We start from the raw sequence: 70,853 nt of genomic DNA, 5'->3' as shown, positions 1-70,853 counted from the left end.
CGCGCCGCCGACTCAAGCCTCTCCTCCAACCAAGATCGCTGCGGTTGACCAAGAAATCAACTCCGCCGCCGATTCGTGGTCATCGGAGGCTCGAAGCCGCCAGTTTGTTGACCTCCACTTCACCGGAACTTCGCCGGACCGTCGCGCCATTGACGGTACGTGCACCGGACTTGTAGAAGAAGAAGTAGCCGTAGTATAGAATTTCCGGTTACTCAAATTAGTTCGCATGGGTGCAGCCGGAAGCATGCCTCATGGTTCTCCTCACTGCACTGGTAGTTCTCCGAGTAACCCGGAACCCGATCGCCGTGGAACCAATTTGCCCGGATCCCATTGCGTTCCTACCACCATATGTTTCCGACATCCGGCTAGCTCAACCGTTTTCCGCATCTTCCAGGCACCACTCCAGGCCGGATCCCTTCCCTCAAAGAACTCCAAGAAGAACTTGAAGGTCAAGCAAGGATGGCAACCAAGGTGCAGGAGGCGGAAAACAAGAGGGCTTCAAAAGCTCGGATCCGCGAAGGAGAACGGGGTCAATGGTGGCCCTGTGAAACCACTGATGTGGAGCTCAGAGAGCTTCAAAACGAGGCCATGATCTCCGCCTACTGGAGCTTTATTCGTGACACCGACGTCCCCAAGCCCGGAGCCGACGAAGTGGTCATGACCAAGGCTTGGGTGGAGCGCGGATTGTCGCTCCCCTGCTCAAAGTTTTTCCTCTCCGTCCTCAGCACATATGGGCTCCAGCCGCACAACATCTGCCCAAACTCATACCTCCTCCTCTCCAACTTCGTCACACTCCAGTTTCCCCTACCGTCCGGATATCAAGTTGTGGCAGTTCTTCTTCCGAGTGAAGAAAGAAACTAAGGAAAAAGTAATGGTGAACTGTGGGAGCATGACGTTCATGCTCCGACCTGGACGCATGTATCCACCTCACGACTCGCACGAATCCGTCCCGTGCATCGGAACGCCGGATGGTTCTATGAAAAGAACATCTCAGTTCCGAACGTCCACGACGGCCTGCCCAAGTTCGTCAACGAACCTCCGGAGGAACTTGCGAGCTGGAGCTTCGTTCCCTCGCTCGCCCAAACTCCGATCCTGGAGAAGGCAGCGCGGAGAATATCTTGGCTAGTCCATGATGGGCTAACCGGAGCTCAGCTTACACTTAGCTGGTTCACCCGGCGGATCCAGCCTCTGCGGCATAACGCGCGATTGATTTGCGCATACACCGGGGCGGACGACCTGCTCCGGGCTACCCGCCACGACCTTCCGGCTGACTCTCCGAAAAGGAGAATCAAGACGCTCGTGAAGATAGGCCGGGGCCAGCCGGTCCCGGAATTGATCAAGGACATCTACACCAACGACCAATGTCCTCCGGTAAACTCGATTCCCTTTGTTACTCCAATCTTCACAAGTTTTCAGATATTGATCTTATGCTTATATGCTTATTTGCTTATTTCCTCCAGCTCGATACTCTGGCGGAGGAAAACTTTCGCACCATTCTTCGTGTTCCTGTCAGCGACGATGGGGCGGAGGAGGATCCGGACGACGAAGAAGAGGAAGAGGAACAGGCACCCCGCAAGGCAGCCCCTCGACCTTCGAAGCGTCCCCGCGCCAAAGCTTCCGGTTCAGGAACCGGAGCCAGCGGCGAGGCCTCCGCCAAGAAGCCAAAGACTATGAAGCCCCCTCCGCTAAACTCGAAGAGAGCGGAGCAAGCACGCTTGAAAATGCTGGCAACAGCTGGCAAACGCTCGCGCCCCATCATCCCCGGAGCCCCGTAAGTTTCCGAATATGGTACATCTCTACTTGGATAAAATTGTTTATGACATGAACCTCTTCGCTTGCATGTAGGAATCCAAGCACCGCCGCCACCAAGACCACCAACCAAGAGCCCATCACCAAGTATATGAAGAAGTCTCCGGCTGTAGGTCCACCCACTCCAGCTCCGCCAAGCACATCTCATACTGCTCCCCAAGCATCCCCTCCCCAAGCTGATCGTTCTCCCCCTCCTGCCACCAATACTGCACCGGAAATTGTTCCGATCAGCAGCGAAAAGGTGGGCGGAGAAGATCCTCAAGAAAAAGGACCTGCTCAAGATGAAACAGGAGCACAAGGCCAAGGAGAAACTGAGGTTACTTCTTCCGAAAGAACCGGAGCTGGCACTGGCGACGTTGTCGTATTTCCGAAGAACTTTGGAGATCCGACCGACCTCACCTCCACCCCCAAGGCATACGCAACTAAGTTTTTCAATAAACTTACTGAGGCGGAGAAATGGGATCTTGAACAAGACTTGCTCAACGCCATGTTGGACAATGCCTGGGGGAAATATGACGTCGCCACGGCGGAAATTCAGGACTTCAAGAAGAACGTCGGCCATTTCCTCGACAAACTTGTCTGCAAGCAAAAGGTACTCCCCAGTAGCCCCCAAGCATGTAAGCGGAAACGGAAATGTACGTTAGCGCTTAAATGCTTAGACGAATATCACTTCTGGAAAGAGTTTAAGTCGATGCAGTAGCCCCCAAGCATTATGGCGGAAAAGTTCCGGCAATAATGCTTTAAAGGAATCCACTGAAGCAGGTGGAATTCTTATTCCGGCTCTGTCTAACTTTACAGGAACAGCAGGCGCTACATTATGAGCTGCACAAAAACATTGCCCTTCAGCGCCGCGTTACCTTGAGTCAAGCGGAAAATATCCGGACTGCGAAAGATGCGAATGCGGATCCGGCCAAACAATCGGCGGAAGCCCAAGGTTGGTTTCCGCCCGTGCTTATCACTAAATTCGTATTGCGATTTTAACTTGTGTTATTATAGGTGCATCCTCGTCCCTTGCTACAGCCTCTTCGGAGCTTGAGAACCTGCGCTCCTCGTACCAAGCATTGGAGACGAAGCTAAAGGAGGCGGAACTGAAAAGGGAGCAGGTCGAGAAACAGCTGGCCGAGAAAAATTCCGAGCACGCCAGGGAAAAGGGCCAATTTGTATTGAAGAGAAATGCTGACAGCGAGACCATCAAGAGGCAGCAAAAAGAACTCACTGGGCTTCAAAAATATATGGAAACCGCGGAACATCATTGGGACGTGCTCAGTGAGAACGTTTTGGGTACGAAGACCTTTTCTCCGACCTTTCTCGTGTGCTCAAACTGTTAACTTATATCCGATTATCTCGTGCAGAACCTCTAGGGTATCCGGAAAAGCGTCGGAGTTTGTTCCCCCGGGACGATCTCCTTCAACTTGCTGGCGATGATTGCAAAGACCTCATTTCCGCCTCCCGGAAGATATGCTACAACTTGTCCATCAAAAGGAGTCGTACTTGCAAAGTGCGCAAGCTTATACAAAAGATGGATGTTCTTCCGGAGCTGGTGACGGATCTTCAAGCATCATCAGCCCGAGGCGCAGCTGCGATGGCCTTGACCATGTGCTTGGCGCATAACCCGGAGCTTGACCTTGACCAGGTGACCGCCGGAGTTCCTTCGGACGCGGATGTCAATGCGCTCTTAGATGCAGTAAACGGCTACGACACCCGCATCGCGCGCAGGATCCGGCATGACGAATTCTACGACAAGTTCGTGCTTCCCGCGGACGAACCCTTGGAAGCAGAACTTCAAGAGAAGCGTGACGCGGAAGCACGTCCCGCGGAATCCGGCTCCCGGCTTACTCTGGACCAGCTCCAAGGATGCTCCCCAAGAGGAACCCAAGGACGGCGCTGCGTCTTCGTCGGAAGAAACCGACGAGGATGTGTCGTCTCCGGCAAAGGCTGCCGAGGAAAAAGACCCAAAGGGCAAAGCTTCTCCTGCTAAGGGAGAGTGAAAACTTTATTCCTGCGGAAAAAACAATGCATTATTTTGGCCCCAGCGAGGGTTTGTAATAAGACTTTTAGATTCTTAAGTAGCTAGGGATGAAACAACTATGCATGGGCGGAAACAACTTATCCTGCTATCCCTTAATATTATTCTGCATGTTTCGTTTTACGTTGGAAAGCAAGTGCTGATGTCGTTGTTTTCCGGCTTGCTCGCTTGACCTTTCGCGAGCCGGAAGACCTTAGCCGGAAACGCTCGCCAGCGACGAAACCCAATGGTAATCCGTCAATAACCGCGGAAACAAGCCCCCAAGCATAGGTGCCGGAAATCGCTACTAGGAATCCACGAGTTCGCAACGGATAACAATTTAATCGTAAAACTTAAGCTTACGTCCTAAGGGACGATTTTGGAAAATCACAACTTTTATACACGCCTAGGCGGAAATATCCAGCTCTGCGGTTTTAGTCGGAAAACATACACGATCTAAAAATGAACAAGTAAAGGAGGTAAATGACTCATAGAGTGAACCAAAAACTTTATTTCATTGATCATGTATAATATTGTTACAAGGTATGTAATTCTATGCTAAGTGTGGAAAGGACGTAGCTGTGCAATGTTCCAAGGGCGATCTGTCTCGTCGTAGATATCATCCAGATCCTTACGCTTGCGTTTCCGGCGCCAATTAGCAGGTCTGTCCCTCAGCTCTCGGAAATCAACAAGGTAATACGATCCGTTGTGAAGCACTTTGCTAACGACGAAGGCGGAGGCGGAGGACCAGGTCTTTCACCTGGCGAAGGCGGAGGACCAGGTCTCCGGCCATGAACGAGCGATTCCGGACTCGACGACTGTGATAACGTCGGAGCTTCTGTTGGTAGATGGCGGAGCGCTGGTCAGCTAAATTCCGAGCTTCTTCGATCGGGTCCACGGATAGGCTGTCCGGCCTCGTCGACTGTTTCTTCATTATAGGCGGAAACTCGCGGCGAATCGTGGATGATGTCGGAGGGAATCACGGCTTCGGATCCGTATACCGGGAAGAATGGGGTAAACCACGTTGACCTGTTAGGGGTAGTTCGCAAACTCCACAAGACAAGCATCCAACTCGTCGGCCCAAGCTCCACTGCTCGTCGCAGCGGTTCCTCGAGGCGTGGCTTGATTCCCGATAATATTAGACCGTTTGCCCTTTCAACTTGACCATTGGACTGTGGGTGAGCCACGGATGCGAGGTCCAATCGAATCCCCATTGTCTCACAATAATCCTTCAATTCTCCCCGAGCGAAGTTTGTGCCATTATCTGTGATTATGCTGTGTGGGATGCCGAATCTCATCACGAGGCTGCAGACGAATTTTAGTGCCGTAGCACCGTCGGCTTTTCTCACTGGCTTTGCCTCGATCCACTTGCTGAATTTGTCAACATCGACCAATAGGTATTCTAAACCGCCAGGAGATGATCTTTTTAACTTACAAACCATATCGATCCCCCAGACCGCAAATGGCCAGGTGATAGGTATGGTCTTCAGCTCTTGGGCTGGAGCGTTTGGTTGAGTAGCGTTGTATCGACAACCTCGGCAGGTCTTGACTATCTTGTCGGCATCTTCTTTAGTCGTGAGCCAGTAAAAGCCTAGCCGAAAAGCTTTTGCAACGAGTGACCTGGGAGCGGCATGGTGCCCGCAATCCCCTGCGTGGATCTCTCTGAGGATTTCAATGCCATCTTGATTAGAGACGCATTTGAGAAACACCCCTGTTGCGCTTCGTTTGTAGAGCTGTCCATCAACAATTGTGTAGGATCTTGCTCGTCTGATGCGGCGCGCGAGGACCTCATCCTCCCGGCAACTTCGATCGATGAGGTAGTCCGGAGAAAGGTCGTGTCCAAGCTGGAATGGTAGCCAACACCTCTTTGGCCGGAGACACCGCCACCTCGCGGATTTTCCGGGTTAGCGCCCTTCACCGAGGGTATCCGGAGATGCTCCGAGAAAATTCCGAGGCGGAATTGGCTTCTCGCCGGATCCGAGCTTGGATAGCATATCTGCCATTTGTATTGTCGTCTCTCGGACATACTTGACTTCGTATCCTAGAAAGCACTTGGCGATCTCGTCAACTTCGTCTCCGTAAGCCGCCATGACGGAATTTACGGCGTTCGAGTTCCGGCTACTTGCTTCGTGCCACCGAGTCGGAATCTCCGCAACGGATGATGTGCTTGATCCCTATTTCCTTAGCGATGCGCGGTCCGTGCGATAGAGCCTCGTACTACGCCATGTTGTTTGTAGCTTCAAAGTGGATCGCGAACGTACTTGCGGTTCTTCTCCGGTAGGGGACTTCGGGGTGACTCCGGCTCCACGAGCCTTGATGCTGCTTGGATCCATCGAAGTGCATAACCCATGTCTACGGTTCCGGCTCTAGATTAGCATCCGGAGCTTCTGTCCAATCGCAACGAAATCCGCCTAGACTTGTGATTTAACCGCGATCCTGGCTTTGTAGGCGATATCGAAGGCGGATAATTCAATGCCCCATTTTGTCGTGCGTCTGTTGCGTCGGCGTTGTTGAGAATCGTTGACGGCGGAGCTTTGCTCACGGCTGATTCATCGGATGTTCTTGGAAGTAATGTCTCGGCTTCCTGTTGCCTAGGAATACTCCGTAGGCAAGCTTTTGAAAGTGAGGGTAGCGCTCGTTTGGATTCGTAAGGACCTCGGCTGATATAGTAAACTGGCCTTTGGACTCCATATTCGTGACCTTCTTCCTGTCGTTCCACCACGATGACGAGGCTGATGACCTCGTTGGTGGCTGCCGGGTAAAGGAGCATAGGCTCGACTCTCTCGGAGCTGCTAAGATAGGTGGGGAGGTAAGTATCTCCTTCAACCCTTGTAGTGCTGCATCCATCTGCCTCGTCCCAGGACAAACTTGTCTCGTTTTCTTCAATAGCTTGTACGAGGAAGTGCCTTCTCGCCAAGACGGCTAACAAACCTGCTGATTGCTGCGACACAACCAGGTGAGCCGTTGCACACTTTGAGACAAGTTGGCCTTTTTATGCACAAAATTGCCTTGATTTTTTCCGGGTTTACTTCAATGCCTCGTTAGAGACAATGAAGCCAAGGAGTTTTCCGTGCTGGTACGCCAAAGACGCACTTCGGCGGATTCAACATCATCTTGTACCGAGCGAGAGATTCTCAAAGGTTTACGTGAGGTCGCCGATCAAGTCGGATCCTTTCCGAGTCATGACCGCGATGTCGTCGACGTAGGCGTGTACGTTCCGGCCAATCCGGTCCTTCAAGCACCGCTCGCATCGTACGTTGGTAGGTGGCACCTGCGTTTTCAAGCCAAAGGGCATAGTAACATAGCGAGTAAGTGCCAAACGGGGTGATGAATGAGGTCACCTTTTGGTCGGACTCCTTCATCCGGATCCGATGATACCGGAATACGCATCAAGAAAACACGAAGCTCCGCCTCTGCTAGTCGAATCAATGACTTGGTCAATGCGCGGCAGGGGAAACGGATCTTTCGGGCAATGTTTGTTCAAGCCGGAGTAATCGGTGCACATTCTTAGTATTTCGGTGTTCTTTTTGGGTACAAGGACGGGATTTGCGACCCAATCAGTATGGATTACTTCTATTACAAAACCTGCCTCTAGTAACTTTGCTAATTCCATTCCTATGGCGCGGCGCTTCTTATCTCCAAAGCGTCGCATAGCTTGCTTCACCGGTTTAGCCCCCGGATTTATGTTGAGGTAGTGCTCGGCGAGTTCCCTTGGTACTCCGGACATGTCAGAAGGTTGCCATGCGAAGATATCCATGTTAGCGCGGAGGAACTCGACGAGCGCGTCTTCCTATTTGGGGTCCATGTTGGCTCCGATCGAGACCTGCTTGGAATCGTCGCCTTCCTTGAAGTTGACTTTCTTGGTCTCTATCGCGGCCACGAAGGAATTTTTGTGTTCGGAGATCTGCTTCTTGGTGGTCGCATTTCGGTCGGATCCACCGCGGCTCAGTAGCCTTTCGGCTCTTCTCCGGATATGACGGACTCGCGAAGGCGGCTTCGCCCAACTCGCACTCGTGAGCCTTTTTGTAGTCTACGGTTATGGTGATCATACCATTAGGACCCGGAATCTTGAGCTTGTTGTAGATGTAGCACGCTCTTGCATGGAACTTGTGGTAGGTTGGCCTGCCGAAGATAACATGGTAGGAGCTCTTGAAGGGCACAACTTCAAACGTGATCTTTTCTTCGCGGAAATTGTGAACATCGCCGAAAGCCACGGGAAGTGTGATGCTGCCGAGGGAATTCGCCTTCTTACCGGAACCACGCCGTGAAACTCGGTGTTGCTCTGTGTTTGAGCTGTTCCTTGGTGAGGTTCATCCGCTCCGAGTCTCCCGGTACATGATGTTCAAGGCGGCTCCGCCATCCATGAGGCACTTGGAGAAGTCATACCCGTCTATGCGGGGACTTACAACCAAGGCGTAGTATTCTTTTGGCACAATGGCGGGATGATCCTCCCTGTCAAATGTGCACGGAACTTCCGACCACCGACATACTGCGGCACGAGCCGGAGCCGTGGCGTTCGGGATCCGGGTAGCTGATTTTGTAGCGCGGACTGTTGGGGTTCCGAGGAAGGTGTGGTAAGCCCCCACGCTCTTTTTCTCGAAGGGGTTGGATTTACTCGCGGATCCGGCTTTGGGATCCGGCGAGTTATCATCCTCGTCCATCGCCTTGGAACTGTCCTCCTCCTTGTCCTTGTTCTTGCCCTTGCCTCCTTTGCCGCGTGGGCGGTGCTTCCGAGCTCGCTTGTATCCTGCTTCCGGGTCGTTCTTTAGGTCGTTGACCCACTTGCAGTTGCGATTGGTGTGAGTGGACTTCCCTGTAGCCGGATCCAAGTGGGCCAGACAGGGCATGTCTCTATACTCCTCGTAGGTTTGCGGAGCGCGGGATCCGCCAGCTGTGACTTCAGTGCCATGCTGTTGACCCCTGCCGGCTCCGCCTCCACGGCCGCGTCCTCTTCCGCCTCCTGAACCTCCGCGTTGGAACGCCATGGCGACCATGTCGGATCCGCCACTCTTCTGGTCATCAGGGTTTTTGCGTTTATGGCCGCTGTTGTTGCCGTTATCACGGTTCTTCTTTTGTTGGTGCAAGGGGATTGCTGTAGCTGCTATATCACCGCCTGCGTCGTCATCGGCGGCAGTGTGGTCACTGGCAATGGAGATCATCTCATCCAAAGTCAGTTTATTGGCGTTGGCCAAACAAGTGAGCTTATGCCTCAGCAATCCTCCTCTCGCACGGTCCACCAATGAAGGCGTACATGGCGGTGGTGTGGTCGACGTTTTCGCACTCGTTCCTGCATGCCAACCATCGTGTGAGGAAGTTTCTTGAGGATTCTCCCTTCTTCCGGATACAAGCTTGTAGGTCGCTTGCCGTGGCGGGTCTTTTGTAGGTGCCCCTGAAGTGTTTCTCGAAAGCGGTCTTCGGGTCGAACCAGACAAAAGATGGATTTTTCTCGAGGTCACCGAGCCGGATCCGGGCTGGACCTACAAGGTACAAGCTGGAGCATGCGGCGAGCGATATTAGGGGTTCCTCCGGCAAAGGTTCTTGCATTATAGTAATCCTCGATCCAGGTATCCGGCCTTTCGGTGCCATCATAATGCTTCAAGTTTCCGGGTAGCTTGAGGGAGCTCCTTGGCTTTGGTTCCTCTCGAATCATCCTGCCAAAGCACTTCGGTCCGATGTAGTCGGTTCTGTATTCGTTGAGGCGTTCCCGCGCGTCGCGCGAGCCGTGACGGGGGGACTTTGAGCGAGAGCGAGATCTCCGGCCACCGCCTCCGCCTCCACCTCCTCCGCCACCGCTAGGTGGTGGTGAGGGAGACCTGCGAGGGGGCCGATCCGACCTCTTGCTTCCGCCTTCAGATTGTCCCCGGCCCTCCCGGTGCTGGTCCGGCTCACGTGGCTGCCTTCGCCGTGACGCCGGCTGCCCCTGGTCGTTCCGGCTCCGGCGGGGCTCCGGGTCGCGCTCCTCATTCCGGCTCCTCCTAGGCTCGGGCTCACGATCGTTGTTCCGATTCCGGCGAGGTTCGGCGTGCGCTCCTCGCTCCTGTTTCTTGAGGGCAGCACGTTGTCGCGGATAACAATTCCACCATGCCCACGAGGCCTGGTGTTTCCGGCTGGACTACGACGGCGAGGGGACGCGGGTAACCATTAGGCGGAGGAGAGGCGTTGCGGTACTTGTCTCGTCCAGAGTACATTGCATCCTTTCCCTTTCTCGGATCTGACGGTGGCGTCTTTGATGGCACGGGGATCAGATTTGGGTGTTCCCTGGCTTTCCTTCTACGTTCCGAGGATCCGGTTCGCGATTCGTCATCACGATGGCGATTGTCGCGGGCGTCCTTCTGCGCAGTGGAGACGCAATGCTCCGGGTTAGATTCCAACTTGCGCGAAGTGTCTGCCTTGCTCTGTTGTTTAACCGCTGAAGCGACGAGCGTGCGTAAATAGTTGATGTCAATCTCCTCGTCACTTTTCTTCAGGATCTCTGCAGCTTTCGTCATATTGTCCTTTGGGGTTGCGAACGGCTGCTGCTCCGTTGGAGTTGCGAAGGTGATCCTGCGGGGAGCTATCAACTCACGCCGGACCTTTTCGACCTCCTGGTGAGCTTCAACGATCTTGTCTTCCCAATGCTTTCGGAGTTCCTTGACTTTTGCCAGTCCTTCGTCCACCTCCTGCTCACGCTGGATGAAGTCTTCCACAAAAACTGCGGCATGCTTCCTTTCCTCCAGCATGGCGGCTGCGGTGTCCTTAAACTTCTTGGTCGTGGCCGGGAGCTCCACTCTCTTGGCTTCTAAAGCTTCTACGTCTTCGGGAGTGATGGGTTTGTTAAGAATTTCCGAGCGATAAACCGCATCCATGCTCGCTTGTGCGACCATCTCTTCGAGCGACGAGGAGGCTTTCCGAGGAAGAATCCCTACGGGGCCGCTCCCGCGACATCGGAGATCCGTGGTGGGATGGCTGGGGGTCGGATTGGGTGCCTGCCTCTTCTGATCCGTTTTCTCCCAACGCCGCTACAGTTGCAAGTACCTGTTTTGGCTGGGCGGAATCGACTTCAGGCTGTTCACCGTATGCATATTCCTTCACCTTGCGATCGAACTCTTCAGTGTCCATGGATTGGGTGTCTCCGGAAATTGGGCTTAGATTTCCCAAAATCGACTCTTCAACCGGATCTCCGCTTTCTCCGACAACCTCTTGCTGATCCAGAGCAGCGTTGTTTTTCGGGACCTCGACCTGCTCGGGACCAGCTCCGGCTTCTTGAGGGGCGGTTCCGGCGGTATGGGCCAAAAAGTGTACGAAGTGACACCTTTGCTTTTCTAACACCTGGGAGACCCAGGCGGATCTGCATTGGTCTTCCACCGTTATTTCCTGCTCAGGGGCGGATTGGGTGGGTTTTGATTTTTTCAGATCTAAGGCGGAATCTTCGCTAGGAAGTTCCTGCGTCTCGGATCGGATCTTCGCGACTCGCGTCCTGCTCGGCGGCGGTCGCGTCGGCGCTACTTACCGGTGGGTTTCCGTCGGAATCGACGGTTTCCCCGATGAAGATGTGTATGCCGCCAACCGGGACGATGGAGAGCTTGACGGGGTCGGTTTTAGCCGGAATCCAACACTCATCCGGAGGGACGATCGGCAGATTTCCGGCGTAAAGGACACGCCCCACGGCGATGGTGTCGTCGTAGCTTCCCATGGCGGAACCCTCCCGGCTCCGGCCTCCGACGCCGCAGCCCCACGGTGGGCGCCAACCGTCGTTGCCTGATCGACGGTACCTCGGAGGAGGGATCCTCACGAGGGGAGAAGTAGTAGGGGCCATAGGGCGGAGTGCACACGGGACGGTGGTACGCGAGTTACCCAGCTTCGGAACACCCGCACGATGACAGGGCCTACCGCCGCTTGTCCGGAATTATCCGGGCGCTTTCGCGTTGTTACAATGAGTTGAGGTTGTGCCTCTAGGGCTCCCGAGATCCGGCTTATAAAGGCGCACGGATCTAGGGTTTACATGGAGAGTCCTAGCCGGAATACAAGTTGCCTAACTACGGTACAATGTCTTGCCGTGTACGTCAAGGATCCGCCTTCCTCCAAGTACGTACTGGATCCGGATACTTCATGGGCCGTCACGGATCCGGCCTCCTTCGTAGGTCGATAGAGATCCGGCTTCCTGTTCCTGGGCTGGACTTCATCCTTCAGGATCTACAGCAACTGGGCCGCCCGATGGGCCACACGCCTCACCACCATCTATGGGCCACCCGGGCTTGCCGGATCTAGGCCATGCCGTTGATATACCCATAAAGTATACCCACAACAAGTTGCGTGTCTAATGTTATACATAGAAAAACTACACATTTTAGCCAAACACAAATACAACTCAGTCCGCTGGTATCACACTAAACTGTGGCCAAGAGTAAATTGAGGTCACAGCGGGTGTAAACAGCACCACATGTAGGGCCCGTACACCTTTTTAGCATGAACTTCTCTTTGGCTATCTTGAATTCAACATCTGTCACCTATACAAAAGAAACACTAAGGAAATCAAAGAGCCACGAGGACTGATTTTGATAGCAAAATCTACCAAAAAAAAAACAAGTGCACGAGAGCAGGTTTGTAACACCTGACTTATGAACCTAACATAAACAACACAAGTAGGTATCAATAATTTACCACAAAGGCATGGACTAAGATTGCTTTTGGAAATTCTGCAACTTGCCGTCATATTTACAGGCACCTATCACCTATGCAAACATACGAAGTTACTAACTGAAGAAACTGATATAAATAAAAATAAGAGCTTGTCAATGGCCATCTAGGTAATAACAATGGAAGCCCTCAGCAAAGAAAAATAAGCCAAACGAACCTGATAGTTGTTATGATAATATCGTAGAAGTGCTTAGACTAAGATCCTGAAAACTGACTTAGTCATCACAATAATGGATACATCACTGAGAATAGTTTAACCATATAACTGCAACATTTGAGAAACACACAAACCAATGGACAGATCCAGTACTTTAAATAGCAATTAATAAGTTGGAAACATCTGCTTCTTGCTTATTAAATAAACAATAACTATCCAGCTAATAACAATGGAAGATGCAATTGCCAAAAAGGTTACCTTGATAGCAAATGTTGGACATCTGCTGCTTCCTTAGAAAACATGCCCTGTTGCCTCCCTTTTTATTAGTGATACTGAATCTATAAAGCCAATGAGATGGTATTCTCGATTCAGAGGAAAGAATGAGACAGGGATAATAGTGTCTCCCATGCAGATCATTGGTCAACCGGTAGAAAGCCCTAGCAGATACACTTCTTTTGCTGCAACTGGATGCAAAGTAGGTAATGGGAGACAGTCCACATAACACATTGTGAGAACAATGCGACAATTCCAGGTGAGGGCAGACAATTGTTCTTCGCACTACCTCCATAATTACTAATAAATTATCAGCACAAGACAATTTATAAAGTTGCTGAGCTCATAAGTATGTTAAATGAGGAACCTTGATAGTTTATTTAGATCTGCAATTAAAAATGAAGCAACCCCTAATGTACATCATCGGGACATATCAGTCATATTGAGCAAAATATATCGCAGAGCATATTTTCTGAGCCATGGTTCAATCAGACTTTTTTGCGGACCTGCAATATACTATCAAGTTTTAGGATTTAAGCAAGGTATCTAATCAGATATATTTTTCTTTCACGTTCAGAAACATCAAGCACTAATTTGTGATACTCCCAACATGATATATTTAGTCATAGGTTGAAGGAAAATTTCTAAAGAAAATCAGCAACAAGGCCAGCATGTGCTCCACATTAGCTTGCAAGAACAACATACAGTCTATTTATGATGCATACTGCTATAGTCAACCACATTCTACTGTATGATGTAGAACTGAATACACTTCAGAAACCCTAAAATAAAACAAGGAAAAACAATAAGATATTTGACAGAGAATTAAATTTACGCTCATGCTACACATTCTACGATATGTGCCAAAATTCTATGAACACATGTTTATGTAATTTGCCCGATAGCTTGCTGCTAGTGACGTGCCGCCATGATGCTGGCTTAAAAATTTGAAAGATAAAGCTATGATGATTTCATGAAACATGAATAATGTATGCTGGTACCATTTCTCATGTCTGAGCACCTAGACATATTTGGTTCTTGAAGAGTGCCACTTTCATACAGTAATAAATGGTGGATTCATACATTACTATTTATAAATACATCTAAATCCATTAAAAACAAAAAAGTTCCATTTGTTTCGCTACTCTTTTAACCCCTAAATCATCTACTAAATCTGTTAGAGAAAAATAATCGTGGGTTGCAAGAGGTAGAGATGATGATCTGTGACCATACCAAGCTTGTGCAAGCTCTCCACCCTCCTGATGATGGAGGCAAATCTGTCAAAATCTTCCGTTGTCATGTCATCTTCACATCTGTGTCATGCACATACACGCAAAATAAATCAAAATCATACGCACCCAGCCCTGAAATGGAACAATCCCAAAAAACACCAACAGATGGGCATACCACTAATGAGGCTTTCCATGATGAGGTACCCTGACCGGAGCACCGCACGCTTTGCCAAACACAGCAGCCGCTCATTGCTGGCGGCCTTGCCGAGCCTTTGCACCACATTCGTGTATGAGCCAATGTAAAAGCAGAAACAAAATACCAATTGTCCTAAAGCGATATGTGCAGTCAGAAGCAAAGCACATCCACCATTGGATATCTGATCTACAAACAATTACACATGAGAAACATAATTATAAGTACACAAAAAGTTCCAAGTTCAGAATCACACCCTTTGATCTAAAAGAAAACTACTTACTTGATTCTTTAAATAAATCAGTTAGCATGCAGGGTGTCGCTCAATTCGGGCCAGCCAACAAGCAGATCAGCAAAAAGATGATGTCCCCGCTTCTGTACATTTGTGCCACTAAATCCACCTGCAATATATAGCAGGAACAAATTGTAACGCTGTGATAGCTAGATCACAATCCAATGAAGGCAAGAAGCTACTCAAAAAAATTGGCGAGAGATAACAAGGACGAGGGGAGGAAAAAGAAACAGACCCATGGTCATGTTCGTACCGCTGCACTTGTTTCTGTGATTTTCTTCTTCCTCCCCGTGAGAGACCCAAATCTGGAAGCAAAGGTAGTCCGGAGTTGCTGATGTTGTTGACCCGAGTTGTCATGGCCGATCTATGTGTCTTCTCCTATGGGGCTATAGGCCGTCATCTGTTGCCAATAAAAACGAGAATCAAATCAGGGAAGATAGGAAAAGTCACACTGGAAAAAGGGATCCACTTCCGCAATCTCGCGCTACCTCCCGCTCCAGACCAAGCGGGCGACCACCACGTCCTCCCGCCATCGCCTCGAGAAGAGCCAAGCAGAGCGCCGCCGCCCCTAGGACTTAATGGTGGCGAGCATAGCTCCGCCGAGAAGAGACAAGGGAGGCCGGTGGAGCAGCACCGGCGGCAAGCTTGCGTGTGAGAAGGCAGCGGCGTGGAGGTCGAAGGGGCAGCGAGGGGAGGGGAAGCGCGAGGGGAGGCGGCGGCAGCACGCGAGTAATTCTGGATAGGGTTTTCGCTTGGTCGCTATCTCTTTTAACTCCAATCAGATGATGACACGTGAACCGGATGAAGGAAGGAACCGTCCAGCCCTTCGGCGCCACGTGGATAGCTCCAGAGGTTCGCTAGGGTACTCGCACTTCATGTTTCTCAATGTGGACCGCTCGTCATCACTCGAGTTAATTGTTCCGTGCATCAGCCGTATCCATCATACGTAATGCAGCAAGAACCAGTCATCGATGCGAGCACTCCACGCTAGATCGAGACGGCACCCCTAAATAACGGTACTTGGTCACCGTTAGAAAAGGTGGCAGGGATAAACATTGCGACGGGTCCGTGCATGGGGGTGATCGACGTCTTCCCAAATTATTATTGCGAGCTGTACCGACCATCCATTACTTGTAGGCATGTCTGGATGACGATCTGGGCCATGCATGACTCCTATGATCCTCCGGCTTTGGATTCTGCTGTCCATTATTCAACTCTTTGTGCCTTTGTCCAAGTCGATCTTGAGGGTGAGCGGGGAAACACGCTGCTAGTATAAGTTGCACGAAAATGTTATCAAGTGCAAAGCATGCCTCGTGACAAGTAGTGACTGTTTGATACGGTTGTTTTATACTGTAGTAGTATATATCAGTGACGCTTGTGAGTAGTTGAGCTCTGTCGGGAGTGATGTTTTGACACATGGGAGCGTATGCTCCTTTTATTTTGAAATACATGTTAGACACATTTTAAAATGTCAAAAAAATTGAAACAAAAATTTCGCACGTACATCTTCATGTGCTACGCGCTCACAAAGTTGTTTCATGAAAAATCGACATATCATGTGGCGTGTGTAAAAAGGACAAAATTTGGTGTTGAAACAAAGACTTGTTACAAGATAAATTTTCTCTTTTTCGCTTAGACTACAAAAAATATCATTTTTTCGTGAAACTTGACGAATACACATATATTATAGAGATGTACATGTAAATTTTTTGTAAAATTTTTTTAACACATAGAAATATGTTTTTATGGTAGAGGGATCATACGCACCCGGGAGCCTAATTGAGTTTCTGAGCTCTGTCTTAAATCTACAGCAGGGGGCAGTTTTATATTGGTTGAAGTGTGCACGACCTCGGTCATCGCAATCCGCTGGACTTTTCTTCGGTCTGGCGTAGCCACCGCAAATACCGTTCAATTCATACTTAGGGCATCTCCAGCGGGCGACGCATATTTATGTCCGTTTACGTCGGACACGAACACAAAAAACGTCCGCATGTCCGCATGCGTCTGCCCCTTCTCCAGGGGCAGGGACGCATTTATTTGACCGCATGTGTAATTAGAGAGAAGAGAGAGGAAAAGATTCTGTTTGTGTGGCTAGGAATGAACACATGCATGATTATAGGAGGAGAGAGAGGGTTGCATGCAGACCAACCGGACGCAAACGGACGCGTCCGCAGAGACGCATTCCTGACGCATATTTGGTCCACGTTTGCGTCAAGACGGACACTGCGAACGTTTTGCGTCGCCCCGCTGGAGGGCGTTTTTTATCCGCGTAGACGCAAACGGACGAAAAACGTCCATTTGCGTCGCCCCGCTGGAGATGCCCTTAGTAGCACGAATACCGTTCAAGAAAAAAGCTAACACTCGAGATTGTGTTTGAAAATCTAAACCCTGAAGATGTATTTCTCCGTGGATCTATATATAATTTTTTTGCTTTCTCTCCTAGCCGTGAGATAAGGATATTTGCACATTTCATACTTATACAAATCTTAAATGTGTATGCTAAGTACTTAGTCTATCTCATAATAATCTAAATTCTAGAATAAATTTTGGTTCCATGTTAGTCTACATTCTAGGTTTCACACATTGGTTGAATGTCCGCTAATCAACAAAATACAAAATGAAACAGTCTTACCTGCTCTATTAGATGTCATTAGTTTTAATGTAGATTAAATTCGTTGTTTACATATCTAGGTAGTATTATTGAAGGACTTGCTAGTTTGTCGTCAAATTTGTAGAATATAGATTATATTGAAATAGTTTGTTCGAGGTACGTAAGCGGTTGCCTGGGTGATGCATGCAAGTAAATTTGTGGAAATATTATTCACGTTGTTATATCGATCTCAACTAAGAGCCTTGACAAGTGTCTTTTAGGTTAGCCATAGTGCTAGTATCATAACTAGTATCATGCATATTGGTCCCACAAAAATGCTGATGTGGCAGCTAATTAAGGAGGAGAGGGGAGATTAGAGTAACATAAGTAGATACTGTATCATAGCGCATGTCACGAGAAAAGTTAATGCCAAACAAATCTTGTGCACAAATTTGCATCGAGATTCTAAAAAGCAATAAATATAGCATGACTATGATACTACTTCATGATACTAACCACTATAGAGATAGTATCATACACAAGTAGCATATGCATGATACTACTACATGATATTTACCACTATGATCAGCCTTATGGACATTGTTGTCACACCCAACATGTCACCGGTCTTCAGTGAATTGACTGCAAGCATTAAGGTGGAAACTAGTGAATGTAGATTGTCTAGGGAAAAGAGGTTTAAACAATATTTGAAAGTAAATAACATAAAGAAAGTAAATTAAAAGTAAGCGGTGTTTTCTGCAGATGAAAGATTAGACATGGGAAAATTCAGTTCATGATGATAGTGGGTATGCCACGGGAAATGAAACAAATACGGATTGTATATTTTCATATCAGAATACAAGTAAGCGAGTAATCCTTGACTAAGCTAATCAAACTCCTCCTACCTGGATTGTTTGGCATTATTGTCTTGTTTACTCCTACCATAGGGCAATGGTGTAACATCCCTGTTTTGTTAAACCCTAATTTGGAGTTGTTTGTGCATCATGAGCATCATATAAAATGCATTAGGAAAAATTTGCAAATAAATTAAAATGGAAACCCTAGGTTTATGCAAGTCTTTCTCTATTTGGAATGTGTTCAAATGTTTGAAAACCCCAAAATAAAAATATGTGGACTTTCAAATATTATTAGGAAGGGCACACAATTTTTCCCCTAAAATATTTGAGTCAATTTGGATCTCCAAAAGGTTGTAAAACTATCAAAATGATTTGTTTTAGTGTTGTTTGAAAGTTTTTAGAGAAAATAGAAAAAGCCAGGGGGTTATGGGCAAAATGCCCTTGTCTTCTTCCCCAGGCAGGCAGAGCCAGCGCTGCCCTGGCCGCTCGATCCCGCCGGCGGTCGGGATGGCCCCCGCCGCCCCTGGCCGCCTATAAAGGCCGCCGCGCCGCCTCCGCGAACCTCCATTTCGCCACCTCCCCTTTCTCCTTCTCTCTGCAAGGGCACGGGAGCAAACCCTAGCCCCGGCCGCTCGCCGTTGCCGCCGCTCTGAGCTTCCCCGCGCCCAGCCGACGCCGCCACGAGGTCCGCCCGGACTCCCTCGTCCTCCTCTGCCCACACGCGCAGGTCGGGAGGTCCGGAATCGCCGTGGCCGCGCTCATCTTCTCCGCAGACGGTAGCGCTCGCCGGCGTCGATTCGTCGTCGTCCGGCCACCTCCGGCGACGCCGTCACCCTCCACGTGCTCGCGGTGAGCTTCTGAGGCTCATGGTCCCCTCCGCTCCCTCTCCCGAGCTCTGTAGCCGCCGGCCGACGTGAGCCTGCGAGCTCAGCCGCCGGCCATCGCCGCCGTGGTCGCTCCGGCGACCATTGGTGGGCGGCGCCCCCACCAAATAGTCGCCTGCATCGCCCCGCATCCTTCCCCCACCTCGCGCGCCTCAATCCCAGGCCTAATCGGCCGATTGGAGCTCGACCAGAGCTCCCATCGAGCTCATGGCCGCGCTGACGTCATGCTGACATCAGCGTGATGTCATATTTCCTTTTTTTACTTTTCTGTCTATTTTTCAGTAATTGTTTAATAATTCATATAAATTCAGGAAAATACAAAATTGTATATCAAATTGATCAGAAAAAACATTTCCTATTTTTTATACATGTTTCATACATGATTGAACCCATTAAATGTGGAGCTTAGTAGAAAACCCTAATACACCCCTCTCATATGTCGGGGTCCGATGCCGGAACCCCTTTAATCTGATGATGCACCTAGGGCTTACTCCATTCCATTAACATGACAAGTCATCATTATTGTATGTGCATTGCATCTATGCCATGTATTGATTGTTATTTCTCTCTTTTTAGTATTTGCTTCTTCGCGATCGATAGAGCACGAGTATGAGACGATGAAGATCAACAACACCGATGATCAATTCCTATCCTCCGACGAATAAATCAAGTACAAGATTATCGAAGATCCACTACGGTTTGTCAGGGACAAAGGCAAGCCCTAGCCTGGTTCATATATATTTTTGAAATGCTTTTACTTCCGGTTCCTACATATTGCACACGATTCAACTATCTTTTATCGATAGGTAGAGTTATCCTATCTATTGCATGTTCCACCCTTGTAGCCTCAAAATCCCTGATCCACTGCTCCTAGCATAACTAGGTTTGGCATGTGTGCATCGCTAGAGCCTTTATGCTTAGTCATGCTTAGTTTGTTACGCTATTTACTCCGGTCTTCGGACTGGAGCCATACAATGAAATGAAACTAGCATGACAGGTTGACGTGGTAAGTATAGAGATGTTGTTAAACATGATTAAAGGCTCGAGACGAGTGGCCACATTGGGATGTGGTGGGTTGTTTCGTTTCGCCGACCCTAGGAACCGAGTTCTCGCCTCTTGAACCAAGACCGAGCGTACAACCACACGAGGCCCTATTATGGTACCCTCTCGACTCATTAACTTGCCTAGTAGATTCCATGAGTCTCATAGTTTGCGTGTTACCTGGTCATATGCATTGCATTTTGCTTGTTGGAAAAGGTACATAACATGTAGGTAAGCGTGTGGTCGTGGTGGCTGGGGGTTGCGGCCTCTGGGAAAACCCACCTCGGTACACATCGTTAAGGACGGACTTCGGGACTTGACCCGTTACAGCGGAACAATCCTTAGCGCGTGACTCATGGTCTCGGTGACAGCAAGGTAAAGGTCGTGGTCAACCACTCTCTGCCGGCTTTCCAAGGAAGAGAGCTAATGTACTGGCACTAAGAACCGGTTGGCACGCGTGGGTAAAGTTGTGCACCCCTGCAGGGTTAAATCTTTTCGAAAAGCCGTGTCCATGGTTACGGACGACTTGGGAATGGATTACGTGATCATAGACAACTTTAACCTGATCGTAAAACTTGGCAAACAATGTGTGTTTACGGATACCTTCTCCGGGTGTTGAGGGGGTGATCCGAGGATAGTGGATCGAGATGATGAAGATTGGTGGATACAATATGATGATCAATAGAGATAGAGATGTCGCTCTCTTATCCCCTTTCAAAGGTTCTGAGTAGTCGAACTTCTCTCTCTTTTCTTACAAAGGAAAATTGGCTTTACGCAAAAGAAGCTCTACAGAAAGCCTGCATACCCGCTTTGCTAAAAGGTTTTACTAAGTCTTGTTGAGTCCCTGTACTCAGTTTTGCATGCTTTTGTTTCAGAAAAAGTCGCTCCAACAGATGGTGGTTTCTAGTCGACATCGACGAGTAACTTTGGGTTCCCAGGTGGCAGCATGGAATCTATGGGCTGGGACGTCGCCGTTATGCTCCTGTTCTCTTAGGCCTTTTGCTATCTTGCTATGTCTAATAGCATAACTTCGCTTCCGTTGATTTATGTATGTCAGGTCAGTGACCTCTGCTTGTAATACTTTGGTTCTTCGCTCAGTTATGAGCTTGTATTACTTCTTGAGTCGTAGAGTTCTCTCACTGTAGTCTCTCGAGCTCTAGGTTAGGCTTATGTCAGACGAAGATCTGGTATTTATCTAACCCTGATCCCGGGGGTGCCACAAATGGTCAGTGCAACAATTAGGACCGTGAGACCGGGCCAACACATTTTGTCTGATGGTTCCTTGTGCTACTCGAGTTGTTTTCGCTCTTCTTTGATATCAACCATTGACATTTGGAGGTCAGACATGTCTTCGGCATGGGGGCTAGACATGCTATTCACAACGGCCGCACCACTAGATTCTGGGTGGCCTGGTGGCATGAGAAGGGTCCCCTCAAGGATCAGTTCCCGGGCCTCTTTTCCATTGCGACGGAACCCCTGGCCACTGTGGCTACGCTCTTCCGGGAGAATCAGTGCAGGCTCAGGTTCCGCCGTGAACTTTGCTTAGGGGAGCGAGTGGAGTGGGCAAACATCTCCCGACTGGTGGAGGCCGTCCGCCTGTCGGAGACGCAAGATCAGATATCGTGGTCCTTGGGGCCAAATGGGAAGTTCTCCGTGCGGTCTTTGTACAAGAGCTTATGCCAGGGCATTCCCCACAAACACTATGGGATAGTGTGGGAGATCAAGGTGCCACTCAAAGTCCGTATCTTTTTGTGGCAATTATCGAAACGTCGGCTCTCCTCCAATGACAACATCCGGAAGCGTAAGGGTCCGTCCAATGGTGCTTGCTCCCTTTGCATGGAGGTGGAGGATAACAACCATATCCTCTTTAGATGCCCGCTGGCGCGCTTCATGTGGAGTGCGGTCAGAGACCTTCTTGGTTGCTCTTGGAACCCGTCGTGCTTTGCCGACATCTTTCGGTATATGCGTGTCCACGTTGGCCAGACTCGGAGAGTTCTTTGGTTGGCGTGTGCTACCCTACTTTGGTCACTCTGGAACATTAGAAACAAATTCACCATTGAGGGTGGTTTTCCAGCTAACCCGGCTGACGGTTTGTACAAAATGACTCTATACTTGCAGGTTTGGAAGCTTCTGGCTAGGAGAGGAGACTGTCAAGCGGTGGAGCTGGTGATTGGCATGATCCGAGCTCTTCATGCTTCTATCAGAGATAGTGTCTAGTGCTCCCCACTGGGGTAGAGTGGTGTCAGGTGGTGTTCGGTGTCTCTAGGCGGTAGGCTTTAGCGTTGGGGTGTCGCCTCGCCGTCTGGTGAGCTAGGTCGACCACCTTGTATCTTGTGTTGTCCAGGTCGTGTACCCTGTGCGTGTGGTTGTGTGGAGCGTCCCTCCATCTTGTCGCGTCTTGTTCGAGTTGTGGGTGATGTATGAATACTGCCGTTGGGGCTTTATTAATTTAAAGCCGGGCTCTGCTCGAGCCTTATGTTTTAAAAAAACATTTGGAGGTCACGGAATTGCTAGACACATGAAGACCACATAAAAAGTTGTATAAAAGTTTTTTATTGTAATTCACTGCAAAAAAAATTGTTGTAATTCACTGCAAAATAGTGTTTTTTTTTTGCAGGAACGCCGCAAACGGATGTTGTCATTTTCGATGACCAATCATAGAAAAGAAACAGCGCCAAATAATACTACAGTACATCGTTAGACCTGTTGGGACGACTTGTTTTTTTGAAACAGAACCCTCACATTAAGAGAAATGTCGAATACTAGTATAAAACACCTTAACAGAGATCGGACAGTTGACCATCGCACAGTTAATTCTCCGAATTGCGAATTCGGGCTAGCTGAACCTAGGAGACGATCGCAGATGGTTCGCTCCCCGGCTCTCCCCCTGAACCTAGCAGACAACCTCATCTCTGCTGCAGTGCAGGGGTTCCTCGCCTGCGCTCGTTTCGATAGGTTACACGTGGATTAGTGGTGGGACAGAAACGGGATACACGCATATGCATGTCGACACGAAGGCAGGCAGGGAAGATGGTGACAAGACGCACGCACCCTTCCTCTGATCCTGTCCCCGTCGGCTGGGCACCAACCTCGCCCGCCACGGCAGCACGCGCACCGCCGTGGCCACACATGCCGACAGCCGACGGGGCGGTATCCAAAGCCCCCGGCGCTGGTGACATGCACGACACGGATCACACACATGCGCGCGTGGAGCCGGCGCCGGCACCGGTGGCATTCACTCGTGGCCGGGTCGATCGGGTCCCGTCCCTCTACAGCAGCTGCACCGTCCGTCATGGCGCGATCGATCTGCAGCTCCTTTTGGCCGGTTCCGCCTTCTGCCCGCGCCCCGATCCACTGCTCCCCTCCCACGATCTTCACCGTCACATGCGGAAGCCGACGGGAACATTTCGACATTTGGCGAGGGACCATGCATGAATCGACCGCCGAGTACAGATACTACTATCTGACGTCGTTTCTAGGTACTGCACTACAATAGCTTCGATCGGACCATTGCTGTACCGCGCTCGACTCGGCTACGTAACGTTCCTTCCGCCCCGTGCGTGCTTAATTTTCTCGCACCGCCAGGTGGGCAGCTGTATCCTCTCATTCCTCCACAAGCACACTAGCCCTTCTCTCTACCTAGCTAGCCAGTAGCCACACACAAAATTTCATCCAGCTAGGGAGCATTGTTTACTGTAGGGATAGTAGTTAAACAACTAGCAGACCAGCGGTCAGTCCCGTCAAGTCGCCAATGTCTAACGCAAACACATCACGGCTACACCACCTACTAGCTAGAACAGTCCAACTTTTTCCCATCTATCCGTAGGCACGCCATTGCTTAAGTTAATTATAATCCGATGGACCTGCTAATGATCTATCCACCGTAGACGGTAGACCCTTCATGTTTGTCAAACATACTCCCCTGTTTACGTACGTACTACTCCCTCCATCCACAAATAAGTGTACACGCGGGATTTTCAAGATAAATTATGAAGTAGAGTAAAAAATACATTGGGAACATGCATCTCTCCTCTTAAAACTTTCATCTCCAATAAGCTAAGTGCATGTAGAAAACAAGAAGAACATATGCTTAATATTATTGGATTTGATTTTCGTGTGATGAGAGAGAAGCAATTAAAGTGCATTAGGAAGATAGGAGTACACTCTTTTATAGACAAAATTTTAAGCTAGATATCCACTTATTTGTGGACGGAGGGAGTACGTGCTCCTTAATTTCACGGCTTTCATTATCACGGACTGGACCGATCACCAAACCCGTTCGTTCGGCCACACACGAAAAGCCGCGGCCGTGCAAACGAAAAAAGGTCGATCGCCGAACCTCTGAAGATGGGGTCGTGCAGCACGGCCGACAGACGTGTACACATACATAAGTCGAGTTTATGAGCACGACATGGACGATCGATGCACATGCATTGACTGGGACTAGCCAGCTTAGCTTACGGGTGTTCGTTGGCTGGAGCCATGCATGATTTCGTCCTCAGAAAGTGCCTTGCGTGCACTGCGGTGGTTAGGTGATCATGAGGCTGCCGTGCAAGATCATGGGGAGTATGCATGGCGGTGGTGGACTGGTGGAGGTGGATTATATTTCCGAGAATCCAAGGACATAATGAAGAAGTACTCCTATTGTAATACAGTTGCCCTACCTTCTTAAACCCGACTTTAAATTAACAAAGTTCTCAGTCAGTTACATTACACAAGACCTTCCGAACAGCACAACACAACACACCACACCACACCACGTCAGCAGAAAGATATAAGAGCACACTCTGAGAAGGTTACAACACTACGCTAGAACGACTTGTAAAAGTGAAGACTGCAGCTCATCGGCACCAAGGACACCAACCAGCAGGGCACGACGAAGCACTGCCAGAAGCAGAGAGGAGGTCTTGAACGAGGAGAATCCGGGACTAAGAACGCCAAAACCACTTTCCTGCTCTCATGCCGAAGAGGGCCCCTACCCTCTCGTCATGGCTCGGAATCGTCGAAACATCGGACGTGAGAGAAGCTCACCCGAGAGCTGGAGAGGTGCTGGGCTCCAGAACCAAAGATGTCATGGATCACAGCCACCATGACAAGAAGAGCACACCACACCGACCACACTACCACCACCCTTGAAAGCCTAGAGCAACATGAAAGCCACCGGGCACAACAGCAGATTAGGGGCAGTGGCCAACAGGCCCAAAGCTCCCACCTTTGACTTCCCACCCGAACCCCGAATCTCCCCAGGTGACGCCTCCAAGGAGGTAATTCTTTCGTCCGGGAGATGAGTTGAGGGTTGAAAGAGGGGGTCACAGCGCCGCCTCCAATAAGGAGGAACCCGGCACCCGAGGGCGTCGACATCGCTAGGCTGGACCAGCCAGCCTAGGGTTTTCCCTGCTCCGAACATCCCACCAACACCCCTTGCCCCAGATCCGACGGCGACACCACCTTCAGCCAGAGTAGGCGGGGGAGAGAGAGGAGAGTAGCTACCTCAGATCTTAACGCGGAAGGAGGTCCACGCCGTCGTCGATGCCCACCGCCGCCTCACCTCCCGCGAGGTCGAGGACGACCACCAGAGCCGCCTGCGGCCGCCAAGCCAAGGCCGTCGTCCAGATTCGGGTCCCCTGCCACGAGATAGGGCGACGGTAGCCTCGCCGCCACCTTCACCGGCACCAGCGCGAGCACGCCCGGCGTCCTCCTCGGGTGGCGGCAGGGGAGGGAGAGATGGGGAGGGGCGCTAGGGTTGGGGGTCCTCCGATATCGCTCGACACGGGAGGAAGGGGAACTGACAGTTGCCCAACCTGCCAAACCGACCTTATGATGCAATGCAACGGTATCCCCTCCGTGGCTGGCGGTTTGCATTTCGTAAACAACACACATGCACAAGATCACTGAAATATAGGCCAAGAATTCCGGAGTACTATCTACAACCGTGAGGTCCCAGAAGCCAGAAGTACAAGTCTAACAAGGAACTGTCAGGGTGGGCATACAGACTGAAACTTGTATATGAGGCAAAAGAAAGAAACAAAGGTAGCTTCACACACATACATGTAATGCACCATATGCCAACTATTGCGAGTATAAATAATAACATGTGGTTCCCGTATGTTTATTCCTCTAAGATCATTAAACTTTCTTCATAAACAGTTACTCTGCACTAGTGATCCCTTTTTTTTTTAAGCCAAGGTCGCAGTTGCCAAGCTTCACTATGATCAAATAGGATGTCAAGTCCTTTGGCCCATTAGACTCCGGACTCCTATCCTTGCATGTCCTGTACCTAGATAAGCAGATGTCATCTTCTTCCTCCTATATTCTGTTTTGTGATCTTGTGTACGGCTGCATCTGTATCACACCAAGTGAAAAGGATATATGGCTGCATCTTTTTTGGTGAATGTGATCAGAAATGGCAAGGCGCTGTCAGCACTCACCGATGCACTCACTGAGGCCAGGGATATTCTGCGTATTGGGCTCGAGAGGGCACTCACTTATCATCGCAGTGAATGAACTAATAGTGATCTATCATGGTTGAAACGACAGTCAGCTCTCTTTTCACATCAAGTAGAAACTTTCTCCGACTATATCTTCATTTGTGTGTAACTGAACCTTTATTCTTTGTCGTATCAGACCTATAGGAAGAGAACATACTGTCGTTGCCTAATCGACGGTACCTCGGAGGAGGGATCCTCACGAGGGGGAGAAGAAGTAGGGGCCATAGGGCGGAGTGCACACGGGACGGTGGTACGCGAGTTACCCAGCTTCGGAACACCCGCACGATGACAGGGCCTACTCGCTGCTTGTCTGGAATTATCTGGGCGCTTTCGCGTTGTTACAATGAGTTGTGGTTGTAGCTCTAGGGCTCCCGGGATCCGGCTTATAAAGGCGCACGGATCTAGGGTTTACATGGAGAGTCCTAGCCGGATTACAGACAGCCTAAATACGGTACAATATCTTGCCGTGCACGTCACGGATCCGCCTTCCATATACGTCGTACTCGGATCCGGGTTCCTCATGGGCTTCCATGGATCCGGGTTACTCCTATGTCGGTACGGATCCGGCCTCGCCGATCCTCGGGCTGGACTTCTTCCTTCATGATCAACGACAACCGGGCCGCCCGATGGGCCACATGCCTCATCACCGTCTGTGGGCCACCCGGGCTTGCCGGATCTAGGCACCGTCGATGGTACACCTATGAAGTATACCCACAACGAGTAGCCCCCGCAGTTCTCCGAGTTTCGCCTGCAGCTTCCGCCTTGCTAGTCCATTACAATCTCCGGCAAACGTTGGTAACGCGGAGAAACTTGAAGAGCTCCAACTTTGCATTTTCTTCTTTTTTCCAACTTATAGCCGGAAAATGCTCCCACCCCGCGGGACTTCATCCATCGACGTTAAAAGAACATCTCCGGGTTACTCCTCGCTCGAATGAGAGAACTTATCTTCACGCAACTACCCGGAATCTTAAAAAGACTCAAACGGTTCCGCCAATTCTGGCGCCATTTTTGCGCGATTCGCGCGGTAACTTATCTCTAGCCATTTTTATCGCTAGGGTTCGGGACACGTGGCACACATCCAACGGCGCGACGCTTGCGTTCCGACCACAGGATGCGGAACACGAATCTCATCCCCTCAGCCTATAAATACCAGCCGTTGACCCCTTTACCCCTCATTCACCCCCTCCTCTCGCTCTCCGCCGAGCGCCGCCCGAGAGCTTCTCCGCCGTGCCGGAACCCACCGGAGAACCGCCGGAGCATCACCGGAGCACACCCGCCACCGCAGTGTTCTTCGTGTTCATAACTCCGACGAGCTTCCGCAACTCCGGCCACCGCACGCCATTACGGTAAACTTCGAACTCAACTTTCGCACCGCAGTTGGTAGGGATGAACTTGGGGAAGATGAAGTGGGATCCGACTAAAGAAAGTTTCCGCCAACTTTTTCTTCGGATGTCTTCAACGACTCCGCCTCCGAACTCAGTAACCGATCATGGCGACGCCAATCTCCTCCGCCCCTCCTCCTTTCGTTCCCATCGAGCTGGATCCTTCAAAGGATTCCGGCAAGGAGACCGAGGGAACTTCTGCCCACCCGGAAAAAACCTCCGGGCGGGCCGGTCCGGAGCAGCAAACAGAAGAGGCTGCCAAGAAATCAAAGGCTCGGAAGCGCGACTCCGAAGCTAAGGGGAAATGGTGGCCCTGTACCACCACCGAGATGGAATTGAAGAATCTCGAGTCGGAAGGCTTCCTGCAACCCGGAAGCTGGAGGTCAGTTCCAGATGAACCAACTCCGGCTCCAAGGGACGACGAAATGGTGCTGACGAAGGCACTGGTGGAGCGTGGATTTTCATTCCCGCCTTCGGATTTCTTCCGGGAGATTCTGAAGACGTACGGACTCCAACCTCATAACATATCTCCGAATAGCGTGCTCGCCATCAGCAACCACGTCGCTCTCTGCGAAGGCCACCTCCGGGTAACTCCAGAGCTTCCCTTGTTCCAATACTTCTTCACTCGTCAAGAAAGAGAAGATCCGCCAAACTTCCGAACCGCCAACTTGCGGATCCATCACTTTCCTCCTCCGCCCGGGTCGCGTCTACCCCCACACCGATCGCCATGAATCCGCGAGGTATTGGTCCGGAGGCTTCTTCTACCTGAAGGACGTCTCCGACCCGGCGAGCGACAAAAAACTTCCAACATTCAAGAACAGCCCCGCCAACGAGACTCCGGCATGGACACAGTGCCCTCACCTCTCCGACTCGCCTCAGCTGAACCGCGCAGTAAGGCGGATCTGCAAGCTTACGGAGGAGGGGCTCACAGGGAAGGATTTGACCCTCTCCCGGTTTACCAAGCGGATCCGGCCGCTTCAACAAAGGGACCGATTGATGTTTGAATACACAGGCGCGAAGACTCAATGCGCGCCACCAAAGATAACCCGTCCGCCGACGCTATCGACAAGAGGATCCGGCTCCTCCTCAAGATCCCGCGTGAACTCCATGTTCACGTATGCAACAAAGACATCCACACGGAGGGATCCGGAACCGCGGTACGGCATCTGGACTTGATCTATTGTTTTTCTTCAAACTTTGCCTAAGTTTTTACCTTTGCACTAGCTCGAAGCGCTTGAAGAGAGTGAACTCGGAAACCTCCTCCGAGTCCCATCTACCGGTAACCCGGATCCGGAGCCGCATCGGAGGCGGAAGCTCTCGAAGCCGGCCGCCCCGCGAAGAGGAAAAGGCCAGCCCCTTCCAGCTCCCCGGCCGAAACGCCCCCGCGAGACACTTAGTATCGCGGCTACTCGGAAAGCTGAAGCGGAAAAGAAGCGCCTCGCGCCGATCAATACCAAGCAACAAAGGGCAGCCTCGCCATCCAGAGCACTTTTTCAAGCCTTCCGGGTAAGCGTCTCCCTTCCGAGATCCAAGTTCCAGTTTTAACACTTGTTCTTATGTTTGCATGCTTTTCCTGTAGCTCCGGAAGCCAACCTCCCAAGGCCCCAAGGGTCACCAAGAAGAAGGTCAAGCCATCTCCGGCTTCTGTCCCTATCACTCCTGAGGTGGAAGTTCCGCCGAAGGCCTCATCTGCCAGCAAGCCGGATCCGAAGGACGTCATTGACCTTGACGACATTCCTGAAGATCCCGTTTACCAGGGCGACTCCGCCAAGGGGACCTCCTCGCCCATTCCTCCGCCTCGATCAGCCAAGCTCCGCTTTCGCGGGGCCAACCGGAGAAGAGCAGGAGCAAAAAGCCAAGCTACTTCAAGTCACCAACGCGACCCGCGTCAACCTTCAACCAACTCCGTCCCTCCAAAAGCTTACTCTTGCGTAACGTCACGCGAAGGTTTCCATCATGCTGAACACAGTATGGGAAAACCGGAGGAGGAGGTGCGCGAACTCGCCGACCTGGAGGAGAACTCGAAGGATTTTTTCGCCAAGCACGGGAAGTGCGGCAGGTAATACTAGCCCCCAAGCATTGGGTGATATAGTTCCGAATAACATGTATTATCCGATGCTTTCCCAAAATGTACTTTAGACGGAAATTTAAAATTTTCATATCCCAAACTGAACTCCTCGCTAGCCTCCAACATTTTGAATATCCGGCTAACTCCCTGCTGCTTCACAGACCACACGGAAATTGCATGAAGATTTGCGCATCCATGTGCTGGAGCAGATCACGGAGATCGAGGGGCTGCGCCAGAACGCGGAAAACAGCCAAAAGGCTATCCAGCTGCTTGAGACCCGCCTGAAAGGTACAAGATCCGGATTTTTTACTTTTTGTGTTAAGTCATAATGCATGATGCATAATACGTGCAACTTGTCTGCCTTCAGAAGAATCTGCTAAGCGCTCCTCGCTTGATGAGCTTTCCGCCAAGGTCACGGTGCTTGAGGCGGAAAACGAGTCCCTCCAGAACTTTATGAAAGAATCCTCAAGCAAAGAGACTGAAGCAAGAAGAGAACTCTCCGAGAAGCATTCCCGCGAGAAGGCGGAGTTGATCGACAAGCTGGAGAGAAGCCAAGGCCGCGTGATCTCCACACTCGCCAAGAACAAAGCCCCGGAAACGGAGGCGGAAGCCATTGACAAACTTATCTTCCGTAAGCACTCTTCCGCGTCGTTGCTCCGACCATCTTTCATGTTTTCTCCGACGGAACTGAACCTCTTTTCTTCCACAGGCAAGTCTTGGCTTTGAGTGGACGAAAGATTCAAACCTGACGAGGACGGAAGCCTACGAGGAAGTGCGGAACTCCATTGATGCACTGTTTGGAGCCTGTCGCGGAATTGCCACGGCTCTATCGCTAAAGAAGGCCAAAACCTCAGTCATCGATACGATGACCAATCTTATGCGACAGGTGCCGGAGTTCATCAAGGACTGGCAAAAATCTTCAGCGCGCGGAGCCGCCTCCTTGGTCCTGGCCACCTGCAAGGCTTTCTTCCCCTCGCTCAATCTGGCGCAAGTTGCCCGCGGAGCCCCCGAGAGTTCCGACATGAGCGCCCTTCTCGCGGAAACTGAAGGCTATGAAGAGCTGTTTGTCAGGCGAGTGGATCACTCGTTCTGGTACAACAAGCACAACCTGCCCGAAGGTTTTTCCGACGCGGAGGAGGAAGCAAGCGAGCCGGAGTTTTATGGGGAAGGATCCGGGTCCAGCAACGAGCATTCCGGAGGAAACTCTGGAAACGACTCTGAAGCCGGATCTGGTGACAGTGACGACGGCTCCAGCTACCAGCAGTCTGGAAGAGGAGGACTCCGAGTAGAGTTCCTGTTTAAAACAATGAAACAAGTTGCATCATTTTGGCCCCAGCGAGGGTTTGTAATAAGACTTTAAATTCTTAAGTAGCTAGGAACGAAACAATTATGCGTGGGGCGGAAACACTTATCCTGCTATCCGTTTAATATTATGTGCATGTTTCGTTTTTTGTCGGAAAGCAAGTGCTGATCTCGTTATTCTCCGGCTTGCCCGCTTGACCTTCCGCGAGCCGGAAAACCTTAGCCGGAGACGCTCGCCAGCGGCGACGAAGCCCAATGGCAATCCGTCCATAACCGCGGAAACAAGCCCCCAGGCATAGGTGCCGGAAATCGCTACTAGGAATCCACGAGTTCGCAATGGATAACCACTTAATCGGAAAACTTAAGCTTACGTCCTAAAGGACGATTTTAGAAATCACAACTTTTATACACGCCTAGGCGGAAAACATCCAGCTCGCGGTTTTAGTCGGAAAAAACATACATGATCTAAAATGAACAAGTAAAGGAGGTAAAAGACTCAAAGAGTGAACCATAAGCTTTATTTCATTGATCATGTATAACTATTACAGAGTTTGTAACTCGGAAAAATATGCTAAGTGTAGAAAGGACGTAGCTGTGCTATATTCCAAGGGCGATCTGTTTCATCGTAGATGTCATCCGGATCCTCACGCTTGCGTTTCCGGCGCCGGTTAGCGGGTCTATCCCTCAGCTCACGGAAATCGACAAGGTAGTACGATCCGTTATGAAGCACTTTGCTAACGACAAAGGGTCCTTCCCATGGAGATTGCAACTTATGGTCTTTCACTGTCGAAGGCGGAGGACCAGGTCTCCGGCCATAAAGGAGCGTTTCCGAACTCGACGACCGTGATAGCGTCGGAGCTTCGCCGGTAGATGGCGGAACGCTGGTCGGCTAGATTCCGAGCTTCTTCGATCAAGTCCACGAGATAGCTGTCCGGCCTCGTCAGCTGTTTCATCGTTATAGGCGGAAACTCGCGGTGAATCATGGATGATGTCGGAGGGAATCACGGCTTCGGATCCGTATACCGGGAAGAAAGGGGTAAACCTCGTTGACCCGTTAGGGGTAGTTCGCAAACTCCACAAAACGAGCGTCCAGTTCGTCGGCCCAAGCTCCGGCTGCTCTTCGCAGCGGCTCTTCGAGGCGTGGCTTGATTCCTGATAATATTAGACCGTTAGCTCTTTCGACTTGACCATTGGATTGTGGGTGAGCCACAGATGCAAGGTCCAATCGAATCCCCATTGTCTCACAGTAATCCTTCAATTCTCCCTGAGCGAAGTTTGTGCCATTATCTGTGATTATGCTGTGTGGGATGCCGAATCTCATTACGAGGCGGATGACAAATTTTAGTGCCGTAGCACCGTCGGCTTTTCTCACCGGCTTGGCCTCGATCCACTTGCTGAACTTGTCAACGACGACCAAGAGGTATTCGCAACCACCAGGAGATGATCTTTTTAATTTACCAACCATATCAAGCCCCCAGACCGCAAATGGCCAGGTGATAGGTATGGTCTTCAGCTCTTGGGCTGGAGCGTTTGGTTGAGTAGCGTAGTACTGACAACCTCGACAGGTCTTGACTATCTTATCAGCGTCTTCTTTAGCTGTGAGCCAATAAAAACCTAGCCGAAAAGCTTTTGCAACGAGTGATCTGGGAGCGGCATGGTGCCCGCAGTCCCCTGCGTGGATCTCTCTGAGGATTTCAATGCCATCCTGATTTGATACGCATTTGAGAAATACCCCTGTTGCACTTCGTTTGTAGAGCTGTCCATCGACAATTGTGTAGGATCGTGCTCGTCTATGATCCGGCGTGCGAGGACCTCGTCCTCCGGCAACTTCGATCGATGAGGTAGTCCAGGAAAGGCTGTGTCCAGGCCGGAATGATAGCTAATACCTCTTTAGCCGGAGACACCGCCACTTCGGGTTTTCCGGGTTAGCGCCCTTCACCGAGGGTATCCGGAGATGCTCTAGGTAAATTCCGGGCGGAATTGGCTTTCTGCCGGATCCGAGCTTGGATAGCATATCTCGCCGTCGTATTGTCGTCTCTTCGACGTACTTGACTTCGTATCCGAGGAAGCTCTTGGCGATCTCGTCAACTTCGTCTCCGTAGGCCGCCATGACGGAATTTCCGGCGTTCCGAGTTCCGGCTACTTGCTGTGCCACCGGGTCGGAATCTCCGCAGCAAATGATGTGCTTGATCCCTAGTTCCTTAGCGATGCGCGAGTCCGTGTAATAGAGCCTCGTATTCCGCCATGTTATTTGTAGCTTCGAAGTGGATATGCGGAACATACTCGCAGTTCTTCTCCGGTAGGGGACTTCGGGGTGACTCCGGCTCCCGAGCCTTGATGCTGCTTGGATCCGTCGAAGTGCATGACCCATGTTTCCGGTTCCGGCTCCGGACTTGCATCCGGAGCTTCGTCCAATCTGCAACGAAATCTGCCAAGACTTGGGATTTGACCGCAGTCCTTGGCTTGTAAGCGATGTCGAAGGCGGATAATTCGATGCCCCACTTAGCTGTTCGTCTCGTTGCGTCGGCGTTGTTGAGAATTGTTGACAGCGGAGCTTTGCTCACAACTCGTTATCGGGTGCTCTTGAAAGTAGTGTCTCAACTTCCGGCTGCCTAGGAATACTCCATAAGCTAGCTTCGAAAGTGAGGGTATCTTTGCTTTGACTCCGTCGGCACCTCGCTTATGTAGTAGACAGGTCTTTGGACGTCATATTCATGACCTTCTTCCTTTCGCTCCACCACGATGACGAGGCCGACGACCTTGTTGGTGGCCGCCGGATAAAGGAGCATTGGCTCGACTCTACCGGGGCTGCCAAGATAGGTGGGGAGGTAAGTATTTCCTTCAACCCACGAAGAGCTGCGTCGGCTGCGTCGTCCCGGCACAAATTTGTCTCGTTTTCTTCAACGAGCTTAGTGCAGAGGTAGCGCCTTCTCGCCAAGACGGCTAACAAACCTGCTGATTGCTGCAACGCAACCAGTTAGCCGTTGCACATCTTTGAGACAAGTTGGTCATTTGATGCACAGGATTGCCTTGATCTTTTCCGGGTTCACCTCAATGCCTCTGTGAGAGACTATGAAGCCAAGAAGTTTTCCGGCTGGCACGCCAAAGACGCACTTCAGCGGATTCAACATCATCTTGTACCTGCGGAGGTTGTCGAAGGTTTCGTGAGGTCGCTGATCAAGTCGGATCCTTTCCGGGTCATGACCGCGATGTCGTCGACGTAAGCGTGCACGTTCCGGCCTATCTGGTCCTTCAGGCACCGCTGCATCGTACGTTGGTAAGTAGCACCTGCGTTTTTCAAACCAAAGGGCATAGTAACATAGCAGTAAGTACCAAACGGGGTAATGAATGAAGTCGCCTTTTGGTCGGATTCCTTCATCCGGATCTGATGGTACCCGGAATACGCATCAAGAAAACACGAAGTTCCGCCCCGCCGTCGAATCAATGACTTGGTCAATGCGCGGCAGGGGGAACGGATCCTTCGGGCAATGTTTGTTCAAGCCGAGTAATCGATGCACATTCTTAGTATTTCAGGTGTTCTTTTTGGGTACAAGGACGGGATTCGCGACCCAATCGGTGTGGATAACTTCTACTACAAAACCTCGCTTCTAGTAACTTTGCTAGTTCCATTCCTATGGCGCGGCGCTTCTTATCTCCAAAGCGTCGCATAGCTTGCTTCACCGGTTTAGCCCCCGGATTTATGTTGAGGTAGTGCTCGGCGAGTTCCCTAGGTACTCCGGACATGTCAGAAGGTTGCCATGCGAAGATATCCATGTTAGCGCGGAGGAACTCGACGAGCGCGCTTTCCTATTTGGGGTCCATGTTTGCCCCGACTGAAACCTGCTTGGAAGAGTCACCCGGAATAAGGTCATGCTTCTTAGTTTCTATCGCGGGCTTGAAGGAGGTTTTCTGCTCGGAGATCCGCTTCTTGGTGGTCCGCATCTCGGCCGGATCCACCGCGGCCCTGTAGCCTTTTAGCTCTTCTCCGGATATGACAGACTCTGCGAAGGCGGCTTCGCCCAACTCGCACTCATGAGCCTTCTTATAGTCTCCGGTTATGGTGATCATACCGTTGGGACCCGGCATCTTGAGCTTGTTGTAGATATAGCACGCCCTTGCGTGGAACTTGTGGTAGGTGGGCCTGCCGAAGATGACATGGTAGGAGCTCTTGAAGGGCACAACTTCGAACGTGATCTTCTCTTCGCGGAAATTATGAACATCGCCGAAGGCCACGGGAAGTGTGATGCTGCCGAGGGAGTTCGCCTTCTTACCCGGAACCACGCCGTGAAACTCAGTTGTGCTGTGTTTGAGCTGTTCCTTGGTGAGGTTCATCCGCTCCGAGTCTCCGGATACATGATGTTCAAGCTGGCTCCACCATCCATGAGGCATTTGGAGAAGTCATACCCGTCTATGCGGGGACTCACAACCAAGGCGTAATATTCTTTTGGCACAGAGGCGGGATGATCCGCCCTGTCAAATGTGCACGGAACTTCCGACCACCTGACATACTGCGGCACAGCCGGAACTGTGGCGTTCAGGAACCGGGTAGCTGATTTTGCAGCGCGGACTGTGGGGGTTCCGAGGAAGGTGTGGTAAGCCCCCACGCTCTTCTTCTCGAAGGGGTTGGATTTTCCTGCGGTTCCGGCTTTGGGATCCGGCGAGTTATCATCCTCGTCCATCGCCTCGGAACTGTCCTCCTCCTTGTCCTTGTTCTTGCCCTTGCCTCCTTTGCCGCGTGGGCGGTGCTTCCGGGCTCGTTTGTATCCTGCCTCCGGGTCATTCTTGAGGTCGTTGACCCACTTGCAGTTGCGGTTGGTGTGAGTGGACTTCCCTGTAGCCGGATCCAAGTGGGCCAGGCAGGGCATGTCTCTGTACTCCTCGTAGGTTTGCGGAGCGCGGGATCCGCCAGCGGTGACCTCAGTGCCATGCTGCTGACCCCTGCCGGCTCCGCCTCCACGGCCGCGTCCTCTTCCGCCTCCCGAACCTCCGCGTTGGAACGCCATGGCGACCATCTCGGATCCGCCACTCTTCTGGTCATCAGGGTTTTTGCGCTTGTGGCCGCTGTTGTTACCGTTATCACGGTTCTTCTTTTGCTGGTGCAGGGGGATTGCTGTAGCTGCGATATCACCGCCTGCGTCGTCATCGGCGGCAGTGTGATCACTGGCAATGGAGATCATCTCATCCAAAGTCAGTTTGTTGGCGTTAGCCAAACATGTAAGCTTATGCCTCAGCAATCCTCCTCTCCGCAGTCCACCAATAAAGGCGTACATGGCAGTGGTGTGATCGACGTTTTCGCACTCGTTCCTGCATGCCAACCATCGTGTGAGGAAGTTTCTTGAGGTTTCTCCCTTCTTCTGGATACAAGCTTGTAAGTCGCTTGTTGTGGCAGGTCTTTTGTAGGTGCCCTCGAAGTGTTTCTCAAAAGCGGTCTTCGGGTCGAACCGACGAAAAGATGGAGTTCTTCTCGAGGTCGCCGAGCCGGATCCGGGCTGGTCCTACAAGGTACAACCGGAGCATGCGGCGGCGATGTTAGGGGTTCCTCCGGCGAAGGTTACTCGCATTGTAGTAGTCCTCAATCCAGGTATCCGGCCTTTCGGTGCCATCATAATGCTTCGGATTTCCGGGTAGCTTGAGGGAGCTCCTTGGCTTTGGTTCCTCTCGAATCATTCTCGCCAAAGCACTTCGGACCAATGTAGTCAGTTCTGTACTCGTTAAGGCGGTCCCGTGCGTCGCGTGAGCCGTGGCGGGGAGACTTTGAGCGAGAGCGAGATCTCCGGCCATTGCCTCCGTCTCCACCTCCGCCGCCACCGCTAGGTGGTGGTGAGGGAGACCTGCGAGGTGGGCGGTTTGACTTCTTGCTTCCGCCATCTGAATCTCCGCGACCTTCCTGGTGCTGACTCGGCTCCCGTGGCTGCCTTCGCCTTGGCGCCGGCTGCCCCGGGTCATGCCGGCGGGGCTCCGGGTCACGGCTCCGACGAGGCTGCGGGTCGCGGCTCCTACGAGGTTCGGGATCGCGGTTCCGGCGAGGTTCTGGGCCCCGGTCTTCATTCCGACTCCTCCTATGCTCGGGCTCACGAACATTGTTCTGGTTCCGGCGAGGTTCCGGCGAGCGCTCCCTGTTTCTGTTTCTTGGCAGCACGTTGTCGCGGATAACAATTGCACCGTGCCCTATGGGCCTGGTGTTTCCGGCTGGACTACGGCGGCGAGGGGGTCGCGGGTAACCGTTGGGCGGAGGAGAGGGGTTGCGGTATCTGTCTCGTCCGGAATACATCGCATCCTTTCCCTTTCTTGGATCCGACGGAGGCGTCTGTGACGGGACGGGGATCGGATTTGGGTGTTCCCTGGCCCTCCTTCTGCGCTCTGAGGATCCGGTGTGTGATTCATCATCGGGATGCCGATCGGCGTGGGCGTCCTTCTGCGCGGTGGATGCACAGTTATCCGGATTGGATTCCAACCTGCGCGAAGTATCTGCCTTGCTCTGCTGCTGCATTGCTGAAGCGACAAGTGTGCGGAGATGGTTGATATCAACTTCTTCGTCTTTCTTCTTCAGCAATTCCGCTGCTTTCAGCATGTTGTCCTTTGGAGTTTCCAGCCGGTCGGTGAACTGCGGGCGTGTTGAAGGCTATCCTGCGAGGCGGAATTGCTTCTCTGACAATCCGATCCGCCTCCGCCTGCGCGTAGGTCATCTTTACTTCCCACTCAGCCCTCATGCTCTTGACGTGCTCGAGTGTGTTAGTAATCTCGCGGTCCTGTCTGTCGAAGTTTTCCAGCCAGGCTGCATGATCTGCCCTTCCTATCTTTAGTGCAGCTTCGGCGTCGGCGAGCCTCTTGGTTGTGGCCAGCATCTCCTTTCTGGCGGTCTCTAGAGCCTCCAGATCTGCGGCGTGGCCCGGAGTTATAGGTGTGTTAAGGATCGCTCGCGCGGCCACCTCTTCGCCGACGGGATTTCCTCCGAAGGAGAATCCCTTTGGGGTCGCACCCGAGACATTGGAGATCCTTGTTGGGATGGCTCGGATTGGCTAACTTGGTCTCCGGATCCGGTTTGTCCCAGGCCGCTACCGTTGCGAGAACCCGCTTCGGCTGGGCGGAGTTGACTTCAGGCTGATCGCCGAGACCATACTCCTCCAACTTGCGCACGAAGTCATCGGATTCCATGGACGGAGTGTCTCCGGAAATTGGGCTCGGATTGCCCAAGATCGACTCTTCGACCGGAGCTTCGCTTTCTCCGACAGGCTGAGCCTCGATCCGGATCGCGTTGTTTTCCGGTGCCTCTTCCTGCTCGGGACCAGCTCCGACTTCATGCGGGGCGGTTCCGGCGGTATGGGCCAAGAAGTGTACGAAGTGACACCTTTGCTTCTCTAACACTCGGGAGACCCGGGCGGATCCGCATTGGTCTTCCACCTTTGTTTCCTGCTCGGGGGCGGATTGGGTGGGCTTTGATTTTTCCGGATCTAAGGCGGAATCTTCGCTAGGAAGTTCCGGCGTCTCGAGATCGGATCTTCGCGGCTCGCGTCCCGCTCGCCGGCGGTCGCGTCGGCGCTTCTTACCGGTGGGTTTCCGTCGGAATCGACGGTTTCCCCGATGAAGATGTGTATGCCGCCAACCGGGACGATGGAGAGCTTGATGGGGTCGGTTTTAGCCGGAATCCAACACTCATCCGGAGGGACGATCGGCAGATTTCCGGCGTAAAGGACACGCCCCACGGCCGATGGTGTCGTCGTAGCTTCCCATGGCGGAACCCTCCCGGTTCCGGCCTCCAGACGCCGCAGGCCCCACGGTGGGCGCCAACTGCCGTTGCCTAATCGACGGTACCTCGGAGGAGGGATCCTCACGAGGGGGAGAAGAAGTAGGGGCCATAGGGCGGAGTGCACACGGGACGGTGGTACGCGAGTTACCCAGCTTCGGAACACCCGCACGATGACGGGGCCTACCGCTGCTTGTCCGGAATTATCCGGGCGCTTTCGCGTTGTTACAATGAGTTGTGGTTGTAGCTCTAGGGCTCCCGGGATCCGGCTTATAAAGGCGCACGGATCTAGGGTTTACATGGAGAGTCCTAGCCGGATTACGTGACAGCCTAAATACGGTACAATATCTTGCCGTGCACGTCACGGATCCGCCTTCCATATACGTCGTACTGGATCCGGGTTCCTCATGGGCTTCCATGGATCCGGGTTACTCCTATGTCGGTACGGATCCGGCCCGCCGATCCCGGGCTGGACTTCTTCCTTCATGATCAACAAGCAACTGGGCCGCCCGATGGGCCACATGCCTCATCACCGTCTGTGGGCCACCCAGGCTTGCCGGATCTGAGCACTGTCGATGGTACACCTATGAAGTATACCCACAACACATACTGCCTGACAAGACCAATAGGCATAAGGTCTTAGGGATGGAGAAGATTACATACACCATCGGCAAGCATAAGGAGCCAATTTTTGCCACTGTCAATGTTGTCAACACCACGCACTTCTACCGGAACCAGGCTACAAGGTTGAGTTTCAGACAGGTGCCAGTTTTCCGACATCAATGTGATCTGTCTACCGTTCCATGAGCTGTAGGATAATATATTCCTTTGACCAACAATGGGTCGATGAAAATTCAACATCTTGATCCCTAATCACCTTTTACACTAAATATTGTTGTCCTGCTTAATTTATAGGAACAAAATATTCAACTTATGGATTCACGACTTGATATGACTAAACTACCAAAGGGTCATTTTCAAGTCAAAGTATAAGAGATACATACTTCCAATCCTGAAAGTGACGGAAAAAACATTCAGAGCATAAGGATATGGTTCCGTACAAATTCAATAGCAGTTGCTTAACAAACAACAAATATTAACATATTGACAAAAGAGAGAACCTTGTAAATATCTTAGAAATATCATACAGAATACATGGCCAAAGCATGGTCCCAAATGCTAGTTAACTACAAAGACATACATGTTCTAATGCAGAGGGTAGTGATATCTTCTGGTCCAGAATATGGAAGGCTTCAGTTCCTCCAATGTGAAGGTTTTCGCGTAGAACGTAGCACAAAATGCGCTTGTTACAGAAGATAATAAGAAGCGCCAAGGTATGAAAGTTTCTGGCTTTTGTAAAATCTGTGATCGTGAAAGAAAAGACACGTCACATGCTCTGTTCCGATGTCCACATGCCTATTCACGTTGAGGAGCAATGTGGGAAGTCTCGAAGCTACCGTCTGACATCCAAATTCAGTCAGATTCTTGGTTTCAATCTGTTCTATCAGTGATCCCTGAATAAGAGATTGATGCTTTTCTGTTGGTCATTTGGCGCGCCTGGTATGGCCTCAATGAAGTCACTCATGCAAAACCCCTGGCACCAATTGAGGGTTCTAAGCGCTTCCTTTGCGGGTATATGAATATTTTAAGGAATATAACGCAATTTTCGACAGATAATATTGTGAAAGCGAAGAAAAACTTATGTAATGTTGCTTGAGAGGAGGTGGTGGAACTGAATAAACCACCTGATAAGTGTTGACTTAAACCTCGGCCTGGCTAGGTTAAACTAAACATAGATGATTCAGTTAAAGTTTCAGATAGCACTGCAGGTGCTGGTATAGTGCTACGTGATGAACACGGCCAGGCCAGCTCATCGGGTGTGATGATCCCTTTGAGTCTGAAGCCCGAGCGTCTGAGGAAGGCATTAAGCTAGCCTTACAACTAAGTACCAAACCAATTGAAGTTTGATTGCAGCGGTGTCGGGTAAGGAGCAAGACAGATCTCCTTTTGCTTTTGTGATTTCAGCTATTAAATTCTTGCTTAGTGGTCATAGAAATATTCTTGTAAAAGCAGATCGTTAGAATAGGGTTAGTCACTGCCTAGCAAACTTTGTAAGGGCAAAAGCTTGCATTATAGTGTGACATGGCTCGGGTTCTGAATGTGTTAGACAGGCCATTCATCATGATCTCGTTGTAATCCCTACTCCCTAGTGCTTAATATATCCTCTTTTAGCCGCAAAAAAAAGACATACATGTTCTAGCTGCATGGAGTAGTTATCTTGTGCAAGTTTCATATAGCACATTTCAATCAATACACTATTCTTTCTAGATAAACTGTTCAAACAATGAGCAGTTGAGAAGTACATCACACAAATTTTTTTTTATATAAACAGTATCAAAATAGCATCAGCTGACCTGAACATCAAATTGTCCTGTTCCACAGCAGTTGTTTTAACTAAAAAAGGTTGCCCAGGTGTCATTTGACCTACGTAAAGGCAACATAAGTCAGATAAGATCAGAACATTAAGGAAAATACATTCTAGAACTGAACTTAACATTTACTTGACTAAACAGGAGGTCAATACCACATGATATACAACCAAAAAAGAGTTGTGTATTAAGATAACATTTTCAACAAAAATCGAAGCAGACGGTCCTGACATTAGCATAGCAAATTAGCAACAACCTCGGGGTCTGCTCTTGGCAAGGGAAGATGTTTGGCTGGAACCTTTGATTGGGAAGATGTAATAGAAAAAAACTGTTACTGATGGAAAGAGCTATTAATATTTAGAAGTAAAAAACTCAAAAGGCTGGAGCCAATTTCACTTAAAGGAGGAAATGGCCAGCAGTTGAACAACTACGCTTTACTTCCGCACATGTACTTTTGATACGGTAAGAAAAGCCCTAGAGTGGTGACTGAAATTGTGCAAATTTTTTGTTGCCGGGCTTATTTTTGCTTCTCAGGTGATTCAATGCCAATAAAGCCCTATTTTGCATGGAGAAGACGTTTTGCATTTGAATAACAATACAATTTGTTGCATGAATATAGCTAATAACTCTTTTGGCATTTAGAATACTCGTGTTGCTTTATGCCTTACAATTGGCAGTCTCTCCGAGAGTAGTTCCCCTAGTATCAAAATCCGCCCGATTCTTCCTCTTGTGTTATAAATTGAAAAATTGCAACATTTCATATCAACTATGGTATTGCATAAATGGTGCTAATGTGACTATTGATTCTAGTCACCTTACCAAGTCTGACCACCAAGTTATATACAAATGCATTAAGCTCTATATAACATTTGTGTACCCTCTAAAAGTACAAAAATGGTTATTGTTGGTCAAATTTAGCTAAATAGATCAACTTAGTTGACTTTATTGTACTGTAAGGTTGTAAAAAAATCAACCCGGGCACTACTCACAACTAAACCAAATCAAATTATGTACCTTCCATAGATGTGTAACACTTAAAATGGAATTTGGGACTATTTATTGTCTGGACGACTATGCAATTACTACATGCAAATCATCTTTACACCATTCTTATTGCTAGTGACTCATTTTCACTAGTGTTAATTTATGTACAGGCGCCTTTAGCTATCCTAGCACAGCGCCGTTCATTTGCTTCCCTAATTCAGTTATGAACGAGTGAAAATGTAAATGGTTTGTGCACACACATAATGTCAAGAAATGATAAAGAAACAACTCTACATCAAGAACTGCAAATTTGATATGTTCTCACTTCGGCAGTAGATGAAGTGGAAGATAGGAATAGTCAAATTTGTATCAAGTTCTCATGAAAATTAGTGGACGTAATGGGTGCGATACAGGTGCCATGGCCCTGGGACGACATATAGAACAAAGTTCATCTAGAGAGGCCAGAGCCGAAATATAACAACACATTTGCCCAAGGATCTGCAAGAGGAATTGAAGCGAGGGGTCTATCTCATCGTAAAGAGAAGAGGACAGCTTGAACGGAGGGTAGGCTCGGGAGCGGAAGAGTTATTAACGGAGAGAGGCAAACCTTTCAGGTTATTTTGTTTTCAATTTCCATTTCTTGAGCTCTAGTTCGAGGAGGTAGTTAGTAGTTTCTGTTCTGCTTTCGGAAGCAAGTCGGAAGGGGAGCCAGGTTGGAGTATATCTTTGTTAGAGCCCCTTGATAGGGGTTGGGGTAGATCAGCACTACATGAGATTAGGGGTTTATTCTTTTCTTTGTTGGAGCCCCTTGATTGGGGTTGGGGTAGATAAGCCTTCGCCTTACGATTCGGTGGAGTAGAATATCTATCTTAGAACCCTCATGATTGGGGGCAGGGGGAAGATCTATCTCTAAGTTTCTAGTAGTACTTAATATCCTTTCCTTCTGTTCGGGCCAGCCACAAGCGGGAAGTAGGGGAAGGAGGGAGGGGAGAGGACGATAGTCCGATCACCGTGGGGGGAAACCATTCCCCTCATAAGTGGAGTACATAGATCAAGGCGCGGAGCGGATTGCAATAAAGCAATAGAGAGTTAGCTACATATATTGAAGTTGAATCTATGCTATTTGCAAGGCAAAAAGCTATCAAAGATAGTAAGTACTCGGTGGTATACTCCTGGAGCTCCCATCACAAAGTATCAAGATCAAAGAGACTTCTTCCTGGGGAGCATATAATTCCAAGATACCATGGGTAAAATAGATTTATCAGCAGTACAAAAATTCATCGATATCTCAAACAAAAATGTAACCGATTATCAGTATAATGGTTATTGACAGTTTGAATTTCCCCACACCTACTTTCCCGAAGAGCAACTATATGCAGCAATCATGGGTACAACTTGAACAAAGGTTAATAACTGAGCTTTTAGATAACAACCATGGTGAGCTGCAGATTTAGGAGCACAACAATGCTCACATATTGCAAAGAAACATGCAAATGCCAACAGCTAATGTGCAACTCGAACACAGCTCAACAACCGTGCAACATGAAAAGGATTAGACGTCATAACTTCGCCAGCAACACATTTAAAGCAATCAACATGTACGAATTAAATTTAGCAGACAGTAGATAGCTGAGAAAGAACGAAATTTGGATAGCAAAATGGTATGGTTCACCAGTAAATCAACCAGCAACCAAGGGCTGAATTACATATCAAAACAGTCTTCCCAGTGTTTCACAACTCAGCTAAAGAAAGACTAAACATCATAGACTCTAGTTTCTTGGCCAAATGTCGATGCTGAAGATAGGAGATGCCAAACACTTAGTCAAACAGGCTGAAACCCATGTCCTGCAGATAAATGTGCATATAAGCAGTTAGAAATTTTATCAACAAACTAGAGGCATGTGCAGGCAGGATAATATCAAGTGCAAATCCACAAGTTCTGACGATGGATTATACAAGATGAAGTTGGTAAAAAGGTGAGAACAGTATTCTTACATCATCGCTCTCTTCCTTCTCAACGACCTTCTCTTCCTTCTTGGACTCAGCTGCAGGAGCAGCACCGCCACTGGTGGGAGCAGCTGCAGCAACTGCAGCACCACCACCACCGCTTGGAACTGAAGCAAACTTCTCCCTACCAGCAGCCAAGAGCTCAGTGATGTCCTTGCCCTTCACTTGGGACAGCAAGAGTTCCAGCCTCTCAGCGTCAATCTCGCAACCAACTGCAATGCATAGGAACAACTTTAAATTAGATGACACCATTGCACAAAAAAGGTTATATTCGGTAACATTGCATTTCAATGTAACAATAGGTTAATGTCACCTAATGTAAACGTTCATTGGTCTAACTAAGATGCCATACTCTCAAGTAAACTGAAGTGTACTACTACTAAGCATAGTTCATAGTGACTGAAGGTTTACTTGACATTATCATAGAACAGATTGATGGAAGTAGAAAAACAAACTAGTAGCATCATGATATAACAGCAGGACAGAAAGTTTCATCAGGCTCTCAACATTTGACTGCTAGGTAAAATGGGCCTGACAACATTACCTGACTCCAGGGTGGAGGTCAGGTCCTCTGCAGAGGGGCAGGAGTTGCCACCGAGGTAGGCAAGCAGGTACGCAGCGATGTACTTCATCCTGAAAAAGTAATGCAATTCTCAGCAAACGTGACTTCATATAACTGATAACAGACTAGGTAATCATGTCTTGAGGTATGTGTAGTAAAACATCCTAAACAAGTAAACAGAACGAAATATTTAACCTAGTCCAAGCTACATGTTTATACATCTAGTGGTTTTACAAGGTACACCTTGCAGTGCAGCCTCGGCGTACTCGGCTATGCCGATAAAATCTTAAACGAACCATAACGCAGTATTAGATCTAGGAAGATAACGAACACATTTCTACCTGCAGCAACTCAAACACGAAACTAAACGAACAAACATCGTGATACACCCCGAAATCTAGAGCAAGCAGAACAACCCAACCAAACCCATCTATAATCTATCATCCATTTCATCAAAAAACAAAATCTAGAAGAGCACATCGATACCATTCGCAGGAATACATATTTGACATCGAGTAACAAGATCGTAACAAGGAGATGCAACATGAGAGGGTCAGCGAGGAATTACTTGGATCGGCGAGGGAGAGAGCTGGGGTCGCTGGGGCGGCGGCGGCGGGGAGCTCGAGTGATCTCTAGGGTTTCTGCGAGGAAGGGTTCTCGTGTGCGCGGCTGAGCTGCCTATTTATACAGCTCGCTCCCGGGTCGCGCTGCGATCGGCGCCGTCCATTTTCCATCGGACGGCGGATTCCGTGCCCTAGCTCCGGCACTTGCCTTCTCAGCCGTCGATCCATTCTGATCGACGCGGAGTAAATCATGGGCCTTTGGGCTGCTACTTGGTCCACTAAAGGTAAGGCCCATTTAGAGTTAATGGGCCGGGAAGCCAGTCAACCGGTACTTTGTGTCTGCTTGATGCAGGAGAAAGCCCACGAGTGGCTCTCAGCCATAAACCTTCTTCCTTCTTCCTTCCCTCTGGTGTCCCGGCGCGCCGCTGGTTGCCACGACAAGCGGCAGACCCACCAATTGGACGAGCTCCGGCGACAGACGATCCAACCGGCGGCAACGGCAACGCGGTGAGCACCCTCTCCCGTTTCCCCTGGTTTGGCTGAGACGATTTTGCCCCAATTTGGGAGCCGTGTGTTCTTGCACGTGAGGTGTTTGATGGAATGTTTGACGGTAGGTGTCGTGGAGGAGTACAGGCCGACGAATCGCCGGCGCTTGGTCCACGGTGTTTTACCCGGTCAGAGCAGGAGGAAAGGTACTTAGCAGCTCTGAGGGCCGGTTCATCTGTACACCGTGTTTTGATTCATTTCGCCGCGGCGCAGCAGCAGCTCTGGTAGTCATTCCTTCTGCTTTGTGTTGTACGAAGAACCCGAGCCTAACTTTTCTCTTCTGTTTGGCTGGATGCAGGAAGTTGATCAGTATTAGCTGCTTCGGGCTTATTGCCGGCGTGAAGAGTTGCTAGGCCACCATGGATGGTATGTGTGTGCTGGCTCCACTCCCATTTCCTATCTACTACTCCCTCCATTTCATAATTCTTGTCGTGGTTTTGTGGTATATTGTGGTTTAGTGAGGATGAGCATTCAGCAATAGTGTGGGCCTAGGATGATTGTTAATCTGATTAGTAGTTACGGTGCCAAATCTTGATGCGTGCCTTTCCGGCATGTGGTATCTTCGAGGCGAGCCTAGTTAATCTTTGACGAAGAAACCTTAACAACGAGGACTCAGGACAGTGAGGTTATAGTTGCAGAGTACAGATATTTCATTGCTCAACGAGAGAAGAGAGAGCGTCACCCACATTGTGTTTCAGCACACTGAACAGAGTTTTTCTTTTCTGAACTAAATAACAAAAAGAAAGTTGGTAAAACTCTGGGTACTTAAAGGATGCTCCTTTGGCTGATTTGTGTGGGAATTAGAATCTAGTTTCTAGTTGGCTGCTGCTTCTGCTCATGGTGTCAGTGGGCCTTTTTCAACAGTCGATAAACAAGAAACGATGGAAGAGACCATTCTGGTCGGCGATGATCTTATGCGTGGGCCGCCTTCCCCTGTCGTACCGAAAGAAATTGCATCGCATGTCCTCGAAGGAGTTGAGCTTTGCGATGGTATCCTCAAGAATCTTTTCCTGTGTGAGTAACTATTTGCTCTCATGTCCCAACACGTTTGTCCTTTTCCATATGTAAAACGTATGAAGAAAATATATTTCTGTGATCCAGGCCTGCAAATCAATGATATTGAGCCATTTTGTCAAGACGAAATTGTGCTATACCAACAATGTATTGCGAAACGGGTCAGTTATATTAACCAATCTGAAGCTGTAGCTTGATTCCCTTACCTGTTTAACCAACTGTGTGCCATTGTCTGTCTTACTTTTATAGGATAAGGAAATAAGGGAGCGGCTCCAGGATAGTGAATATAAATTGGGTGTGTCGATGCCTCTTGAAGCAGCAAAGGAAAGGGTCACGCAACTCCAGTCAGAACTCACACTGCTTGAAAGGTGACCTTAGTGCTGATGCTCTTTGTTGCAGATATATTACAATAGCATCTCCAGTTATTAGAAGCGGTTAATAGACGTATTAAAGTTTGTATATTAAGCTTCAAGGAAAAAAATTCTTTGAAATTTATAAACCCTAGTAATCTGGTCCATTGCCTGGACATATGTAAAATTCACTTACCTTCAGGGCTTTTTTCTAATCTACATCAGCAACTAGATACAAAACGGCTGTGTGCATCCTGGTTATGCAGAGGCTGGATGTAATTGCTTATTAAAGTAATAAAGCATCCTTTATCGAAAAAAAATCAGCAACTAGATAAAGAGTGAAGAAATGTTGGGAGATTTCTTCTGCCCCTTCGATATCTTTATAATGCAACATTATAGGTACCTCTAATGTTTAAAGTGGAAATTGTCAGTCTTCATATATTTTTTCTCCTTTTTCATCTCCATAGAAAGAAATGGGAAGTCTATTGTCTACATCTTGTTTTCCTATGTCATTGTCATAAAAGAATTAAATTGTACAACTTGTCATGACAATGTACATAAGTACTTGATGGCATAATAGCTTCCTATGCTTAGTTTAAATTTCGTGCCTTGCAGTCATTTGGTGCTAACACACTGAAACGCCATTTTGTTCATACTTGGACTGTTGGACGATTTGCCTGTTGGACCCAGTTAGCAAGGTTTAGTGTAGGAAAAGAGCCAGGATGAGCTTAAACCTATGAAGTACCAGACAACTGACGTTATTTGGTTAGCTTGTTGAGTGAGAGGGATGGAGTGAGGGAGAACCAGTTAGCAAGCTGGCAAGCTTCGAGCACAGGTTAATTGGTTATCTTGTTGAGAGGGAGGCAGGAGGCTAGCTGTTTTTGAGATATATCTATCTAATATTCTTGTGGGCCATTGAATAATATACTTTAGTCCATGGAGGGTTTTAGTTTTCTTGAAAAGGTTATGTAAAAAGCTCTTACAGCACGCTTCTGTTTTATCACTTTTTTGTTGATCAGTTACAGCCCTTCAGCCAGGGGTGTTCTTTGACATCTGCGATAGGGCATGGTTCTGCTTAACAGGCTGCTAGCAGGAGCTTGCTTGGCCTCCCTATTATGCATGCCAAATATTTGTTCTGGCTTCCCATAAGTTGCACTTGTTATCGTATCTTACTGACTTGTGGCCAGCACTACTTCTCCAAAAGGAAGGAACTTGTAAAAGCACCTCGTGACCAGACTTCCGCATCCTACTGAATGGATTTACAGTCTTCTGATTTGATGGGCACTTCTTTGTTGCCAAGATACATTTATTTTGTTAGATGCATGTTTATTCCCACAATTGCAGTTTCTTGATTTCTGCTTGCATATGAGCTTCTAATTTTATTTCAGGCGTATGATTCTTGCAAGTGGACTTCAGGGTATGGAAGGATTTCGCCAACGATGGAGCTTGCATGGACAGCTTGGCGATACAAGGTAACTGTTTAACAATTGAAAGACCTGGTTTGTACAAATGAATAGTGAACTGTGAGAACCTAGGGTGCCACGGTGCTTATACCTTTCTTATTATTGACAAGACATACTTCATTAAAGTCTATAGCTCCTAACTCAAATCTAGATGATTGATGCAACTAGTAAATGCAAACATGCAAACAGAGGTATCAGGGCTTCTCTCATTTGCTTTATGGTCAAGAAAGATTGTCTAGTATGCAGTTTAGGAGATACAGTTTCCATCTGGAAGCCATTTATTATGTTTTCATGTTGATATCAAAATGGGAGGTGTCTCCCATGCGTGTTTGCGATGGAATACAATGTCTGTCTTTTGTTCTCCATTTGTTCGTATTACATTTAATTTCTCCTGTGATGCTTGCAACTGTTCTTTTTTGTTGGGAATTTGTGTAAGGTAGCATACCATACACCTTTTGTGGCATCTGGGAGCTGTGTCTCATATACCGCTAGAGACTAGGAAAGTGTTTCAATGCTTAGTCCAAACAAAAGTACACCATTTGAAGGGCAAAATGCACTTTATTTCCATTTTTCAATTTTTTTTATCATGTTGCTGTTTTTTTGTCTTCAGAAAGAGATTGGAAGCGCTGAACAATGGAATGGCGAAAAGAGAGAAGCCAAGTTCTCCTGATCCAGTGGAAGGCACAGCACCTGCAGCTAAGAAGAGGTGGTTCTTTTAGTACGTTAGCACAATTTTTCTGACTTGCAAAACAATTGTAACTTATGGCATGTCTATGGCAATGTCATGCAACCATTTGTCGCTGTGTTATTCTACCCCAAAGCAACATTTTGTGTCTGCTAAACCAGTGGGTTCGCCTATACGCAGCTGCACATTTGATTTAAATCTGTGGAAATAGATGGACTTGAAACCTTGAAGATACCATTTGAATTACCCACGAATGTTATGCTAGATCGCCCCTCCTCTTTGAGAATTGAAATGAGCTACTACTACTAGATCGCGTCCCTCTGTTCTGCAGATGTACGTTAACGACAGTCTGGATTGTTTTGTTTATGAATGGAGTAACCAAGCAGATGCACTCAACCAGGATAGTACTGAAGCTGCTATGGTTAACCTTCATCATTGATCCACTTCATCATTGATCCAGATGTAACGGAACGAATCACAACTGAGCAGCTTCCTGAAGCAAAATAACCACTAGGACTCTGTTTAACATAGACGGCTAGATGCGAACATGTTCCTGTAAGGTGTGGCTTACGTTTTCCCCCTGAAGATTACACCCTGCTCATGTCTTGTTCTACTCAAGATCACGTATATATCCTTAGATTTTTTTGCTGATTTCCTGGAATTGTCAGTGACCATGTTAAATCCGAATCTTGGTTTCTTAGTAAAGATAAGCAGGGTCGTTGAGCTGTCTTGCCCAAGCTGACCATGCAGATTCTGCTGTGCATGTGCCAGTAACATAGAGCGGATGACACTCGACGCCAAGGCCGAGAACAAGGCCCCAGATTTCATCAACCGTTCCCTCGCCGGCGTTGGCCGGGATGGCAAGCGTGGAATCGTTTCATGTGGCGGGGGCAGCCGGCCGAGCGACGGAGCCATTGAGGACAGTTGCCTTCATAGGTGGAAAGCCATGCGTGGCTCCGACGACACTCGGTTAGTCAGAGGCAATGCGTGCTATAAGAAGGCGTTCTGCGCCTTGGACCACCAGATCATCACTCGCATCCTCTTCACTCCACCAGCTCGCATACCTCAGCTACTACCAGTCATGGCGTTTGTCCGGCGCCCGTGTGCGGTGGCGCTGCTCGCCTGTGCCGCCGCGTTCCTCGTTGCCGTCGTCGGCGCCCAGCCGGCGGACCCGAGCGGCAAGCCGTTGGATACCAATCCCATCCTCACGGACCCCGATATACAGCGCGTGTACATGAGCCCTGGCGGGCCGCTCACCACGGTGAGCTGCTACAACCGGAGCAACCCGGCGGCGAAGGAGCCTGACTGCAGGATCACGGCGCGCCAGTGCCCCCGCGGCTGCCGCGACCTCTGCTACGTGCACTGCCCCACCTGCAAGCTCGTCTGCAGTAAGTACCCGATCGATTCATATCCATCTCTGAATTCTCCTTTGTGCAGCTCAAGTTTCTGACCGATCGCTTCGACCGTGTGTTTGTTGTTGCTGCGCTGCTGCATGAAAAAACAGTGTGTGATCTGACCGGCACGGAGTGCTACGACCCGCGCTTCGTCGGCGGCGACGGCAACAAGTTCCTCTTCCACGGCCGCAGGGACGCCGACTTCTGCCTCCTCTCCGACTCCAACCTGCACATCAACGCGCACTTCATCGGCAAGCGCAACGAGCAGGGGGCACGGGACTTCACCTGGGTGCAGGCGCTGGGCATCCGCTTCGGTGGCCACCGCCTCTACCTCGGCGTCAAGCGGACCGTCACCTGGAACAGCGCCGTCGACCGCCTCGCCGTCACCTTCGACGGCCTGCCCGTCGAGCTCGACGCCGCGCCGGCAGCCAGCTGGAGCCCGGCCTCCGCGCCCGCGCTTTCCGTCTTCCGCACCGGCGCGGCCAACGGCGTGGTTGTGCGCCTCGACGGGCGGTTCCGCATCGTCGCCAACGCGGTGCCGGTCACCGAGGAGGACTCGAGGGTCCACGGCTACGGCCTCACCGCCGACGACAGCCTCGCGCACCTCAACGTTGCCTTCAAGTTCTACTCCATCAGCGCCGACGTGCATGGCGTGCTCGGCCAGACCTACCGCTCCGACTACGTCAGCGCCGGGGTCGACATGGGCGCCAAGATCCCGGTGATGGGAGGCGCTGAGAAGTACCAGGTGTCCAACATCTTCGGGACGGACTGCGAGGTGGCGCGCTTCGCCGGCGAGGATGTCGGGGAGGTGGGCCTGATCCAGGAGCCGGCGGACACCATGTGCGGCAGCGGCAAGGGCAGCGCCGGGCTGGTCTGCAAGAAGTGAAGTACTATGCCGCGATAGCTGCTTTTGCGTTCTATACATACGTGTCCGCTGCTGCTACATTTGTTAGTAGCGGTTCTACGTTTGGTTTCAGAATAAATCACCTGCTGTCTGGTGATGTTTTGTGTTGGTCGTCGTACCTGACTACCTGTGTAGGGCAACGTTGAAAGCAAAACGATGCTCGGTGTGTGCTAGGCTAGGATAGGATCGGCAGGCATGGCTTGAGGTTCAGATGCATGCCGACCGAATCTTAGCTAGCTACTCCTCATGGTTTGTTTTTTCGATAACTATTAATCAATGAAGTCTTTGTACTACTTCTTCCCTTTTAAGTATAATCCATATTCTACTTTCGCACTAAATTAAACTATTTTAAGTTTGACAAAGTTTGTATAAAGATGAACTAACGCATTATCTCTATATGTGTCTCTGTGTTGTCTATGTGGGTTTCATAGGTATGCATCAACGGGGAGCTTATATATAGATCCCGTGAGATGATGTCATCAAGTATTGATGATCATCAAGGTTGAGAAGTACAAGTTCAAGATAATTGAAGCTTGCAGTCCATTTGGTGATAATGGAATGTAAAGATGTGTTGTAATAAAGTTATCCCTAGTGATGTATGGGGTGAGGGCAAAAGTTTTCCCTAAGCAACAATGATCAAGTGCAATATTCCGGCTTGAAGGAAGCACAAAGTGGCCTCATTAAGATCAAGCGGGGTACACAATGAAAAGGTATATCCATGCTAGGTTTTACATTTACCGGTATGAAGATGTTTATTGGAAAATTGATTTATAGGATAGATAGCCACATTATTAAAAGAGGATTTCTTGAATAGCTTGATCACATCATCATAAGGGGTGCAATCATTTGCATACTTTGCATCTTCATATTTTATTGCTTCTTGGTGTTTCTACATGTGACGTGTTTAAGCTTGTGTCTAGCTTTTCAATAAGTCCAAGTTCATCGAAAACGAAATTCGTATGCATCTTCTATTTTATTTTTGGATTTAGAGATTTTTATCGGTTCTTCATCTTGAGAGGCTTCCGACATGACCACTCTTGGTATTTATCTCACTTTAATTATTATTTTTCTCTGCATAAAGTTTTATATCTTGTTGTTATCTTCAAAACAAGCTCAAAATCATAAAAAAAATGGAGTTCATATGCAACAGTTATTATGTTTTTCATACGATTTTCAGTTTGATTTTTTAATGAAATTTGTATCAGATGCTCGGAACTATTTTTGGATTTGATATCAGTTCTTACGAGCGAAATATTAGCTACTGGCTTATCCTAGCACGAAGGCGAGAAATAATTCCTGATTCATTACCAGATGGAACAAAACTTGTAACAATCACTTTTCTTGAGGGGCTATCAAAGGGTTTTCTTTCCCAAAATCTTTTGAGCATGAATTTAGCCACCATTGTTAACCTCCAAAAGCTTGAGTATTCTCCAATCTCACCAATGATCATTGCATCTTTTGAGGTGTTTGGAAGAGGATATGTAGATCTACAATCCCACCAATACATTCCTCCTCTAAGTGAGGAAAACTCACTGTATATAAACCTTAGTCATGTGTTGACTTTAATCATTGTTCTTCATCTATAATTTCTCTCTGGCATTTGTTGCTTTTGTGGAATTTTAGAATGAAGGATTTGAGCATCCTTGGTGTTCTTGCTTTGCATTCTTCATAGTGTTGATCTTTCCATTACGATTTGTTCGAGTGAGAGATCATTAGATTGTTGCTCTTGGAAGGCGACCTCCTAGTTATCTTGGTGTGCCATGGTGACCTCTGCATGAAATATTGTGAAGAGGCCTATACTTCTCCTTTGTGGAGCTTTGTGAAGTGGTTGTGGACCTTTCCATTCCCGAGTGGAGAAAACGATATCCATAAGAAAAAGGCTCTTTTCTTCGTGAGGGGGCTGAGAGAAGAATGTGAGATTTTGTAGCCTCGCCAGGGGTCCTTCAGGGTTACCCACACCAGGAATGAGTACACTAGTACACACCATTTTATGAAAACCTATCATTTGTTCTTGCGGATCTCCAAGTGACAACCTTCTAAATATGAAACATCGTATATATCTAGCAGCATCTACAACTGTCAACTCTTTCTCATTACAGATCTCAAAAAAGTCAGTAAATTATTTCTCCTCGAGTGGGGTGAAGCCATGCTAGTAATATATCTAGAAGATTTTTTAGCACCATAACCAACCTGCATTTTTCTACCACCGAGGTACAACTCTTTTACATGCAGCATATCAGTCCAGAGGGTAGAATCCATTGTTTTATGCCTAGCACCAAAAATGACTGCATCTCCCAGGTATTTCATTCTCATGAAATCTTTCCAAGGCCTTCCTCATTTTCAAGTTACCAACACCACTTGCACATGAGGCTAATTTTAAACTTTTGATGAGACCACCCTTGTTTCTAGGCTTATAGATTAGCTTCCATCACGCTAGATAATATTTCACTGTTTGCTAAGCACGCATCTATTTTGGGTACCCTTCCACCAATAGACATAGCTCCTCCCATCCAACCATCCATTTATTAATATTTTTCTCCACAAATTTCATCTCTACTACTGTTGTTCTTCCGTCATAGTAGGAGTGTAATGGGCCAGTTTCTAGATTGACAGTTGAATAAATCAGCATACACATCTGCATTTTCTGGGAGTCATCCTGAATCATGAGTATTTATTTTTTCTCAAAGTTTATTTCAAAATCAAACTATAAATGTATGGCAACAACTTCAGGGCCCTAATACCTTTTATATGTCAATTTTAGGAACACTTCAGATTTCAAAATTAGGAGTGGACTATAATGGATTCCGACCATCTCGGGAAGCTTGCACGGGTATCTTAAATGATACGGTTGACCTAATAATAGTATTACCAATCCATAAGTGATTGATGCAATCTTGTAGTGTTGATTTTCAATTACTTATTGGAGTATAGTATCTTTGTGATAATTGCAATAATAATAACTACTGCACAGATTACCCTCACTTCATCAGCAAGTTTTTTGTGGAAGTTACATGCTAGAAGCATATTGTTAAATCTATGTATCATAGTATGATGAACCATATAGACTTAACTTTCGCTAAAATTTTATTTTAAAACTAAAGGTACTAGTAAAGGTGAATATTTTTTGGTGGTATCTTGCTAATCAAGGAAAATCTAACTAAGCATAGGTAGAATGGAAACAAGAAGCGTTACTTTTGTGATAAAGATGAAATAAGAAGAGTTATTTTTGTGATAAAGATGAAATAAGAAGCGTTATTTCTTATCCATTTTGCACGCTTACTACGGTGTAAGGTATTTGTTACTTTAATCTCCCACCTCCGACGAGTGTTACAAATATGTTTGGTAACTAGTTGGGAGGTCTTAGCAACAACCAAAAGGCACAAATCCTCGTGGGATGCACTCTTTGTTGTGTTATTTAGAAATACACAACTAAATTATTTTGACAACAATAAGTTTTAAATTTCTCACATGTTATCCACATGTATGTTCGCCCATATGTTATCCTTAGTTCAACCGGAGGGGCGGGCTATAATAGACTCTAACCATCTTGAGAAGGTTGTACAAGGTATCTTCAATCGATATTTTTTACATAATAGGATTATGCGCAAGTGATTGATATAATTTTATAATGCTGGCTTTCAATTACTTATTGGAGTGTACTCTTGTTGTAGTGAATAAGACTTTGCAATAATAATGGCTGGTTACCCTTTCCAAAAAAGAACAAAAACTACCACACTAACATTCGAGGTGTCAGGTGGGATCCCATCTAGATCCCAAAAATTTGCAAAAAAGGCAAAATGCACTATAAGTAGAACTTAGATGGGATCCCACTTCATGGGCACACAGCGAGATAATTTTTTGCAGTACAAGCTGAAAGTATGAAAAAAAAAATTAAAAAACCATACAAATATATGTATATGTTTGACTACACAATTTCAAGCTGACTACACATGGTTGATGTCCGGACTCCGCCACTAGATGGGAAGGTTTGAATCGTTTCATGTTTACTTGCTCCGCCACTTGATGGGAAGGTTTGAATCGTTTCATGTGGTGAGGGCATCCGGCCGAGCGATGGATCCATCGAAGGCAGTTGGGGGAGACTTGTATAGGATCAGCTCCTTAGCTGAGATCATAGGATCAGTTCATAAAAATCATATTTACAAAAGCGAAAAAATCAGGAAAAAAGTTTACAACATATCTATAATCTGTATTTAGAACACCAAAAAGTTTTAGCTCAAAACTCTATCTACATTTAGAGAAACAAAAAAGACAAATTCTGTTGTGAATAGTGTCAACCTTGGGTGAATAGTATTTCACACTATTCACTCCCAAACTTATCTTTTTTGAATCTCTAAATGTAGATCGAATTTGAAGCAGCAAATTTTTGGTGTCGCATCTATAACACAGATGTGTGTTGTCATTCTTTTTGAGAATATTTGAACATGTTTCTTGTGCAAAAAAAAATCGATCTCATAGATCCTATCTAAAGCGGGATCCTACCCAAGTTATCCCCTTGACTTTATAGGCTGAAAAGCCATGCGTGGTTCCGATGACACTCGTTTAGTGGAAGCAAGAAGGCGTTCAGCGCGGGCGCCACTCGCATATGCTTCACCCAGAGACCCTCAGGCATTTGTGATGGCTGCCCGGCGCCCGTGCGCGGTGGCGGTGCTCGCCTGCGCCGCCGCATTCCTCGTTGCCGCGGTCGGCAAGCCAGAGCGCCCCAGCATGTGGGACCGCGACGTGGTACCCGTCTACCTGAGCCCCGGCGCGTCGCCCTACTGGGTGAGCTGCTACGACCGCAGCAACCCGGAGCAGGACACCCTGCCACCGGCGTGCACGCTCCAGGCGCGCCAGTGCCCCCGCGACTGCCGCGACCTCTGCTACCTGGACTGCCTCACCTGCAAGCTCGTCTGCAGTAAGAACACGCATAGCACTAGTACTTTTCACGCTGCATTCCTCTTGCAGTTCTAAGTTTCTGACCGATCGGATCGATGGTGTTGTATGTTTGGTGCTGCGCTGCTTGAATCGGAACCGCGCGATCACAGTCTGTCAGTCTGTGATCTGAGCGGCACGGAGTGCCACGACCCGCGCTTCGTCGGCGGCGACGGCAACAAGTTCCTCTTCCACGGCCGCAGGGACGCCGACTTCTGCCTCCTCTCCGACTCCAACCTGCACATCAACGCGCACTTCATCGGCAAGCGCAACGAGCAGGGGGCACGGGACTTCACCTGGGTGCAGGCGCTCGGCATCCGCTTCGGCGGCCACCGCCTCTACCTCGGCGTCAAGCGGACCGTCACCTGGAACAGCGCCGTCGACCGCCTCGCAATCACCTTCGACGGCCTGCCCGTCGAGCTCGACGCCGCACCGGCAGCTAGCTGGAGCCCGGCCTCCGCGCCCGCACTATCCGTCTTCCGCACCGGCGCGGCCAATGGCGTGGTGGTGCGCCTCGACGGGCGGTTCCGCATCGTCGCCAACGCGGTGCCGGTCACCGAGGAGGACTCGAGGGTCCACGGCTACGGCCTCACCGCCGACGACAGCCTCGCACACCTCAACGTCGCCTTCAAGTTCCACTCCATCAGCGCCGACGTGCACGGCGTGCTCGGCCAGACCTACCGCTCCGACTACGTCAGCGCCGGGGTCGACATGGGCGCCAAGATCCCGGTGATGGGAGGCGCCGGGAAGTACCAGGTGTCTAACATCTTCGGGACGGACTGCGAGGTGGCGCGCTTCGCCGGCGAGGATCTCGGGGAGGTGGGCCTGATCCAGGAGCCGGCCGACACAATGTGCGGCAGCGGCAAGGGCAGCGCCGGGCTGGTCTGCAAGAAGTGAAGTACTATGGCGCGATAGCTGCTTTTGCGTTCTATACATACGTGTCCGCTGCTGCTACATTTGTTAGTAGCGGTTCTACGTTTGGTTTCAGAATAAATCACCTGCTGTCTGGTGATGTTTTGTGTTGGTTGTCGTACCTGTGTAGGGCAACGTTGAAAGCAAAACGATGCTCGGTGTGTGCCAGGCTAGGATAGGATCGGCAGGCATGGCTCGAGGTTCAGATGCATGCCGACCAAATCTTAGCTACTCCTCGTGGTTTGTTTTTCGATAATTAATTAACGAATGAAGCTTTTGTACTACTCCTTCCACTAAATTAAATTATTTTAAGTTCGACGAAGTTTGTATAAAGATGAACTAACTCATTATATATGTGTCTCTCTTGTCTAGAGAGTGCATTCAGTGATCACATGGGTACATGAGCATGGCCTAAGTATCGTTAGATCAGCGTTGAGATTCATTTTATGTCTCACGGCGACTACACAGCGTCAATGCCTTTTCTGCCTGTTGCCGTATTATTAAAAAACTGACCCGACTTCGTTGTCCTCTAATCATGCCCACTAGCACCTGCACTCCTCCACTTCCTCCCTGAGTAGCGAGGCCATGAAACTCGCCGGCCACCAGCGACTGCCGGCGTCCGCCACCGACCGCCACTCATCGTCCGCTGGAGCCTTCTCCTGTGCCGCCTGGCGCCGCCACAGACCGCCTCTCATCGTCCGCCGGTCGAGGACACGTGATTTGGGACAGGATCTGCCAAAGTGCCGAAGAGAGGAACACGACGCTCCTCCCGTCCGGAACGCAGGATCACTAGCCGGGTACGCAGACGCCGCCGGGGAGCGCCTTCAGGCCGTGGGCTCCAGCCAGTGGAAGCTGCTCACCAGCACACCCCTCTCGTCTGGGATGCGCGCCTGAAAGGAGTTGCATTAGCCGTCGTTCCGCCTCCTGGATTGGATCTCCGTCCTTTGGCTCCATGAGCTGCCGGTATCGGGTCAAGGCCTCGGGGGCTGGGCGAGGTTGGGGGAATCGGGAGGTCGGGAAGAGGAATTGGGAAACGAGACGAAGGAAAGAGATAAGGGGGAGATAAGCGGTGGGTAGGGCCCACGAACTGCAATTAACGTTTACTTAACAGCGTTACACACGTGTCAGACAGGGGATGCGTGCTCACATACCCATCTGATCACCGAGGTTTATTCGATGTTGTCTATATGGGTTCCATAGGTATGCATCAACGGGGAGCTTATATAGATCCCGTGAGATGATATCATCAAGTATTGATGACCATCAAAGTTGAGAAGTGCAAGTTCAAGATAATTGAAGCTTGTAGTTCATTTGGTGATAATGGAATGTGAAGACGCGTTGTAATAAAGTTGTCCCTAAAGGTGTATGGGGTGGTGGCAAGAGTCTTCCCTAAACAACAATGATCAAGTACAACATTCCGGCTTGAAGGAAGTACAAAGTGTCTTCATTAAGATCAAGGGGGATACACAACGAAAAGGTATATCCGTGCTAGGTTTTACTTTTACCGGTATGAAGATGTTTATTGGAAGATCGGTTTATAGGATAGATAGCAACATTATTAAGAGGGGATTTCGGTTAAATAAGTTGATCACATCGTCATAAGGAGTGCAATCATTTGCCTACTTGCATCTTCATATTTTATTGATTCTTGGTGTTTCTATGTGTGAAGGTTTTAAGCTTGTGTCTAGCTTTTCAATAAGTCCAAGTTTATCGAGAAAAAAAAAGTTTGTATCCATCTTCTATTTTTTTTTGGATTAGAGGTTTTACTGGTTTTTTTTTTATCTTGGGAGGCTTCCGACATGACCACTATTGGTATTTTATCTCACTTTAATTACTCCCTCTGTCTATTAATGCATGTCGGTAGATTCGTCTAAGTTTGAATGTATCTACATCCTAAAGAGTGTCTACATACATTTGAATTTAGGCAAACTTTTAACATCTAAAAATGGACAGGGGTACTATTTTTTATTTGCATAAAGTTTTAGATCTTGTTGTTATCTTCAAAACAAGCTCAAGATCATAAAAAACGGAGTTCATATGCAAAAGTTTTTGTGTTTTTCATACGGAAGGTATTGTTGTTTTGGGGGTTTGATTTCCAGTTTCAGTTTTTTATGAATTTTGTACCGGACGCTCGGAACTATTTTTGGATTGATACCAGTTGTTATGAGCAAAACATTAGCTACTGGCTTATCCTGGTACGAAGGCGAGAAATTTTTCTGGATTATTTACCAGGTGGAACAAAAACTGTAACAATCACTTCTCTTGAGGGGTTAACAAAGGGTTTTCTTTCCCAAAAGCTTTTGAGCATGAATTTACCCACCATTTTTAACCTCCAAAATCTTGAGTATTCTCCAATTTCACCAATGATCATTGCATCTTTTTGAGGTGTTTGGAAGAGGATATGTAGATCCACAATCCCACCAATCCATTACTCCACTAAGTGAGGGGAACTCATTGGATATAAATCTTACTCATGTCTTAACTTTATCCATTGTTCTTCATCTCTAATTCCTCCCTAGCATTTGTTGCTTTTGTGGAATTTTAGAATGAAGGATTTGAGCTTCCTTGGTGGTCTTGCTTTGCATTCTTCATAGTGTTGATCTCTCCATTACGATTTGTTCTAGTGAGAGGTCATGAGATTGTTGCTCTTGGAAGGCGACCTCCTAGTTAGCTTGGTGTGCCATGGTGACTCTGCATGGAAGATTGTGAAGAGGCCTATACTTCTCTTTTGTGGAGCTTGTGAAGTGATTGTGGACCTTTCCATCCTCGAGGGAGAAAATTCTATCCATAAGAAAAAGGCTCTTTTCTTTGCGAGGGGGCTGAGAGAAGAATGTGGGATTTTGTAGCCTCCGGGGGCTCTTCAGGGTTACCCACACAAGGAGGGAGTACACTAGTACACACCATTTTATGCAAACCTATCATTTGTTCTTGCAGATATCCAAGTGGCAACCTTCCAAATATGAAACACCATATATCTAGCAGCATCTACAACGGTCGACTCTTTCTCATTACGGATCTCAAACAAGTCAATAATTTTTTCCTCGAGTGGGTTGAAGCCATGCTAGTAATCTCTCTAGAAGCTTTTTTGGCACCATAACCAACCTGCATTTTTCTACCACTGAGATACAACTCTTTTATATGCAACATATCAGTCCATAGAGCAGAACCCGTTCTTTTATGCCTAGCACCAAAATGCATGCATCTCCGAGGTATTTCCTTCTCATGAAATCTTTCCAAGGGACTTATTAATTTTCAAATTACAAACACCACTTGCACATGAGGCTAATGTTGAACTTCTGAAGAAATCACCCTTGCTTCTCGGCTTACAGATTAGCTTCCATCACACTAGATAATATTTCACTGTTTGCTAAGCACACATCTATTTTGGCTACCCTTCCACTAATAGACATAGCTCCTCCCATCCAACCATACATTTCTTAATCTTTTCCTACACAAATGTCATCTCTACTACTCTTGTTCTTCCGGCATAATAGGAGTGCCTAAGTATGTAATGGGTCAATTTCTAGATTTACAGTTGAATACATCAGCATATATATGTATTTTCTCAGAGTCATCCTGAATCATGAGTATTCCGCATCCTTAAAAGTTTATTTCCAAATCATAATAAGATTAAAAAATGTATGGAAGCAATTTCAGGGTCCTAATGCCTTCCATGTCAACTTGAGGAACACTTCATGTTTCAAAATCAGGAGTGCACTATAATGGATTCCAACCATCTCGAGAAGTTTGCGCATGTATCTTAAATGATATGATTGACCTAATAATAGGATTACCAATACATAAGTGATTGATGTAATCTTGTAGTGTTGGTTTTCAATTACTTATTGGAGTATAGTCTCTTTGTGATAATTGCAATAATAATGACAACATGCACCAATATATTACCCTCATTTCATTAGCAAGTTTTTTTATGGAAGTTGCGCGCTACAAGCATATTGTTAAATCTATGTATGATAGTATGATGAACCATAGACTTAAATTTCGCAAGAAGTTTATTTAAAAACTGAAGGTATTAGTAAAGATGAATATTTTTTGGTGGTATCTTGCTAATCAATCTAGCTAAACATAGATAGAATGGAAACAAGAAGCATTACTTTTGTGATAAATATGAAATAAGAAGAGTTATTTTTGTGATAAAGATGAAATAAGAAGCGTTATTTCTTATCCATTTTGCATGCTTACTACGTCGTAAGGTATTTGTTACTTTAATCTCCCACCTCCGACTAGTGTTACAAATATGTTTGGTAACTAGTTCGAAGGTCTTAGCAACAACCAAAAGGCACAAATCCTCGTGGGGTGCACTCTTTGTTGCGTTATTTGAAAGCATCACAATTAAATTATTTAAGAACAATAGGTTTTTAATGTCTCACATGTTATCCACATGTCGGTTTGCCCGTAGGTTATCCTTAGTTCAACCGGAGGAGCGGGCTATAATAGACTCTAGCCATCTTCAGAAGGTTGTACAAGGTATCATCAATTGATATTTTTGACATAATAGGATTATACATAAGTGATTGATATAATCTTATAATGTTGGTTTTCAAAGTACTTATTGGAGTGCACTATTGTTGTAGTGAATAATACTTTGCAGTAATAATGGTTGGTTATCTTTTCCAAAAAAAATAACTAGTACGAACTAACACTCGAGATGTTAGGTGGGATCCCGTCTAGATCCCAAAAACTTGCATAAGAAAGGCAAAATGTACTATAAGTAGAACTTAGATGGAATCCGGTTTCATGGGCACACAGATCAAGCACTAAGGGCATCTCCAACGTAGCGCTCCATTTGGTCCGTATGCGTCCGTTTGGGTAAAAACAGCTCTCATCGGAGGCACCCGTACCAAAACAGCCATCCAATTATGTCCGGTTTGACCCAAATCTCACGCAAATCTGGGGAGCTTTTGCGTGGCCACGGACAAACTCGCGCGTCCTCGCGTGTCCTTTTCTACCCGCACAGGTCCGGATGAACCCCACTTGGCAGCCACACATCCAAACTATTTCTCCCTCCTCCTCCTCTCTCATCTATCTCCATCCCCTTTCTCCAACTTTTGCCCAGCCGTCGCCGGATTGTGGCTCGCCGGAGGAACTGCGCCGTCGCCCATCGCATGGAGTCCGTTGTCGCCGTCTCCTCCTTTTTCTAATCACTACCAGAGGTCGCTGCGGCTAAAACGAACTCCGCTCGCGCAGCGCCTCACCTGCACGGAGGCGGCCGACGCTGGCGAGCTCTACCCGCGCCTCACCTCGCCTGCACGGAGGTGGCCCGCTCCGCGCCTCACCTGCACGGAGGCGGCCGTCGCTGGCGAGCTCCGCCCGCACAGCTGTAGGGCCAGGCCACCTCGCGCCTTGGGCCGCACCTCGCCCCGACGCGAGCAAGGCCGCTGCGAGCTGCGCGTCGCGTCGACGCTGCCCCATGCCGCGCCGTCCTGGCCCCTGCCGCCGCGGAGCCTGGCCCCGGTGAATGGATCGTAGCGAACAAGAGGGGGGGTGAAAGGTTGCTACGTCAAGTTTTAGTCTTTTTCAATTTTAGTGCAATGGAAGGTAAAGACGATTGCTTTAGTGGTGTTGGTGATCCTACAATGATCCTAGAACAAGTGCAACAAGCAAAGGAACAACACAAGATAGTAAGAGTAAGGAGCGGGACAACCGGAAGGCGCGGAGACGAGGCGAGGTTTGTTTCCCGCAGTTCCTCCCACAAAAGGGAGTACGTCTGCGTTGAGGAGGTGCTAGCCTCACACAAGAGGCTAGACGGCCACACCACGAAGGAAGGCCTCACCTTCTTCCTCGAGAGAGCTCCACAAAGGGGCTCCCCTTCTCCACTAAGGCACCGGTCGAGGCGGTGATTCCTTCACAAGGTTGGGGCGAGCTCCACACCACAAGGAGGCTCCCAACAACCCATGGAGCTAGTACAACACCAAGCTAGCCTCCATGGATGCACTTCCTCCAATGTCCCACAATAGGAACCCTAACACCAAGCTCCACTAAGGAATAGCAAGTATTGGTGAAATCTCTCTTGGTAGAACTATAGATCGGGGTCTCCTCCACCACTCCTCAAAATTTGGGCAAGATTGGTTGGATGGTTGGGGAGATCCTCAAGGATTAAGCTCAGCAACAATGGAGGAGAGAGAGAGAAGAGATAAAAACGAGTTGGGGAAGAAGGGGCCCTTAAATAGGCTCCTCCAAATCCAACCGTTATGTCCAGTTTTCGCCTAAGCGGTACTACCGCTTTTGGGAAGCGGTACTACCGCCCTGAGTTCAAAATCCTCAGATCTGGTCCACGTGGACGCAGAGCGGTACTACCGCTCGAGGTACCGCAACAGGGTCCAAACCTTACTGGACTCGAAGCGATACCGGAGCGGTACCAGAGCGGTACTGCCGTAACTAGTTACGGTACCTGGGCGGTACCGTGGGCGGTACTACCGCTCGTGAGCGGTACTACCGCCCCAGGTACTGCAGAGGTACCGCAACTCGTATTCTGGGTCAATCAGCACAGAACTCAGAGCGGTACCGTGGGGCGGTACCTATAGGGGTAGCGGTACTACCGCTATAGGTACCGGTAGTACCGGCCTGGCTAAAACTGGTTTTCTCCCTTTTTCTCTCCAGCCATGTCACCTCGCGATACACACACAAAACCAGTAAAACCTATAAACTACGCTTCAGTCTTCCGATCTTGACGTGTCCAGCGAGGTCACCGTGTACTTGCAAATCTAATAATAATACTCAAGGCACACGGTGAGATTACTCAAGTGTTGTCATCAAACATACAAAACCCGGGGTTTAGACTTTGCTCTTTCAATCTCCCCCTTTTTGGTGTTTGATGACAACACAAGACTTTACAATAACATACGATATTATGATGAGGTACTTAGATTTGCAAAAGCTCGACGGAGCTCCCCCTAAACATGTGCATATTATGAATATGTATTTGAATACAAATACACATGTTCTAGAGGCATCACTCCCCCTAGTTTTTACAAACCAAGCACATATGCAACACGGATAATTGACATGTTCAAATAGCATATGCACAATATGGAGGCAACAAAAGATCATGTAAGGAGATTTGGGTGAAGTTATCATACCATAGCCTTGAGAATACCCAAACTCACGTAAGATACCTCCATAGAGTTGTTGATGTAGCCAAAAGACAAGATAAGAAACTAGGATCACAAGGCTACAAACAACAAAGGTCCCCATCCACATAGGAACTTCTCCCCCTTTGGCATCGGAACACCAAAAAGAAGGGTAAAGAAACTAGAAGGATGGAGAAAAAGAACATACAACCAAGCTTGCAAAAACCAAAAGGGAAAACAAGCTTGAATGAGGTTCTCCAAAAACATGAAGAAAAAGATAGCAAAGAAGAAGGACAAAAAGAAGGTCACAAAGAAACACAAAGAACCGAAAAACTCCTCAAAGAGGAGGTTGGTGGCCGAAGCCACCGTGTAAGAGTGTAGTAGTGTGAGGTCGCGTAGATGTATCTAGGACTCACGACTACAACTCAACATGAAGCTCATTAGTCACTTATTTGACAAATAGCATATGTTTTGGATTTCTTTATGCATTATGGGGGGAGGGATAGCTCAATAAGTTTAAACCGCACTCCCTCTATGTTCATGTGTGCCTTTCATCTAGATATAGTTTGAGAGTGGTATGTGCGCACGACGGTCAAGCAAAGTTCGACGGATCAATGATATTTAGCTCATGCCTCAACTCAATGAAACGCTTCTCGTCCAAAGGCTTCGTGAAGATGTCCGCCAATTGCTCCTTGGTGCCAATGAAGGATAGAACAATATCTCCACGTGCAATGTGGTCCCGGATGAAGTGGTTCCTTGTCTCAATGTGATTCGTCTTGCCATGAAGAACCGGATTGTAGGCGATCTTGATTGCGCTCTCATTGTCACACAAAAGAGACACCTTGCTATACTCGAGTCCATAATCCCGCAAGGTTTGCCTCACCCACAAGATTTGAGCACAACTACTTGCCGCGGCAACATACTCGGCTTCCGCGGTGGAGACGGAGACACAATTTTTCTTCTTCGAGGACCAACACACCAAGGATCTTCCAAGAAAGTGACAAGCTCCGTATGTATACTTCCTATCAACCTTGTCGCCCGCCCAATCGGAGTCGGTGAAGCCAACCAAAGAAAAGTCCGTGTCCTTTGGGTACCATAGTCCGAAGTGTGGGGTATCAACTAAATATCGAAAGATCCTTTTGACCGCCACAACGTGGCTTTCCTTCGGGCTTGCTTGAAACCGTGCACACATACCAACGCTTAACATTATATCCGGGCGAGAGGCACAAAGGTAGAGAAGCGAACCTATCATCGAACGGTAAAGCTTGGGATCCACCGTCTTGCCGGTCTCGTCAAGAGAGAGTTGACACTTGAGATGCATTGGAGTTCCAATCCCCTTGGCGTCCTTCATGTCGAAGCGCTTGAGCATGTCTTGGAGATACTTTTCTTGATTGATGAAGGTGCCTTGTGCCATTTGCTTGATCTCAAACCCGAGAAAGTACTTGAGTTCACCCATCATTGACATCTCAAACCTATTTGTCATCAACATAGCAAACTCATCATTGAATTCTGTGTTAGTTGAGCCAAATATGATGTCATCTACATAGAGTTGGCATACGAAAAGCTCCCCATTGACTTTCTTAGTAAAAAGAGTGGGATCGATTTTCCCCACTTCGAAACCACGGTCTTCAAGCAACTCCTTTAGATGCTCATACCAAGCTCTAGGAGCTTGCTTGAGTCCATATAGGGCCTTTTTGAGCTTGAAGACATGGTCCGGGAAATGGGGGTCCTCAAATCCGGGGGTTGCTTCACATACACCTCCTCATGTAGAGGACCATTAAGAAAAGCACTCTTAACATCCATTTGTTGCAACTTGAAGCCATGATGAGAGGCAAAGGCCAAAAGGATACGGATGGACTCAAGCCTTGCAACGGGTGCAAAGGTTTCACCAAAGTCCACGCCTTCAACTTGAGAATAGCCTTGTGCCACCAATCTTGCTTTGTTGCGGATGACCATGCCATGTTCATCTTGCTTGTTCTTGAAGACCCATTTGGTGCCGATAACATTGCGGCAATGATCGGGTCGCTTCATAAGAGTCCACACATCATTCCTCTTGAAGTTGTTGAGTTCCTCTTGCATTGCATTCAGCCAATCGGGATCTTCAAGAGCTTCATTAACTTTGAGTGGTTCCACCATAGAGACAAAGGCGTGGTGCTCACAAAAGTTAGCTAGTTGCGTCCGGGTGGTTACTTTGCTCTTTAGATCACCAATGACATTACTCAAAGAATGGGACTTGAGGCGCAAGTGTCTTGCAATAGGATCTTCACGGCGAGTGACGGCTAAAGGAGTAGATTCTTGTGGGTCCTCTTGGCTTTCATCACAGTTTAGGTCCTCGCCTTGACCTTCATTGTTGTTGAAGTGGGCATCATCATCATCATGAGATCCGGATGACTCGGAGGTATTAGGAATGGTATTGTCCATAAAGATCATCCCCGAACCACTTGGAGAAGAACTTGAAGCTTGGCCTTGGTCACTTGATGTTGGTTGTTGTTGTAGATGAGCTTGTGGTGAATGTTTTTCTTGAGCTTGTTGAGGTGAACTTGTACTTGATTGTTGTTGTAGATGTTGGGGTTGAACTTGAGGTTGTTGTAGAGGTTGGCTTGCATTTGAAAGATCAACGGAAGAAGCTTGGCCTTGTGGTGTAGATGGCTCCACTTGAGTGGAGCTTGGTGTTGGATTCTTTCTTCGCCGAGGAAGTCATCCAAAGTATAGTTCTTGAACTCCGTTCCATTGTCGCTTCTTATTGCAAGGATCTTGTTGTCGTACTTGCGTTGAACTTGATTGGCAAACTCCATCATGGTCCGTTGAGTCTCACTCTTGTACTTGAAGAAGAATACCCAACAATAGCGTGAATAGTCATCAACAATGACGAGGCAATACTTCTTTCCTCCAAGACTTTTATGAGACGGTGGACCGAAGAGATCAACATGTAAGAGCTCCAAGCATCTTGTGGTAGAGATGATAGTCTTGGCCTTGTGAGGAGCTCCATGCATTTTTCCTTGTACGTAAGCCCTACAAACACGATCTTTACAAAAAGAGACATCTTCTTTTAGTCCGAGAATGTGGCCACCCTTGTGGAGACTTTGCAAAGTCCTCATGTTGACATGGGCTAGTCGGCGATGCCATAACCAACCCTTGTCACCTTTGGCGAATAGGCAAAGAGCGGAAGATGTTGTCTTTCCGGAGAAGTCAACAACATATAATCCGTTCTCTGCATATCCAACAAAAGCTACACGGAGTGTCTTGCTCCACAAGAGGACCACCATATGTTCATCAAAGAAAGTACATAGACCCATTCGAGCAATTTGATGAACGGAGAGTAAGTTGTAACCAAGGGTCTCGACAAGGAGGACATGCACAAGTGAGATGTCGGGTGTTACCACCACCTTGCCAAGACCCAATACCTTAGAGCACGTGTTTTCGCCATATGATACGGTAGAGTGAGAAGGCTCGAGGTCAACAACAATATTCTTGCTTCCGGTCATATGACTTGTGGCTCCACTATCAACCACCCATTTAGCGCCAACGGAAGCATAGTCCTACAAGGAATCAAGTCTTGGATTTAGGTACCCATTTTTCAATGGGTCCTAGCATGTTAGTAACAAGGGGTTTGGGAACCCAAATAGTCCAATCAACATTGTCCTCTTGAGGACCAATAAAGCGAGCACGAATATGTCCATAGTAATCAACAAAAAGAACATGAGAAGGGTTGTTAGAGCCGGCAAAACCCTTCGAGGCGGAGTTGGGTACTCCATCCCTTCTTGAGCTAGCATCGCTCTCCTCAAGGTTGATCTCCATGTTCTCCTTGTTCTTCTTCTTCTTGGTCCTTGATGCGTGTAGTTGACACGTCCGTTGGGAACCCCAAGAGGAAGGTGTGATGCGCACAGCGGCAAGTTTCCCTCAGTAAGAAACCAAGGTTTAATCGAACCAGTAGGAGTCAAGAAGCACGTTGAAGGTTGATGGCGGCGGGATGTAGTGCGGCACAACACCGGAGATTCCGGCGCCAACGTGGAACCTGCACAACACAACCAAAGTACTTTGCCCCAACGAAACAGTGAGGTTGTCAATCTCACCGGCTTGCTGTAACAAAGGATTAACCGTATTGTGTGGAAGATGATTGTTTGCAGAGAAAACGAGTAAAACAAGTATTGCAGCAGATTTGTATTTCAGTATTAAAAGAATGGACCGGGGTCCACAGTTCACTAGAGGTGTCTCTCCCATAAGATAAAAGCATGTTGGGTGAACAAATTACAGTCGGGCAATTGACAAATAGAGAGGGCATAACAATGCACATACATGGCATGATAAGTATAGTGAGATTTAATTGGGCATTACGACAAAGTACATAGACCGCCATCCAACTGCATCTATGCCTAAAAAGTCCACCTTCAGAGTTATCGTCCGAACCCCTTCCAAGTATTAAGTTGCAAAGCAACAGACAATTGCATTAAGTATGGTGCGTAATGTAATCAACAACTACATCCTCGGACATAGCGCCAATGTTTTATCCCTAGTGGCAACAAGACACAGCACAACCTTAGAACTTTCCGTCACTCGTCCCAGGTGTCAATGCGGGCATGAACCCACTATCGAGCATAAATACTCCCTCTTGGAGTTAAAAGCAAAAACTTGGCCGGAGCCTCTACTAGTAACGGAGAGCATGCAAGATCATAAACAACACATATGTAATAACTTGATAATTAACATAACATGGTATTCTCTATCCATCGGATCCCGACAAACACAACATAGAGTATTACGGATAGATGATCTTGATCATGTTAGGCAGCTCACAAGATCCAACAATGAAGCACAATGAGGAGAAGACAACCATCTAGCTACCGCTATGGACCCATAGTCCAGGGGTGAACTACTCACTCATCACTCCGGAGGCGACCATGGCGGTGTAGAGTCCTCCGGGAGATGAATCCCCTCTCCGGCGGGGTGCCGGAGGAGATCTCCGGAATCCCCCGAGATGGGATCGGCGGCGGCGGCGTCTCGGTAAGTTTTCCGTATCGTGGTTTTTCGCATCGGGGGTTTCGCGACGGAGGCTTTAAGTAGGCGGAAGGGCGAGTCGGGGGCCGACGAGGGGCCCACACCACAGGGCGGCGCGGGCCCCCTTGGCCGCGCCGCCATGTGGTCCGGCCACCTCGTGGCCCCACTTCGTATGCTCTTCGGTCTTCCGGAAGGTTCGTGGCAAAATAGGCCCCCGGGTCTTCGTTTCGTCCAATTCCGAGAATATTTCGTTACTAGGATTTCTGAAACCAAAAACAGCGAGAAAACAGAAGCGGCACTTCGGCATCTTGTTAATAGGTTAGTTCCGGAAAATGCACGAATATGACATAAAGTGTGCATAAAACATGTAGGTATCATCAATAATATGGCATAGAACATAAGAAATTATCGATACGTCGGAGACGTATCAAGCATCCCCAAGCTTAGTTCTGCTCGTCCCGAGCGAGTAAAACGATAACAAAGATAATTTCTGAAGTGATATGCCATCATAACCTTGATCATACTATTTGTAAACATATGTAGTGAATGCAGCGATCAAAACAATGGTAATGTCATGAGTAAACAAGTGAATCATAAAGCAAAGACTTTTCATGAATAGTACTTCAAGACAAGCATCAATAAGTCTTGCATAAGAGTTAACTCATAAAGCAATAAATCAATGTAAAGGCATTGAAGCAACACAAAGGAAGATTAAGTTTCAGCGGTTGCTTTCAACTTGTAACATGTATATCTCATGGATAATTGTCAACATAGAGTAATATAACAAGTGCAATATGCAAGTATGTAGGAATCAATGCATAGTTCACACAAGTGTTTGCTTCTTGAGGTGGAGAGAGATAGGTGAACTGACTCAACATAAAAGTAAAGAGAATGGTCCTTCAAAGAGGAAAGCATCGATTGCTATATTTGTGCTAGAGCTTTTATTTTGAAAACATGAAACAATTTTGTCAACGGTAGTAATAAAGCATATGAGTTATGTACATTATATCTTACAAGTTGCAAGCCTCA

At 48.4% G+C, this 70,853-nt stretch overlaps 4 protein-coding genes across 4 annotated transcripts; 3 read left to right on the top strand and 1 right to left on the bottom strand.

The window, feature by feature from the left end:
• Positions 1-44,032: 44,032 nt before the first annotated feature.
• Positions 44,033-45,616, bottom strand: LOC124674679 (60S acidic ribosomal protein P2A-like). The gene is made up of 4 exons (XM_047210726.1): positions 45,544-45,616; positions 44,958-45,046; positions 44,402-44,625; positions 44,033-44,251 (listed from the first exon to the last, which is right to left on the bottom strand). The coding sequence occupies exons 2-4, from the start codon at positions 45,043-45,045 to the stop codon at positions 44,225-44,227; spliced, it is 339 nt and encodes a 112-aa protein (XP_047066682.1). The 5' UTR covers position 45,046; positions 45,544-45,616; the 3' UTR covers positions 44,033-44,224.
• Positions 45,617-45,916: 300 nt separating this feature from the next.
• LOC124678208 lies at positions 45,917-49,860 on the top strand. The gene is made up of 8 exons (XM_047214126.1): positions 45,917-46,045; positions 46,153-46,230; positions 46,383-46,450; positions 46,949-47,098; positions 47,186-47,259; positions 47,348-47,466; positions 48,837-48,920; positions 49,522-49,860. The coding sequence occupies exons 3-8, from the start codon at positions 46,444-46,446 to the stop codon at positions 49,628-49,630; spliced, it is 543 nt and encodes a 180-aa protein (XP_047070082.1). The 5' UTR covers positions 45,917-46,045; positions 46,153-46,230; positions 46,383-46,443; the 3' UTR covers positions 49,631-49,860.
• An 817-nt stretch (positions 49,861-50,677) lies between these two features.
• Positions 50,678-51,876, top strand: LOC124670766. Its single transcript, XM_047207240.1, has 2 exons — positions 50,678-50,984; positions 51,101-51,876. Exons 1-2 carry the CDS (start codon positions 50,678-50,680, stop codon positions 51,874-51,876), a joined length of 1,083 nt encoding a protein of 360 aa, XP_047063196.1.
• Positions 51,877-56,529: 4,653 nt separating this feature from the next.
• On the top strand, positions 56,530-57,723 carry LOC124670595. Its single transcript, XM_047207079.1, has 2 exons — positions 56,530-56,809; positions 56,948-57,723. The coding sequence occupies exons 1-2, from the start codon at positions 56,530-56,532 to the stop codon at positions 57,721-57,723; spliced, it is 1,056 nt and encodes a 351-aa protein (XP_047063035.1).
• The last annotated feature ends 13,130 nt before the right edge of the window (positions 57,724-70,853 follow it).

This window comes from Lolium rigidum, chromosome 7 (genome assembly GCF_022539505.1).
Source record: "Lolium rigidum isolate FL_2022 chromosome 7, APGP_CSIRO_Lrig_0.1, whole genome shotgun sequence".
Taxonomy (NCBI): Eukaryota; Viridiplantae; Streptophyta; class Magnoliopsida; order Poales; family Poaceae; genus Lolium; species Lolium rigidum.
This window is presented reverse-complemented; position numbering and strand designations above follow the sequence as displayed.

What these genes read in the sequence shown, in the direction of transcription:
- LOC124674679 (XM_047210726.1), bottom strand. Translation starts at nt 45,045, where the DNA reads ATGAAGTACATCGCTGCGTACCTGCTTGCCTACCTCGGTGGCAACTCC. An exon ending in GACCTCCACCCTGGAGTCAG is followed by an intron (nt 44,626 to 44,957) that starts GTAATGTTGTCA and finishes TATGCATTGCAG; the next exon opens with TTGGTTGCGAGATTGACGCT. An exon ending in AGAAGGAAGAGAGCGATGAT is followed by an intron (nt 44,252 to 44,401) that starts GTAAGAATACTG and finishes ATTTATCTGCAG; the next exon opens with GACATGGGTTTCAGCCTGTT.
- LOC124678208 (XM_047214126.1), top strand. An exon ending in AACAATGTATTGCGAAACGG is followed by an intron (nt 47,260 to 47,347) that starts GTCAGTTATATT and finishes TTACTTTTATAG; the next exon opens with GATAAGGAAATAAGGGAGCG. An exon ending in GAACTCACACTGCTTGAAAG is followed by an intron (nt 47,467 to 48,836) that starts GTGACCTTAGTG and finishes ATTTTATTTCAG; the next exon opens with GCGTATGATTCTTGCAAGTG.
- LOC124670766 (XM_047207240.1), top strand. Translation starts at nt 50,678, where the DNA reads ATGGCGTTTGTCCGGCGCCCGTGTGCGGTGGCGCTGCTCGCCTGTGCC. An exon ending in CACCTGCAAGCTCGTCTGCA is followed by an intron (nt 50,985 to 51,100) that starts GTAAGTACCCGA and finishes ATGAAAAAACAG; the next exon opens with TGTGTGATCTGACCGGCACG.
- LOC124670595 (XM_047207079.1), top strand. Translation starts at nt 56,530, where the DNA reads ATGGCTGCCCGGCGCCCGTGCGCGGTGGCGGTGCTCGCCTGCGCCGCC. An exon ending in CACCTGCAAGCTCGTCTGCA is followed by an intron (nt 56,810 to 56,947) that starts GTAAGAACACGC and finishes ACAGTCTGTCAG; the next exon opens with TCTGTGATCTGAGCGGCACG.